The following is a 72,089-nucleotide window of genomic DNA, read 5'->3' on the forward strand; positions in this document are numbered from 1 at the left end:
TATTCCTTGGCGATACAAACTTTTGTTTTTTAAATGAGAATCCCCTATTTTTATTTAAAATTATTTAGTAGATAGTGTTTTAGAACATTTTTAGGTACTCCCTTGAACCTAATTAAAAATTCAAACGAGTAGTTTCTTTGATGTTAAAATGTTTATACCCAGGATAAAAGTCCTTAAAAAAAATCGAGGACCGAGGGGGGAACTGCTGTTGGCATTACTTCTCCTTTGGGGTACACAGACGACAGACCTAACACTGATCATTTTATTCATACATTAAAATCTACCACATAAGATGTAATATCGACTTTTCTTCAGTTGTTCGATAAACTTCCGCGCTTATGCATTGAACTAGCTTCCGTGATTCCACACCTATTTTTAATTTGAACGAGAAAGTATCTATTACAGCTTGGAAGTCGGTATATGGAGTAAGACTTCATAATATATATTTATTATATAATATCCAATCTATGAGAGGTATTATTAATTGAAAATTATAAATGAATATCAAACGGGTGACCTAAAAAGGCAATTGCTTCCCCCCTCTTATAATATTTGTAATTATTCTATTCAGGTACAGGTACTCATATAAGTAGAGGAACTTTTTGTCTCAAACTATAAATATAATTAATTATGTTCATTACATATACCTATATTGAGACAATGAGTTCGCTCCTTGGGCTTAAACTTGGGTTAAGTCTGCATATGAAAGATCGTTGAAAATTTACAATAAATTAAGTCAATGGTCATGTGCGCGTGAACTCTAAAAGTTCTAAAACTGGTCAAAAATCAAATATTTTAAAATAATTAAACCACAATCGATAAGATCTCGCCAATCGCACAAATATAATCTGATTAAAATTGTTCTTTTGACACTATCAAAATAGACAATTTGTAAATCTGGTTTTTAGAAAACTCTTTTGTAAAATCATTTATTGAATTCAATTGGTTTATTTTTATAATTTTTCATAATGTCAAACTTTTCTAAATAGGACTTGGTTATTTAAAAAGTAATAACTTAAAAAAAATATATTTAGATTTTAACAAGTGTCTATTTAAAAATTATCAAAAAAATCATTTAAAAAAGTTTGTACTTTTTGAATGTAAAATATTTTTTTACGACTGGATTGACTTCATTCCACGAAAAATAAGATTTCAAACAATTGGAAAAAGATAAGCGACAAGACTTGAATAAATGTTCTAACAATTCAAATTTTTCTAAAAACTAGACTTACAAATTTTCTATTTTAAATTTTTCAAAAAAAAAAAAATTATATTTGATTTAAAACTTTTTGTATTTTCAGTTTAAAAAATTTAAAAAAGTTCTAATGTAAGTGCGTGTACAGCATGCATCTGTAATCAAATAAAGATTAGAACAAAAGTTATTTCATTGGCTGGTATTCTTGTTATACCCTGTATATAGCCACGAAGGTTTATAAATTATACCGAACATGGAAAGTAGACGCAAAGATGCATACAAATATAATTAACTAATAATCTTATTAGAGTCTGCAGGGACCAGCGTCAAAGTCTCAGACGGACTTTCATAGTTATATAAATAAAATGTATCAATATTCTATATATATATAATATATTCATGTTTTACCTCTTATTATTTGACGTTAATGAATTCCTTTCCTACTTGCGAATATTTTGTACATAACATCATCAATATTTTAGAGATTCTTTTCGTTTACTCAGCCAAGATTCCAACAAAATACCACTTACCTGCTTATAAGTTAGAATGTATAACTAAGGATAGGATTTTCTCTATTTACGGACTGTTATTACTGCAGTATACTTTACGTCAATAAATGAAAGAGGAGCATCCATAATTTTAAAATAGATTAAATAAAGTTATTTTGTATGTAAGCAAAATCATTGTTGTTAGTATATATTTCAAATAAACCCATACCACTTTTACACTTGTCTTCGTAAAAAACAAAATTACTTGTATTTTGTTATTGAAATTAAGAACGTAATATGACGCGGCATCTAGCGTTTTACAATACTTTCGTTGAAATGTACCATACAACATGCATTGTTCCTTTGTCAAGTTAAAATATGCAATAATTATATGCATTCTACTCAATAAATACGTCAAATAAAAAATAGATTACTTGTATTAATATTCGTGAGGATTTTACTAACCACATTTTTTAAAGGGCGCTGTAAAAAACCTTACAATGCACATAAATTCTACCGCTAACCGTAGCTGGTAGGTATAAAAATATTCCGACGAGTTGCGGAAGTTACTTTGATCGTATAGTAATCCGTCTAGACTTTATAGTATCAATAATGACCGTTGGGCTTATTATATAGTTATCAGTTTATAACTTAAATAATATTATTATTTTTACGTATTTTTAGGACGCAACATTCGGATTTGTCGTCTCCGTTTTTCAAGTATACCGAATTATTTTAATGTTGAAGCCATAGTTAATAGTTATATATGCTTAAGATAATTTTGAATTTTGAATAGTTTACACAATATAATATATTAAAATACATTTTCAAAATAAAATATCGAAAATACATCTTTAACGCGGACCATATTGATACCATGATACGTTTAAGTTTCATAGTTAGTCGAAATTGACTATTACAACAGAAACTTTTTTTTCATATCAACTTATTTATTAAAATAATAACCAAGCTATAAACGTGGACTGCTGGATACGGTAAGTTCATGATGTTAGTACCTATGTGGACATGTGGTTATGTTACGCACTTGTATCTATGGATGACCATAGGCATTTAATGTATAGGAGTCATGTTCGGTATTGGAGGATTATTCTGAATACCACCTATAGGCCGTAGGTACCATGACGTTATATGCAGGGGCCCAGGCCAAATCTTAACCTGATCTAACTGGATAATATACATACCAAATGTCCAAATCAGTGTTAACAATTTAACTTGATGTAGAAGTATAATATTTGAATATAACAATAAATTGAGCTCGTTGAGTTGTAATTCTATAATATAGAGACAGGGAGTGCTGAGTCGTGCTATATGGAGGCGGAAGGACACGATATTGGTCAATTGATATAATTTTTTTATTATTACGACGTATTACAAAATACCTGATGATATGTTTACTGGCTAATTGTTGAGCATTATTGTAACGATTACATAATTTCAAACCATGATCTTATATAGGTATAAATAGGTATAGTAAAGACATTTTTCTTTTTAATTAATAGCAAATAGCAATGCTATTTAGTATTAATATATAGCGATGATATTAAATGCAATGTTAATATAACTGAGCACCGTTATCGAACGTGTGACAACCAATCGCGACATAAAACAGCACATTATAAGTCAATTGATCGTAAATAATTGGCCACATAACAATAAATCGCAATCAATTTACCGAACCACAAATTATAGTAGATACGAATTTGTCGTAAAATTATAGATCATAAATCGACAATATTGTATATTTGTATCTTATTTGAACTAAGTATTGCCGTTATTTCACAATGTCCAGCTAAATATGATGCAACTGAAAGAAAGACGCTTGACAGTTGTCACTATCTTTCGTCACTGTTGTAAGTTGCGATAAATATTGTATCGGTAAATTTATATTGTGATGAATTATTTTTGCAAACCAATTGTCGCGTGTTAAATTGCTTAAGATGCAATTACGGTTAGTTTATTTCCTTTAATAAATCGTTTAACCATCCTTTCAACATTCAACTTTTATGCATAATACCTAATTGTCATCAAAATGATTAGCTAGAATTCATTTAGTTTTTTTAAGATTCAAACGATTATTAAAGTTTTAGTGAAATTTTAAAAACTCATAATTAAAATAATAAAAAGTAAATGTTTATGAAATATGCATCCTCGATGATAATTGTATTATATTATATATTATTTAATTATTTATAAATTTTCGTAACTTGGATTTGATTAAAACTAACTCGTTATTTATTAGTTTATATCAATAAAAATCAATTCAGTTAAAAATTAAGTTGTTGAAAATAGGCTTGCCAAAGGTGATCATCGGGGCTCGGAAGTTCTAGCAAATGCATATTTTTATTGATTCGTCCTAGAACATCCAAAGTAAGATACAAATATGTTTCATACTTCTCTGATGTCATACACGAAATTTAATTTTGCTATTTTTTGCATATTTACGGCTTTTATTACTATTTTGCTAATTTTAGGTTTTTAGTGCTATTTATGATCACTGATCATTGTACACATCATTGTAAATTCTATACATTCATCGTTCTTCTCAGAAATAAGACAGTGCAAATCCACGAAATAAACTAAAAAATAATAAGAATATCAACTACCCATAATAATGTATAAAACATCAATTATAAGCAAGAACTAATATGTTTTCAACGTGGATGTTGAAAATTGTTTACAATTTAGTTACACCGTCTGCACTCGCCACTCGTACCATATTGTTTTTAGCTGAAACGGAAGTCAAACACATTTTTAAATTTTGGCGGAGAGGAATGGGAATCGCAGGCCGCCATTCAAAATTAGTGGTCGACTGGTCGCCCGAGGGGCGTAATCATGGACGAAACGATTACTGCCGTCGGGTTATAGTCCACAAGATAGGGTTGCGCGCGCATAGCATATCCGGTGGTGTCAGTTTGTGCGGTCTGTCCGGTGCGATATTATTGTGCCATCTGTTCCTCCACCCAGCCCGACAGTTGTTTGTTAATACACCTTTTCGCTTTTATTTCTCTCTCTCACTCACTCGCTCGGCACTCTCAACGTTTACGTCGATTTTTTTTTGTCTCCCCGCGCGCGCATGTAATCATCGTCGCGACGACCCGCCGCCGACTCACCTACACAATTAAAATGGCGGAACGTTATCAACACAACAGAAGATGTCATTGACGCTTTCCGTTGTTTACGATGCTTAATCCGATTCTATAGGTAGGTAGTTTTTCCGTCCGTTTGTGATCGTTGCTGCACCCAACTTTAGCGCGTTCGACGAAGTCTAGGGACGACGATGCGCGCGCGCGCGTCCCAAGTATTTTGGACTTCTTGCCATCGGACGGTCACAACCACTGCTCGGCCAGCGGCTGCTTCGATTGTCATCTGTGCGTGACCGTGCGTAATTTAGCCATTTCCCGAAGTCGCTCAGGTCTTCGTGTTGCAAGTTAATGTTAAAAAGGTAAGTGGACCAGCGCGCGCGGAATGTCGTCCGTGGGTGTCCATCACACATAGTATACTTATAGCGCCGTTGTTGTTGATCCCAGGTACAATGACAGTCTCCAGCCAATAAGATTGGTGACGGACCATCTGACCGAACGGCTGAACCTTGACAGTGCATGCGCATTGCCGTTAGCCAATTCAGGTTCTGCGTACTTCGAACCGAAACCGATCAAACCGACAAAGAAGGGCCGGCCTGCGACTGGACAACATATTCGGCTTGCGGCCAAAAAAAATAACCAGAATGACGTGACAACGATGAGCAACAATCTCATGTTTCGAAGTATGTTTTTTATGAACGAAGAAGCTAGACATTTCTTGGCGCCGCCTATACAATTGTCTACGACTGACGGAGAGTATTTCACACGCAAAACTGGAAATCCAAATTTGAATACTCACCATCAACAGCAACAGCAGCAAGCCGTTGCAGCACTCGTCAATCACGATTCTAGTTCTAGTGTTGAAATCAAACCATTACAAGTAAGATCCTATTTAAATGCAGTGCTTATCAATCGACTAATCCTATTGTAATTATTTAGCCACCGAAAGCACGTCCTCACGGGTGTGAAGAGTGTGGCAAAACGTTTCTAATGAAACATCATTTGTCAACTCACATGCGAGGTCATACTGGTGAGCGTCCTCATATTTGTCCTGAATGTGGGAAGACTTTTGCTCTCAAACATTGTCTAAGTACTCATTTGCTATTGCATAGCTCGGAACGACCATACAAATGTTTAGAATGTAATAAAAGTTTTACCTTAAAACATCATTTGGTTAGTATTTATAATATGCAGTTATAATATTATTATTTCACTTGATTCTTGTTTATAATGTATGACAATTATTATCCTTTAGGTAAGCCATGAAAGAGTTCATACTCGAGATAGACCATTCGAGTGTCCTGAATGTCGTCGTAGATTTCCTCAGAAACGTCATCTGACCACTCATATAAAATTCCACTCTGGTGAACGACCATACTCTTGTTCTGTAAGTGTTCTTTTGCTTGTTATGGATCTTTCTGAATGATATCTTAAATTACTGATCAATGCTTATAGGTTTGTGGTGAGACTTTCTCGCGTGAAGAACATCTAGTCATGCATTCAAGATTCCACGGTGGAACACAACCATTTGTATGTCCAGACTGTGGAGCTGCATTCTTGCGTAAATTTGAATTGGTCAACCATGAACGGCAGCATGGCCGCATACCTGAATCTTGCCCAGCTTGTGGTAAAGAGTTCTTACAGAGACGCACATTATTGGTTCACGTAAGAAACTGTGGCCTTAACTCATCAACACCAGTACATAGATCTCCTTATACCGCAACTGCGAGCAAAGCATGCCGGTATATATTGATTGATTTTATGATTTAATAAATAAAATATTGCTGATATTAATGTTCATAAATATATTTACAGTGAATGCGGTGAAACATTTGCTAGTGACGAAGGACTAGCACTTCACATGCGATTACACATCGGTGACCATAGTTTCCTATCTGATATTTGTAGTCTAGCTGCTACATTGAAACAAAGTGTACAAGGTGTATCAAATGGTATTGCTAATGTACAAAATCATCACCAAAATCAACATCAATCTGGTGTTGTCGCCAATAAGAAATCTCACTATTGTGGAGATTGTGGCCGTGGTTTTACCCAAAAACATGGCTTACAACAGCATCACGTAAAATACCCAAATGCCACTTGTAAAGACAAGCCTTTTGCTTGTCAAAAATGTGGTAAAAGTTTCATGCAAAAAAATCACCTTGTACTACATGAACGACAACATATGGATCCACCACCGTCCAGAAATCGTAATGCTACCACTTCAGCTGTCCAATCCATACAACATTTACAGACTGAACAGGTTGGCTTGCAACCGACTCCTCTTCATACGACTATCCTGGGACTACAGCCTATTAGGCATATTCAATCTGGTAGTCAACCTCAACTTTTAAGACATCCCAGTGAGGCCCATTCAGGGTCATAATAACTGCCTCGTTTTATACTAAGATTTTTTTTTCAACGAAAGCTATATTTTCTTATCAAAATTGCAGTTATTCATTGATTTTTCTTGAACTCTAATCCCATGATAAAATAGCAGTGGTAGGGGTTTTATTCATCAGAGTATACGTTAAATATATTTTGAATACCTAAATGTATTATTTTATGCATGAATGCAAATCAATTTTAACATTTATTTTTGAACTGAAAGAAAAGAGCGTCATCAGGATTTATGCGTTTGTTTTTTTTTTTAATTAGTTTTTTTTTTTTGCTTGCTCTTCAAGTAATTTATTTACTTAAATATCAAATCTATTTAATTGTATAATTAATTATATTAAAAAAAAAAAAAAAATTAGTTTCATTATTACAATTAGAACTATTTTATTAAATTGTATTAATATTAACATGAATATAATATTATAATATGTATTATCATTGTATGCTGCACTAAAAAGTTCACTGACGGCTAAATTGATTTTCAATCCATACAAATCAGCGTAGCAAAAATTGGAAATTAATTTTTTTGCAGCTATTCACTTGGAAAGAATTTCTTACTTATATATTTGTTTGACTATTTAAGTAAAATACGTCCTCATGTCGAAAGTACAATTAAGTACCAACCATACTGTGAGTTTGTAAATGTAGTGATTTTTTTTCTTAATTTTTTTTTCCATACCTAATCAAATTTATATAGGTAGACTTATTAGACAAGAGATTACATTAAATTAAGTTATCTGAATCTTATATTAGTGTGTAAAATATGAACATATATGTGTGTATTATTTTTCAATAAATAGTAATACGCATGCATTGAATTGTAATAAGTAAAAAAATCCCAAGTTTTAATGGGTGCTACTAATATGATGTAAAAATACTTAAATGATAATTTTATTTTATTTTATTTATTTATTTTTTTTTTACCGTCTTGTACCAATTAATTGTAAATACTTAACATTAAGTAATATAAATATTATATATATTTGGAGCGTATTAAAATATAGAAAAAGTTAGCACATTTTAATATTTTTAATTTTTTATGTTTGTAAGAAAGATCAGTTTTATTTATCTATATAAACATTCCATTTGTTGGTCTTAATAAATTGTATAATTTTAGTCGTATATTGTGTGGGGGAACAAATTGTAATGATAGATCATCGCCTTATTAGAGTTAGGAACACTAAACAGTAAACAATATATAAGATTATTATATTATCTGTATAGATATATGTTTTCTTCGTGACAATGATCCGTTTTATATTACACTGCAGTTAGAATGCTGGCAACTAACTATATTTTACTCAACTTTTAAGCAATTGAATGTATATTATTAAATTTAAAAAAAATATATTGATATGAAACTTAAATTTTTTTACTGTCGATCAATCGAATTAATGAAGGACAAAAATCTTAATATAATATACCTATTGCATAAAAAGTATTTATAGATGCATAATGCATTTTAAATCTATTTAAAAATTATAAATTGAGACATTAACTGTGTTTCAGCTAGGAGACTTTCAGTGTTCAATTCAGACACTATACAGGTACGGTTTAAATAATAAAAATGAACTATAAGCATACCCAAGTAGTAAATATTTTATTTGTAATAATCCTTGTAAAAATACTAAATGCATTATAAATATTAAATAATTTAAATCTAACAATAAAAAAAAAAATGTATTAGAGTATAAGCTTTTGTCACAACTCAGTTTATGTCTTCAGTCTTAAAATAAAAAGAAATCATTTGAGCATACTTGCTTCAACGTTTTAGTTTGTCACCAGTTCTGTAAAATTAAGTAACAATAATTAAAATGTTGTAATGAAATGAACCTCGATCACTTACTTGAAACCAAACTTAGACAACAGAGACTGACTATTTTTCCCAGCACTTTTAGATAATCCGGTCCTTGGACATGACCGCTTTCCCTGTTTAGGAGTCACATGAAGAGAACTGTTAGATTCTTTTGTACTCTGACTACCAAATCCTTCATCAATATCGTTATCATGGTCGACCTGTTAAATTTAATGATTTTGTAGATGGTAGTGTAACATGTTTTATAAAATATAAAAAAATTGTTGACATTATTGTTGATTTATAAGAAACGTGTACTTATTATATATTATTTTAAAATGAAAATATTTTCCTAAATAATCTAAATATTTTATTTCAATAGATTTTATGTATTTTAATTTATATGCATTTTTCTATAAATGAATAATCATGTATAATTTGTAAAACACGAAATAATGTAAAGCCAGTATAAGAAAACTGTATTGAGAATTCTAATATTTATGATTTTAAACCAATAGTTTTAAGTATATTTTAATTTTACATTTATAAGTTTATAACTATAATAGTATAATATCTAATAAAACATCAAATAAATATTAACCGTTTCTAAAATAAATTGAAACTTAATAATATTTAATATGTGACTAGTGGTCGGGACACTACTGGTTTTATGCACCACACTAATGCTACAGTCACTCCAAAAAATGTAGCACTGTAGCTACTTTAAATGCAATTTTTTAAATAAAGCTTGGTCCTTTTTTATTTAATATTCCGATTGGAAGTTGAAAGTTATTAATTAGACTGATTGATTTGACTATGTCAGTTAATCGTGGATTAAACACAAAATATTAACTAATACACTCATCGATAATCTATAATATAAATAAATAAAATAATTATCATCAGAGCTTGATAGCATTTGCTTATTTTTATGGTTTGACATAAAATCTAGCAGAGTGCTAGTAAGTGTATCATATTGTATGCCATGTCAAAACACGTTCAATTATGAAAATTAAATGTGCTTTATTCAAAGAATTTTAAAACATGCTTATTTACAGTTTTCCTGATTATTTTTGCTTTTTGGCACATCTCTGCTAAATTATGATTTATGATGACACTTGCCACCGACAAACCCCTAGAAATTTCAGATTATCATAAAACTATGGTTATTATAGTATTTTAATTATCACCAAATAGGTTGTATATTGTGACAAAATAATGATAATTTTGGATACCCTAACTTAAATTTCTAAGAGAGCTATAGTATTTTGCTATATAAGGTCATAAAATAATTAGGTGTATTGTTAATAGGTTAATCTTTAGACATAAAGTGGCGTCACTAAAATTAGTGAGCTACTCCTGACCACTGCATGTAAGGTAACATTCTTACTCTTTTAGTATCATCGATTACTGAAAATGTATCATTTGTAATATTCTGGTATTTTTGTTCTTTACTGTGAACTTCTTTATTTGTAACCATTCTATTATTTGAGTAACTCTTCCAACTAAAGGCTGTTTGAATTTGATTAGACAGTTTTTTATTTAATATTTTTGTGTCGACTTCCTCGTTTTCAAGACATTGTGGTATATTTCCTTCATTAAAATTGCTAGAATTTAAAGAGGTATTTAAATCCTCATTAGTATTCTTATTTTTATGTATGGTTATCTTGCGAGATTTAAATGGATTTATTGATTCTTCTTCAAGGACTTCGTTTATTTTGGGTGTTTGAGGAGAAAAGTAACTATAAATAAATAATTTTTTTTAAAATTTAGATGAATAATTTAAAAGAATTTTAATAACTAACCCACTAACTATTTGAACATCTGGGTCTATAACTGTATACTTTCTTTTAGTTAGTTGTTTTAAAAACGAAGGTGACTCATTTTCCTCTGTGTCTGATTCTCGTTTAAAAAGTTTATCTTTAATTTTACAATCTTTGATGGATGGCGATTTTGTAGACTGATGTTTTTCTTCAGTAATAATGTCAGATTTTTCCAAAATGTTTTCGTTTTCATAAATTTCATCAAGAGTACTTAGTATATCATCTTCAGTCACTATAAAAAATATACTTATTATGTATAAATTAATCTACGAGTCTGTGCCTATATTTGAATAATAAATACCGGGTAGACGTTTTTTTATAACAGGTGGTTGATGAACTAGTGATGACCGAGTGACAATTTTGGACACCTTAGGACTTAAAGTGGGAGTACTCTTGACAATTTCTTGTGTAAAAGTACATACTTTAGGGTCATATTTAGTTGGTTGATAGTCTTTTGACCAAATACTTTTATGACGAGCTTGAATAATTTTCTTTTTTACAATTTTATCAGGAGTCTGAAACCACCAAATCAATAAGCCATTATATAAATATATTATGTTATCAAAGTAATGAGCACATTCTTACTAATTTAATATCTGGATCCCAATTATCTACTACTTCTAAAGACATAGGATCTATATTTCCCAGCGCAAGTTGATAAGCCTGATCAGAGGTTAGCTTTGAAACAAATACAGGTACATTAGAGTCTGGTATATCATTTAATGGTATTATTCTACGAGATAATGGATCGAATACAGGTTGGTATTGAAACATACGATCAGCATCCATAAACTGATCACGGTATTCAGGTGGAATTTTAATATTCACAAAAGATCCTAATCTCGAAAGTGCCTAAAATATTAAAATAACATTTACTAACTATTAGGTTAAAATAAATATAAGCAAAAATGTACTTTGTAGATATCCGGTTCACTTGTTCTAGTGATAAATTGTCGAGCTTTAGCCAATCCTACTCCAGGAACAGAAGGTAAATAATCACAGCCCGATAATATACACATATAACGAAATTTATCTAAACTAAACTGTTCAGGTTGGATATTCATTGAGAGATGTATTTTTTCTTGTTCAATTAATATACCAGCACCATTTTGATCTAATTTAAATAAAACCTGTAAGCATACTAAACGTTAGGATATTTTGGTATATTCAAAGCTAATTAATCAATTTTTTTACTCTTTTGCAACCAAACAGCAACAAATCTGAGTCTTCTGAAATAACTATATGAGCAATTCCGCTTAAATTTAAATATGCCAATTGAGAATCAGCTTCATATGGTGCTACAATACAATCAACATTAATCTCTCTGCAACGCTTAATAAGATTCAATGCCATTTTATGGGTAACATCGATACTCCGTCTTAAAAGGGATGAAGCTTGTTTTCCTTTATCTAAACGCATCAACTCAGCAGCTTTTTTTCGATTTTCTTCTCTTTGTCTAAATAACAATTATTATGATAGTGTAAAAACCAATCATTTGACAAACTAGATAATATATAATTGGTATAGCCAGGATTTTTCTTCAAGGAGTGCTGTTTATATGTTTACACAGAATTGGTTTAACAATATAGGGCCTTCCATAAGTTAAGCATACTGATGCCTAGGTTTTATTTCAGGTACTTTCATAGATCATAGAAATAATTTTTTTAATTTTCTTTAAGTGAAGGTGGAGAGGGGGGTTACAGTTCTACCAGCACACACCTTGCTACGCCACTGTGATATATATAATTATTTTATTACTTTTGGCGTTTTGATTCAGTATCAGCTTTAGCGGGTAAACGTTGTCCATCAAACACTAAAATCGGTTTGATGTTTTGATCTAATAACATAGACACAAATCGCATACAATAGTAAACATACCTAAAAAAAAATAAAATGATAACTAAATTAAATAGAATTTTAAAAAATATTAAATTATAAAAAGATCTTTTAACATGTCTCAAATTTTAAGTAAATTTATTTTTTAAAAAATATGATTACAATTAAAATGTTTAATTATCCTAATTTCTGTTAGTAATATTAATATGATATTTATGTAGTTTTAGTAGTGCAAGTAAAATTATTATGAAAGTTTACTTATATAGTAGGTATTATAGTAAATAGTAATGTTATAAATGTAACTTTATATACCAAGGGTAGCCAGCAATAAGAGTCGCAAGTTGCACAATAAAATCAAAAATAGTGTGAAGAGCAGGAAAAAAAATTATACCTATTATTATATTAGTCAAAATATTAAGAGGCGAGCAGCGGTTTGACCACCCCTGTCACATATTATTCAATTGGGATCGACAGAGAATTAAACAAAAATAAATATTAAGAACTGAAAGACACTGATAAATCCTTTTACTATCTTAACCCTTTGAAGGGCAACCTCAAAATGCATAAATTTAATCAGGGAGTAGATCAGGAATGAAAAATTGGAAAATAAATTATGAGTGAAGACGTATATGTAAGTTCTTTTTTTTACATACAATTTTTAGCAAAGACATTTAAATACATATTTTTTAATTTTACATATTTTATTTGAGGTATTTAACGGTAATTTAATCAGATGAAACACAAACAAACTAAAAAGAATTCGAGGGGAAAACATATATTTACGACAATGCTCTTTTTGACAGTGTATTTTAAAAACATATTTATATGTCTATGCTCCTGAAAGGGTCAATTCAATTTGGAGGACTGGAGCCTCAATAAATGTAATTCCAGTGTTATCCCAATGAATGAAGTTGCTTTAAATAAGTGATAACCTTTAAATCCTAGTTAGACTGATGCAAGTTTCATGAATACTAAAGTATAGTTTTTAATGCTGAATCTACGCCGTCTGGTTTTTGTTTTGTTTCTGTTTTTAAAAACAATTTAAATTGTCCTGTCTGTGTTGGGAAATGTTGAGTTTATGTTTTGTATGGATTTTTTTGTCCTGCGTGGACATTCTATGAAAAGTAAAAACCAGTAAAATATCTCTTAGCAATACCTATACTTTGTTAAAAGTAAAAACAGTAGTCAGCAGTGCAATGGTCAGACAAAGCTCGTTTGTCTTCCCCTAAGAGTCATCAATCTATACACGTCACGTGTAGAGTTGCCCACACCCGTGAGCACAACCTAGCCGCCGACTAATATTCTTATTTTTAACAGAGTATACTCAGTAGTATAAAATATATTTCTCAATTCTTCCTCTTAATTAATTATTTAATTATAATTACTATAAATTCCTTACAAAAAATATACCACTCAAAATGAGCTTAAAAGCTATTAATACAATAACTGTCACTTTAAACCCTACTGTTAATTTTCCAACCAATACCACATTGATATTTCTAAAACTCAAAACCTCCACACAGTTCAGACTAAGTTACACTAGTAAATTTAAAAAATGTTCAAACAGATTTTTGATTCTGCCGTTTTCAGCAACCAAATTAATTTGGGTATGTAAAATTAATTTAGTTGTTAAAAATAGCACAATACGTGAATACATTTTTTAATATTCTAAATAATGTTGTTTCACTGAGACAAGCTACAAAATCAGCATAAACCTTTAATGCCGGGTTGCAAGAAAAAAATTATTAATTTAACGGCCCAATAAAATTAAAATGGACCAATCATGGGCCGCTAAACCATATTTAAGGGATCATTAGCTCACTATTGATTCGTTAAATGTTAAGTGATTGTTTATGCAACCAGGCATAAGAATATTATTAGTTGTACTTACGCTTGACTATCCTCTCCTCTTGCCAATTTCTCAGCACAAGTATATACACCTCTATGTAACCAACAATAAGCGTCAATGGCCACAGTACATCCGGAAAATTCCGATACATTAACGGATCTCCATGATTTTTCTAAAAGAGGTATTAGCCCTTGAATACCCATGTTCCTTCTAACACGGATTGAATAATCTAGCTGTGCTTCAAATTTCAATTATTGGTCTGCCAGCGTTTAATCCGCGGACAACAGAAACGTACGATTATTATAAATGTATAAAAAAAAAATAATATATACGTATAATACAATATACTTGGCGAGATCAATAGAATTTTTCTACTACAAGTGTTTTCGCAGAAATTTGTTCAAAGTTATGTTGAAATTACTTTTGTACATCGTATCATTTTTGTTGTATTTAACCGCCAAAATATTGATAGCATCATACATTTTTATTTTATACCACGGACTACGGTCCGTGTCTTATACCCTGGTTAACATTTTATTCGACCGTTGACTCAATTTGATTGGTCCCATAAATGATCTCTTTTTCGTGGTCCTGTGTTTGATAAAAATAATAATTTCAGCTGTTTTGCTCTGCAAGCTGTAGTTGGTATCAATAAACATTATGCATTTTAGGTTAGCTCCGTCCTACTCTTTCTGGAAGACTGAAGATTTTCAATCAAACTTAAAACTTCTTAATTTCTTATCGACCGTTTATTTTCAATACTAAATACTTAGTAAATACGACTACTTCAAGATTAAATTATTTCTGTTATAATAAAAACACTAGTTAAAATGTTGTTAACCACTCCACTCCGTATGTTTGGGCGACATTTGCGGCCTTTGTCGAAGAAGTATGTACGAACAAATTAATAATCTTTATGATCATTCAGAATCTAAACAGACATATTTTTATTTCACTTATAGAACATTAAGAATGTACTCTGCGGCTACGCAGCCATTGACTGTACCAGAGCCAGATGGAAGCCAACTAACAAGCTCTCCCAAGTTGGAAAAACTGTATACAGAAATCTCTTCCTTGACGATGATTGAAGTGTCAGAGTTCACTGAATTATTAAAAGTTCGTCTTAACCTAAAAGACATTCCCATGGGAGCAATGGTCAGCGCCCCAGCAGCAGCAGGACAAGTAAATTCTATTTTTAAAAAACTTACTAAACCAGTTTCAAAATGATAGTTTTAATTTTTTTTTTCTAAAGGATGAAGAAGAAGAAGTAGCTACAACAGTCAAGACGAGTTTTACTGTTAAACTTATGAAATTTGATGATAAACAAAAGGTTGCCTTGATAAAAGAAGTAAAAAACTTATTGGAAGGCATGAATTTAGTACAGGTTAGTACTGCCTAGAATAATTATGTTCATATTTTCATAATCTAGATATTTCATATAATACTGCAATTTCAGGCTAAAAAGTTTGTTGAAAGTGCCCCTACGGTTATCAAATCAGATATTGGTAAAGATGAAGCAGAGAAATTAAAAGAAGCATTTACTAAAGTAGGAGCTGAATGTGTAATTGACTGAGTTATACTCATTTGTTATATTTTAATAATGTATAATTTTTTTTTTTAATTTCACAAAGTTTTAACAGTTAATGTAAGTAGTCAATATTCATAATGTATCAATAAAGTTTTATATATGATATCATTATATTTAAAGCATTTAATACCTGTCCTGTTTTTTGGGGGGTTAATGCTGACAACAATATGTGCACATTATACAATAAAACCTTGACAAATTGTAATTTTTTGCTCAAAAATTAATTATCAGTTGTCTCTGAACTTTTTCTAAGGTTTGAAATATAATATACCTGATATTTAATTGATATTAAATTAATAGGCAAGATAAACATCTTAAGTATCTTAACATTTACTTGAAAATTAAAAAAAAATATGCTATTATTTTATGATAATAATCATAACTTTTGTTCTCAAATTTTAAATTTAAAAAAATATTTAGTTCAGTAATATTATTTAAAACCTCCATATAGTTAGTAATTTAAACTTGTACAAAATGTAACCTTCATATAGTCTGTACTAGAATTCAGAAATAGAATATCAACTATTTTTTTTGTTAGTATAAACAAATTAACAGTGGTAAAACACTGTAATCAATTAATGCAATTTATTGTGGAACTAGTGATTATATTAAGACTGAGCCTTTACTTTTTCTGTGGCTAATAATAGAACTGGGTGTAGTGACCACTCTATAGGATACAGGGAATGTTTGCTTATTCAATTATTTAATGTTCTAACATGAACTTGGTAAAAGTTTATACAGTGATTAAGAAGATAAGAATTTATTTATAAATTATAAGGGACTTGCATACTTTTTACTTTGTGAAATAACTATAACATTTTATTGTAATTAAGTTAAGCACAAGATTCTATGTGAACCTATATATTGTTTTTATTTAAATATGACACGTAATTGAGTTACTGTAGGTTAAAACTATACTAAAAAAATGTCTTAGATTTTTTTATACATTCTAGTTTACTAACCGAGGAGGATGCACAAAAACAGTTATCGGTAAAAACTAAAAATGTATACAGTGTCTATAAAAGTTTGAGAATCCCTGGTGATGTTATGAAAATGGTCAGTCCATATGGCTTGGTGTATCACTATGTATATTTCATCTTATTAATTTTGATATTGCCATTAAAGAATTTATTTTACTAATAGTAGTATGATAGGTTTTAACCCAAAACATTGCTTTTTTTATATTATTAATATTTTTTTTTAATAGTATATATTTTAATCATATTATATTATTGTTATTAAGTTTTGAGTACCGCATTACCATAGAGCAACAGTATGAATAGTTTCACGGTGTAATAGGCAATAGCTTAAAATGAATCAAAAAGTTTTAAAAATTCCATCGTGTGCATAAAATATAAAAGTATATCTAAAAGGTTCAAACTGCAAAGAAAAATATTTTTTAAATACAACAAAATAACTAGAAATTAGTTTTTTTTAAAGATTAAACATCAAATGTCATTAAAAAAAAATTAAGTTAATATATTTTTCAGATTGTTTGGTTTTAGTCTTCAGTTTATGGACTACTTATGAGGAACCTCATATTAAATGTTCAAGTCTTAGCTATAAAAAATAAATGCTACATTTTTAACTACAAAATAATTTACAACTTAATCGATTTTAATCAATTTTGTCAAAATGTTAACTTTAAACCTAATCAAACCTTAAAAAAAATATTTTGATTATGTATATTTGATATTTTTTAGTTGGTTATTGGTATATGAACAACTTATAAAAAACCTTGTATAAACTTTTCAATTTTTTGATGTAAAATATTTATAAAAAAACTAAAAATAGAAAATGTCAAGTATGAAAATTGAGGAATCATAGATATATTTTTGGGAATAATGCACTGGAAAAACATGTAGTATCTAACATGCTACATTTTGTTAGGAATTGAATTACATTTTTTTTATATTGTTGATTTTCGTTTCTATGGCAATTAACAAAGCGTTACGAAAATCGGCCTCACGAAAATATGTTACAAAACATAAAAATAAACGTTGTACCCAGCCCAAAAATATATCTATGTTAAAAAAAATAATGCAAAACATGCGTGACATTAATATAAATATAATTACGCATTATTATAATTGTAGGTTTATAATTTTAATAAAATTAAATACAAAAAATTAAAATTAAAAATATTTCAATTGACTTTAGGTGTATATGATGTATAAACTTAAATAACAAATATAGGTAGGTATTAAAAAAAAATCATGGTTAACCTATATAAGATATTTGCATCCAGTAAAATAAGCACTTAAGCACATAATTATATCATTAAGATAACAAAAGTATCAAATAAATATATATTTACAAATAATTTAATCATCGTCTAATGTTTAATCAAACGTATAATCTGTTCACTGTTTTTTAAAATGTATTTGTTCCAATTCTATACAAAACTAATAGGGAAAACCAAATGTAAATTATTAAATTACAATAAAATGTATTCACAATTCACATCATAAACTTAATTAAACAACAGTAGATATCAATATTCATTACATAGGTATTTTATATCAAAAATTATTGTGCATTACTATTTCAAAAAAAAACATAATAATTTATATCTACGATGTTCGGACGTTCTAAATTCTGAACTACATAACTAAGACATTAAATCCTATACGCTTTTTTTCAATTTCCAACCTTTTAAAATGTACACAATTTTCGATACTTTTTATCATTCAAACGGGCTTGGCGTATATAATGGTTAAATGTATCATTACTTATGTTTAGTAATCGTTGATAATAATATATGTAATTTACATAATAATTAGGTATTGATTTAGAGTGAAATGTAAATGTTCATAGTGCGTCTGAAACACTTGCAGTTCGGCACCTACCTGCACTTTCCGGTTTACAGTTAGGAAATATTTAAAATACACATAAATACATAATATAATATTATTACCTATAGTATAATATAATATACAGCTATAAATAGTTTAGTACTTAAATATCTGTTGTGAAAGTATTTAAACCAGCTTAATATAATAATATGTTTGTATAATATATATAATTGTAAAGTAGCCTCGAAGTAAGCCCGAAGACCTCACGAAAAATAGTCGAGGAGGTGCAAATAGGTCGTTCGAAAAAACGTCGAGTTAATGTTTAATATTATATTTTCACGCTTACGGTAATAAGCGGCTTTCCATAAACGCATTAATGGGTAAAAACATGGGTGTGCTTTTTTATGATACGATTAGTTTTTCATATTCCGAGGAACCTATTATATTATATTCAATACTTCTTGAAAATAATCTTAAATATCTTTTTGGCTTTTAGCATTTAACAGTTAGTTTTAATACGTACCAATATGTATATTGTATAAGTATAATATGATATTTATAATTACGATTTGGTCTAAAATTATATATTTTACCATAATTATACCTACCTACGAATATAATTGTATAAAACATTTGGGTTCTATATTATAATATATTATTATAATGTGTTAATAATAAGTAATATTACATATGATATCGTGTGTGTGGAGACAAATTTTTTATTATAGGTAGCAGGCTTGTTTTTCTGTCCTCGCGAATATTATTGCTGTTGAACAGTCGATGCAGTTCTTGACTTTTTCCAATCGCTAAATATCAGGTACACTCCAGTCCCGTACACAGCCGCGTTGATAATTCCGAACACCTAATCGTTGCAGGAAAACGAACAAAAAAAAAACAGTAATATTAGTAAGTATACCTATACAGATAACCGAGTCACTACGAACATTGAATCCGTAATACACGCTTATTGTATTCGGAGTGTTACTTTGAACGACGAACACTCGCATTATATTATTTTTTTAAATTCAAAAGGTTTACCAGATACGAGCTAAGCTCAGTAGGTGTACGTATTTATATACCATATAATAAGAGCTGATAATATGGTATATAAATGTATTATAATGTTATTGAATTATACTGTACTAAATGAATAAATAAGTATCTTAATTCTAAAAGTCTAAAGTCTTAACGTGGTACAGCTTCAAATAGGTACGCTGCTATTCATAAAATTACAGTCAGCTACTAACTACCTACTCCGGTTATCTAAACTTCGAATAGCTAGGTGCCAGGTACATATGGAAAATAAACACAACTGCTCCTTCGAAATTTTATTTATATCTATAAAAATCATCTTCTTTATGAAAAACAAAAATATATTTTTAAAAACTTTAATAGGTACTTTTCAACGTACTGAGAGTTCGCCTACTGTTAAATTAATTATCCTGCAGTATTATCATAGCACACTTACCCCTGCAGCTATGTTTGGGTTCCTGTAATAAGACTGATACGGCCTGGACCAGGCCGCAATTTGTACGATGAACGCGACCGTGTATAGGACGGTCAATAGAAGCGTGTTGAAGAATTCCTGAAAAAAATTTATGTTTCGTATTATTATAATTTATAATATTTTATTGGCAACAAAATCGTGATGGTGAATTTTTATCAGATAGTTAGTGTATGTTTTGTGTATTCTGGGTTCCAATTTTTTAAACTTTATAGTACCTACTGGACACTGCCGTGTCTCATGGCAAGGTGGTTTAAGTCTTAAATAGTATGGGTCATGATGTATAGAGAAGATCTTGTCTACTTTGTGTTTTGAGTATACTGTGTGCAATACTTAGTATGTAAAAACTGTTGTATTTTATGAATCACAGTTATTTTCTGTCATAATAAGACTATAAGAATATAACATTTTTTGTTAAAGTATTGTCATAATTACTCTGTAGGTACCTACTCTATATTATTAGGTATCGTCAGTATCGGAAAAAAATACTTGGATTAAACTTACAATCTACATTTTTATCCCCCAGCTACCATGATAGTACCGAAACGAGCTAATTTGTCCAATCCAAAATTGAATGGCTATTTATAGAACTTTTATGAAACTTACAGATACATTGGTCGAAAGCTATATATTTGTGTGTTTTTCTTGTGTTTGACCATGAGGTAATATATACTATGGTACGTGTAATGATATAATAATAATAATAATAATAATAATACCGTAAGCACCCAATTGATTGGGAAATTAATAGCCTCCCGAATGGAGAGTAGGTAGACAAACGACCAGATGGCCGTTGCTATGAAACTGATGATGACCACGAACAGGAACCAATTGGTACCCGGTAACCTGGCCGGCGAGGCAAGTGCCAAACATATTATGCCGAGTATCTGAAATTATAAAAAAACATTTACGTTAAAAAAAAGTCATTGTCAATCGGCAATCGACGATTACGCTATATGCAAATATATAAAATAAATTTATACATTTATAAATCATAAAATAATAGGTATGAATATTCATCACGATTATTGAATACTGATAAATGAAAATTATCATTGTAATCGTGTTGAGAATATAAATAATATAATATTATTATAAGGTGCAGTTGTTCTCATTCTCATAATATATCACTGATGTACGTATTTTCACGTCTATTCGCAATGTTTGAAACTGTATGTATTTCTATGTACCTATAGTATAACTATAATTGAAATAGGTTAGGATATTATAGTACCGATTATTCGGTGATTTGATTTTTAAAGGAAAACATTTATTTAAAAAACTACGTAAGCAATTTTTGCACAAATTGAGGTAATGGTTAATGCGAGGTCATTAAAAAACAATATTTTTGAAAAATAAAATTGTATTTTCTGTCATTTTTAATCTTTAATCTTTAATCTTTAATACAAGTTGTTCTACTTTTTTTTATGTACATTTTTAATTTCACATTACTAAGCAGAATATTTTCCGGTTTGATAACCCATTTAGAAGTATTTTAAGTTTTTATGAGCGGAGTGGAGTGAATCAGTATTCAGGGTGGGTAACCCCGTAAATGTCGATCCACAACTGTTCACTTATGTAATCTAAGTTATGACTAATAATTAACTATACTATATAGTTAGAAATTCGACTTTTATTCATTAAAAATACTTTGAAAAATATTTTGCTTTTGGAATTAAAAATGTGCGTGTTGTTATTCATAAAAGCAAAAAACTTACCTATCAAAAATGATAACTGTAAAATGTACATTTTTTTCACACAAAATTTCATTTTCTAACGACTGTAATGAATTAGGCAAAAAAGTATTTTCAAAACCGTTTATAGTTTTCGAAATAACGAGCGAGGCTTCCGGCATGTATATCAAACAATATTCTATCGGTACCAAAACATAAAGGAACCTTTAACAAACCCGATCGCCCACTACATCACACGCAGCAACAGTTGTACCCACTAATCGTTAGTGACTAACGATATCAAAATATATTTCGACGAATATTACTATACCCATATATACGTTACACCCAGTACAATAATATAATGACGATTTAATCTATTTCAATACACTCGTGTTGTAATAAGACGTGTGCGACTGTATTATTGTATATATGTGTATATTACAGGTACGTAAATAGGTATAGACGCGGGAAAAAAAACTAAAAACAGAAACGAAGGTCACCCATATACCTACATAATGTCGTATTACACGTATAGGCAGATGGATGATATTATTAGATGTTTAATAATCGTTTGCAATGACTGAATACGATACGTATTTAATATAATAATATGTACATAATAATATCTACACGTCGATAATATTATAATATTAAATCATAGTTCTCCAAATGCGGTATATAAAAATATAATATTATTATAGAGGACAATTAATGCCGCACGCGCGAGCTTCTCTCAACACGACGATGCGGCCCACGCCACCAAGTCTCTTGGCCATGAAAACCGACGAATTCACAAGCCGCCGACGTTTTGTCGGTATTGTGTTTGTACATTGTACCCCATAACCTACATATCTATATATATTAATAATTAATGTATATATATACATCAAGTACAACCGCGGCCGCTTATTTTTATGACCGCACGGTCCGCACGCGATTCAGGGTGTGATTGCGGTGTCTAACGATTTTCCCGCCGAAAACCCCGTAATAAAATATATATTAATATTGTACAATATAATATTATACGGCACGCTGAGCGAAAATAATATTATAACGACCAAGGTAACCTATTTATTATAATATATAAGGTGCAATACATATTACAATAAGCGCGTGACATATTATATTAAAAACAAAAAACTGCGCGTTAAAGTTGTTCATCTGGCGCAGCGCTGCTTATATTTATATACATTTTTTTATGCGCTTTGTCGATTACAGCGCTCTCACCCACAGTTTTCAAGTTTTCAAGTTTTTTAAACGAATATAATATTATTACTTCGGGTGGTTTGAGAACGGAATAAACAGATGTTTATGTTTAATGTACATAATAATATAATAAAATGCACAATAACAATGTGCGCACGACGCCACGACGACACATGCACAACAAACAACCGGCACTGCATTCGTTGCGTCGTTGCGATATTCAAAAATGCCGCTAATCGTCCCTAGTAACCCCCTCCCCTGTACCTTTGGGACCAATACATTTAACTCCTAAAGTGTGTCTCTTTACACTTTTAATCTGAAAAAACTGCTGCAAGCCGTATAACTGAGGGTAAAAAAACTTGCGGCTATTTAATGTTTATTAGATGCTTTGCGTTTATATAAAACTCACCATATTTTTAATTAATTTTAAATGTTCTGGCCCGCTAAGAACTTTAAATTGTATGCATGGTCCTCGAGTAAAAAAGTTAGGAGTTCCTTTGGCAAAATACTGTGATTTTTTTAGAGGTTTATATACATTTTTAAATTTTTTCCATCTTGTATGGGGAGAGGTGATGACCGAAAAAAATGATATGTAATATACACAGAAATGAGATTGGCTAGGAATTAAAATATATTAATCACACTAAAGTCGTCGGACAATGTCGCACTATCTTTCAGTATTTATAATTAACCTTGACTTGTAGCTGGTTTCGACCAGTTAGTACTTTAGAGGCGATGTCATAATAATATAATGACAACGGTTAGCGTGTTTGCGTCAAGACACGTTAAACTGATTTTACAAAACTTAAAAAATTTGAATATTTTTTTATGTTGCCCGTTTCCCAATGAGTATTTGAAAATAGCTTCCACGCATCTATATAATATGGTCTCGACGGTGTATTTGACTGAACTGAATGTGGTTAAGTTCGAATCTAGTCGGAGATCTCTGAGTGGGTTGACTTTGGAATTATGGCTGTGGTGGAAATAATAGAATAAATCATATCTGGCTTCTTTGAGGAACATAATCATTATACTGCTCTGTCACAGTGGCTTACACAGTTACACGGATATTTTGAATGGGAGAAGTTATACTAAATAACAATATAATATACAATTTTATATTACCTATTATTATTATTATTATTGAATTATTATCATGTTTAAATTTGAATTGTTTTGTGTTAAATTACTGTAAAGGGCTTTGCCCGTTAATATATATAAATAAATAAATAATAGAATCAAAATATATTTTTAATTTTATTCATTTTGATACATCTATACTTGTAGTAAAAATGGGAGACTCGGACTGGTCTGTAAACTTATTCGATTCTTTGATTTTTATTGATTTCGAATGGGTTTTAAGAAAAAAAAAAATTTTCCCCGTCCTATAATAAACCATTGATTAAATATGAAACACCCATAGTCACAGTGGTCAGACGACAGACACTCGTCCATCCCCTTAGTTTCGCCACTGATATATACCAAATATACAGTGTTATGGCACAATAATAAATGAATATAGAATATAAATGTTAAATACCTAGGTAACTATACCACACAATGAACGATGTTACCACATGAGTACAGGAGTGGACACTATTGAAGCCACGACGTTTATACAGGTATGTCGGTATATTATAATAATTTATTGCCGAAAGACGATACGTGGTGTGTGCATAATATTTTACTTATCGACCGATCGATTTCATATTATTATTCCCATCACCGCCACAGTCGCTGTTTAGTATTTTCTTTTCGCCGTCTCGCGTATATAGCGGTTAAAGTACCGTTCGCGCGAGGCACACTCTGTAATGCACTAATGCTACATCATAAACGCATACATATTATATTATAGAAGGACGACATGTCCACATAGGTAAGTGCACCTATTTATATATATTGTATATAATATTATGTAAAATGTATACACTGCCCCGCGAGTCGACTGAAAGAGTGGTTTTCAACAAGAAAAATCCCCGAACAATGGCTATTGCTACCACACGAATCGCACATCACCGATATGCCTGTTTATTGTTATTATTATTATTATTATTTCTATATTATATAACCGTGATATAATAATGTTTGCACTGCACTGCACGACGACGGCGACGAGCCTCGAGTACGTGCAGATATTTTTCCATTGAAAAAAACCGATTTTTGTACATTATTTTATATTATTATGTATAGGTAGGTACTAGAAAATTATACCGTACGATTTTCGACCGAAACCCGGCAAAGAGCTAGCCAGTACGACGTCGTCATTATTATTATTTTTACTACTATTATTATTATTATTATTATTATTATTATTATTGTATATGAAATTGTTTTGGTAGTTTTGGATAAAAAAAATATAACTCACGTTATAGGTATATCATAATAATATTACTCGGCATAAAATTAATTATTCTGCACGCAGCACTGTAAAGCATCTTAAGAATTTTACCGTATTTTATAAAATAATACAATATATTATGTATACATCCGCAGTGGCAGTATGCACGTATATAATAGGTAACCTGCAATAGATATACCGTATACCGTATTTCTGCAGCATACTCAATATATAATATAATATTAATTTTATTATATATAAGGACGACTGTGAACGATGACCTCTTTCGCCTTTGAGCACGCAATCAATTATAATATGTCAAATATATAATATTATTATAGACATAAGCATAATGTATCATTCATATATAATATTATTATAATTACAATAATTATATTTAAACATTATCATACCAGTATAATATTCCTGCAAGAAACACCAACAAACACTAACTATACCGGAAACGGTCCTTGCAATTCTTGACCCGACAACTACCGCAGGAAGCAATACTATGATTATCCTCTCCACCAATATGAAGCCGGACTCGGACCGTTAATGTAGCAAAACATCGAGTGAAAACACATTGCAAATAATTATAATTTTAAGAGTTGATTGGTAAGTAATTGGTAATAATTCACAGGCGATGCCTTACAATAATAGTTATTTGTAATACTTTTAGTGCACAAAAAAAATCTTTTAAGGAATCCGTCTAGGAAACGGTTAGTACCTACTTAGAGTCTTGGGGAACAATTATGAAACGATTTAGACGAGATACGTGTCATTTATTATCGTATGATTAGTCCAAACTTCTGACTGGTAAACTCAACCCAAGCGGCCACGCATCATATTATCGTGTATACATAACGTATCATCATCATTCATCACGAGACATATCCAGGGTGACTTATAGCACGTTCACCCTTATTTTTTCCTTTAATAATGAATTTATTCAAATCCTGATTTATAGAATATTAAATATACTCAGACAATTTTTTAAACAATTTTCAAATTCTTGAATTTTTTGTACTGAAGTCTTGTGTAGCGATAAAAACTTCTGTTTTCGAATCACTTTTTACTGTAAATTATTTAGTGGACAATTTTTTTGAAATATTTGATGTAGGTACCCAATTCAAAATTCAAATTAGTAATTGCTTATAGTTATTAAAAAGTTTGTACTAAGGTCTAAGAATATAATAATCTTCAAAAATGGGTTTACAAAAATATAAAATAGACGTCATATTGGATTTAGTATTTATTATACTTGGGCTATTTTTACAAATTATTAATATTAATAACTTAAATTTTCCATTACCAAAAACTTTTTATCCTTAGAAAACAAAGTTATATAACTAAAACATTACTATACAGTACACACACACTTTGATTCTGGATCAGATTTTAAATAACTGCATTATTGAAGAAAAAAAGGGGTGAGCATGTTTGGTGAATCGCCCTGTATAAGAAAATAAATGTAATATTTTTGTTATTTTGCGGCTGTGTACTACTTTCTAGGGAGTGAGTGTCGACAATATGGCTTTAAACAAATTACAATTGAGCTCTAACGATATTTGTATCTTTCGAGTGCAGCAGTGACGTAAATAATTAAGAGAGAACAGCTGTAGGGAGGGTTCCTTTTCAAAAACTAACTATTGTAAAAAACTAAACAATTACATATTGAAAAAATAATACAGAATATTATCATTGTAGTACGATTGCATTTTCTTGAGCAATTATTATAGGCCCAAGATGCTCCCCTTCAACGACCATCCTAATTCATGACTCTTGACTCTTATACAACATTATTATAATTATTTAAAAAAGAAAACGTTTCGAGTTTCCGAACCACGCAATCCGTGACATGTATTTTTTTTCCCGGAAAAACGCGATTTATAAAGTCAACTTTTTATTTATTTTGTTGACATGTTTTTTTTCTTCTGTTATTGTTGAATTTCTCTTTGTGAGAACGAACAGGAGAAAACGTCGTAATTGCGTCGGTTTAATTGTCGTAGAGAAAAAAAAAACTCCATAATATACCCGCTGTACTATATATGTATAAAGGGAACCCGATTACAATTACACTACCGATTAATACGCGCCAGACCGTAGTTTTTCCATTATTTTCGTTTTTTCTAGCCTCGCGGTCATATTCATTGAGCACCACACGTCGAATTTTGTCACTAACTCGTAATACCGTCAAATTTAATTACAATATATTATTATATGTTATTCAACGAAAGTCAATTTACCTATAATCTATTCATGTATGTACTTCATAAGCGTACAATAATATATTGTTTTGAACAATAGCTACGTATACCTAGGTCCTGTACTATATAGATACATCGATGAAGTGTTCGATAAAAGTACATAATTATTACAATGTAATTTTTTCACTCTAAAAACTCGTTAATGTCAAAAAATGTATATTATTTACCTTCTGGCGACGACAACAGTGCAAATACTGTATCGTATAATGTATATAATAATATAAAATGTAGGCTCGAAAACCCAAAAACGATTATTTTATTGCCCTTATTACAACGATAATATAATCCCAGTTTTTTTCTAACGTAACCTCTACTGTCAATCATATGTATCGACGATTAAATCAATAATTATTATATGCGGTATATTTCTCGAGGTGACATAATATGGAAATCTAAGTTTCGAACTTTGTATATGTTGTTCACAACAGATCATTATGCACATTGCACACTATTTATACTGATATTTTTATTATTATGCTATTATAATTTATCATATACCATATTACCATATTGTATCTTGTTTAATGTTTATCGCTGTCACATTTTTTTCGATGATTTTCTAATTCAGTGCTTGACACTGCAGTGTACCACTGGTTATGCGCCTATTACAATAGTAAATAGTATATACGATACGACTGATGCGTGTCTATTTTTAGGACGTCCAAAAACGCTGCAGAAGCGAGACTTAACGTCTTAACTTTTATTGCAATAATTATTACTGTATGGTGCAGTATGTTGTGCCATGTTTCCATTGAACCATTTCCGAAACGCATTTCAATCGTACAGCACTTTGTTTTCAATTGGTTCGACAAACGAATAGAATATATCATGATGATATATTATGTACCTATTTCTAAAAACAAAATAATAAAAACACTCTTAACATCATAATATTGAATATGATTGATTGAACAAGGAACTAAGGAACATATAAATTATAGTATATAGAATTCAGCAAGTATAAACGCTGCAGCTACTTTGTATAGAAGTCAGGAACGTCCATTACAGACGGGCTGCAGTATAGTTGCATGTATGTATGTACATCGAACGAAATTGAATGGACGTTTTCGAGTATCCATTTATATACTACGTCCTATGGTGGATATATTTTGTTATGTCTCTCGAAATATATCGTCGAATTTTATGTACACAGTATATGACTATTGACCGGAGTTGAAATAGTTTATTCGAAACTTCAGGTTTTCAAAATTAAAGGTACACGCATATGTTTTTGTATGAGCCTCTGTAATGCTTCTTGCATTTAAAATAAATAACACGTGCATACTCTGTACTTATAGTAATTATTCTATCATTTTCCGATCACTCCCCAACCGTATGTAGTCTTTTTTTTCTTAGCAATAAAATATGAATTAAAAAAATTATTATTTATGCGTTTTTGCGAGCACATTGCAACTGTTTACGCGCGCGCGAGTTCGATGAAAAGTTTCACGAGAATTTAAAATTCGTTCCATTATAACACATGTCATAAACGTCACATGTATTTTATTTTACACCGACTCATCGCCGTCGTGACGCGATGACGCAAACGCGTTACGAGCGATATTCGTATTTCGGTATATTATTGTACAGTTTAATACCTATAGTAATATAATATATTATTATACGTTTATAATAATATTATATTCGCTCCGTATAGTTCCATCACACAAACTAATATGGAGACGTTCTGTAGCGACGGTTTTATGAGAATAATATGTTCGTGTACCTACACGTACTAGTGACACTATTATATATACCATATGGCATATACCTATACGAGTCATCTATGCCATGCCCATATTATGCATACTCTGTGCAGTTGTTATAAAAATGACTGAAGTCTCGTTGATTTTTTTTTATAAAAACGTACCTACGTATTGTGAATTATAGTCTGGAGAGACGTTGATACAACCTTTTAATAGGTATATTATAGTCGGACGTCAACTCGGGTATAGCTAGGGAACCCATATTATTATAATATAAGCTTTCATTTCTGTGGGAATTTCGTTTTTAATGTGTAGGCATAATAGTTGAATATAATATGCGAACACTACTCATATGTTATGTTCATTATATTATACCAGACCGTAAATCGCGGTACCGATGAGGTTTAATAATATCGTGTCATGACGTGTATATTATAATTTATAAATTATAATATAATTGTTACGTCGTCGGTGCGGCTGTACTTATATGCTTGCAGCGAACAACAATAATTAAACAACAAATATATATTATATTACATGTTTACATAATATTTGTGATGATGACTGAATCTGCCGTCGAATAATAAAGTGTTATGAAAATAATAGTAATATTTAAAATCGAAATAAACGTTTTTTAATCAACCTTTTATTAAAAAAAAAACCTTCGACAAAACTGCAATGATAAAAATATATTTCAGTAATTAGGTATACATACATCGGTATTCGGTATATGTACCAAGTTATCGATTATTTTTATTGTTCACATTATTGATATCTTAATACTTAATATATTTCAACCGTGTAATCACTGCTGCAACCGTGTAAGTATCCGGATAGGCGGTTTTTTCTATAATATGGCTAATACACCCAGTCACGTATAACGGAGGAGGGTAAAGGGGTTGCGGTTCAATAATATGATAATCGACCCGCGAACGTGTTCTGAAAAAGTAAATAAGTAAATGAGTTTACTCGTACACCGTATACTTACACATATATAAACGTACTTTGTACCTGCACACACATATATATATATATTATAATACCTATATACTATGATACATATATATCGTCGCAAACGCGACCGTCCGTATAATATATACTATTATAATATAGGCTCACATATACGATACGCGATTACACGCGTGAAAAATACGAGTATATAATACTAATATATAGTCCATTTAACGGTATCGAAACGAACGGCGTTCAAGAATACTGATTAAGTGTTGGTTTTTTTTTGTACATCAACGTATACAGCTGCAGCTGCAGTGGCGTACCTATATTATGTGTGTGTTGTACAGGTTATAAGTTGTTGAACTATAGCGACTATATATTGGTATGTATACTATATTACATACCTACGAGGAATTATATCGTATCAACGCTATGCACTGTCAAGCGTGCGATGAAATAATGTGTATAGGTACCTAACATGATATTGTAAGCTGTAACAAGTCACTTTTGACGTACCAACTATTATAATTGTTATACGCAGTGGCGAATCCAAAGGGAGGGTAATAGGGTAAATAACCCCCTCCCCATCCCCTTGAGCTTATTATATTCAAATTTATTACATTGTGAATTGTGAGAAATACTAGTAATATTCAGCGTTCAGTATCGTTAAATAACATATATATGTACATCGATAATGACGTATCCAGTACCCACTACCCAAAAGAATGGTGATATTAAAAGGTATGAAAGTATCTGTTGCCCCGTTGGATAAATTTTAATTACCCTCTCCCCCCTTATAAATTTCTGGATCCGCCCCTGGTTATACGGGCGGATAGTACCTATAATGAAATTTACAAGATCTGGGAGTAAACTGCGGCAAGGGGGGGGGGGGGTATGAGTCACTGTGCGAGTGTACTTAAGACGGTTTTTATGCGGAGAGTCGAAACATTTTATAATTTCTAAATCATTTCTATACAGATTCATTCACAAAAATACAATGCATATATTCCACACATTATGTATCAATGAATAAAATGTTAAGTACTAAGTATGATACTTAAGTATTCAAAGGTTGAAGTAGATATAGGTAACATGCGTGACAAACATTTGTATTGAAAATGTATAGTAAATTATTTGTGATATTCTTATATTAAATTGTGTTATTACATATGCATTTTGAGTTATTAAACAAAATCTAATTTTTGCTTGTTCATTTTTGCGAATATATTAATGATTTGAGCATTCAATGGTAGGTAGGTATAGCTGAATTTCCTTATTGGAATCAAGTATGCCAAAGTGATAATTCTCATAAATATATTAATATAAGACGTGTGTGTTTAAAAAAAATATTTCAAATCATTTGTATTTAAAACATAGATAAAGAAATGAGCAATATCACAATATGTTATTAAAATTAAAACATCCAAAAACCCAGATACAATTTTTAGCTACTTTCATATAATTCATAGTTTGGTTTTTAGAACATATATTAATTATCATGATAAAAACTAATTTTCCTCATTATACAATAAAGTATAATCTTTAATAAGGTAATGTTAATTATAGGCTACGGAGAATTCCTCCATACTCGTGTGGAGGGAGGGGGCGCACACATACCACTGGTATAAGAAAAATGAAAGAGAATTGCATCAAGGATATACATATACATACCTACATGTATACATAAAGTGATATACTTTAATATCTAGTGTAATTTTAGTGGGTTTGTTATGATTTTGGTGGAGTGTCCTAGTGAGGGACTTGGGCAGTCTATCAAAATATTAAGCTTATTTGCAACATTATCTTGCGGCAATAAAGCTTTTTTAAAGGACCATTATTTGGGGAGTGGACGATTTTTTATCGAATTATTGCTTCCTCTGCCTATAGTCATCAATACTCATCAACGACAAGAGTTATTGTTCACAGAACTCCTGTGGGTCATATTAAATTATGTATATTACCTATTCGATAGTCAATACAGACGGATTGCCGGATTGATGTCCGGGAAATGTTCGAGCTCAGCAGCTGTTAATTTTAGGGATATAGTCGAGAGATCGGAAAGCCATGATGATGATACATCCGCGAAGCGTCACGTCCTATTAACGAGGTGCTCTATGTATATGTCATAGGATATATATAACTGCTTGGTCTTATGACGATGCAAGAGTAGTATAATAATATTATTATTGTATTTTTTACGGCGCGCGGGCGGACGGAATGCTAGGCAGGACGTGTCAAAACGGTGCAGACTGCGATTTCTAATCTCGTCGGTATATGCTATATACATTTAAAGAATAAGACGACGGAAAACCGAAAAAAAATAATTTTCACCGACGAAAAACGAACTATTTGTCGAAATGTTATTAGTTTTTACGGGTCGAAGGCGTTAAAAGGTTCCGCGCGAGCGCATTTTACACAACGTGCATAAAAATATCTTATAATTTTTCCGCGTCCAATCTAAAAACGATGAGTAAGTGGCATTCGCATGTTCGCATATTATATTATGTTGCAGCATGTAAACACATAATATAATATTATATACATGCATAGTACTTTAACGTCATGTTCGTATCTATCACATATGACGTATTATGTCGGTATAAATATCATTATAAGGCCAAGATTTGAATAAAGTAGTACATTTTATAGTAGGGACAAATACTAGAATAATACATTCAAGTACATAATTTATTCAATTCGTGTCACAGAAATTTATTTAACAGATATATAAGTATTGGCACTTCAAAAGTGAAACTTTTCATTTAATTTTGTTTTTTGACATTTTTATGTCGTATCATAAATGTCTAGAGCGTCCCTATATTTATACGACAAATTTGGAGTTTAAAGTTAGGTACTTCAAAATATTATCTCAAGAAATTCTGTTAGTGATGTAAATGCTCACAAATTTAATACAAGTATAAAATGGTCACATGTATAATTTAACATTATCTCATATCTTCTTAGTTTCATATTGTCATATGTTTAGAAATAATGAATTAATGAATAATATATAGCCAGAAAATTATGTTGTTTAACAATAAAAACTGTTTCTATCTTCATTGTTTACTCTTAAGAATATTGAACTTCTTTAAATAAGTTTATTGTACTATAATATTTTGTAATAAAAAAAGAAAAACACTTCCAAGTAATTTGTGTATACATGACCTTTTTAGCTATTTTTAATAGTTTTGGAAATTTAAATCCGAGACTTCTGACCCACATATTATTTTTAATAAGTCCGAAATGTCAACAGTTTTTACGTGTTTATCATCGGTATTTGCTTGACTTTTGGATGTTATGTACCATATTTATTACGTATAAACAAGCAAATGTACCATTGGCTTATGAAAATAATTACAGTTTTAACTATCATATTTTTTGTAATTATTTTTAAATAAGTTTTTAATTTGACCATCAACATTTTATGTTTAACTATACCTAAATAAAGTTAATGCGAAAAATTGTAATGTTAGTTGGTAAATTAATCTAAATAACGCCAAAAACTACCCGTAAGTATAATATGATTATAAAATTTATTGTGTACTGTATAATGTAACTGTGTAAGCCATATTTGTGTAACTTCTGTCTCCGATATATTACATAGATATTTTCGTTCGTGTACGTTGCCATGTACGAACGTATTATTATTGTGTTTATATTTTTAGCCGAGATGCATCTGTAAAAATCTTAGTGCAAAACGATCAGTAGCCGAGTGTGTAATGCTGCCTATCATATTTCATGTCTCATATAATATACCTATATATTATGTATAAATATATAATGATGTAGGTTTAAGAAAAATACAAAGTATAATCAAACCGAACATTATATTATCCATCTAGGTGTTATAACTGAAGTAGGCACAAGTTCATCCCATAGTAAATACTTGCTGAAAAATCCAAACAGCCAACACAGCTGCCCAGCAGTTTGTTGTATTTATAAACAGAAAAATTAAATATCTTTAAGGTTTGCTTTAGAATAAAAAAAAGAAAAATAATTGTAACCAAAATAAAAATAAATCTGTCAATTCATTTTTAAAGAAGATGGGTATAACGTGTATTTAGAGAAATTGTTAGCCCCTCAACTCACAATACGTTCATCAATTTGAGCTTTTGGCTGAAATATAGACCATATAAACTAAAATTAACAACAATAGTCAATTTAAGCCATTTAAGGTGTTTCATAAACCTAAAGTGCTAAATAGCGCTACAATAATGGATACTGGATAGTAATATAATATAGGTATCTTCTTCCTATTAAACATCATGTACCATTCTTGTCTTATTGTAACCATCATTGCATAAGTCATACCGTTAAATTCTCTCAAACGATAAAAAAATACAGATTATATCATTTATTTCATAATTGTTTAATGCTTAATAATGTGTACAAAAATACGGTCAATTGAATATCGCCTTTACTGGTATCGCGATGATGGTTACTTTACGGAACTTTCAGCCGACTCTAATATTGTATACTTACGAAGTTATATAACCGCGGTTGATGCAGCCGCAAACATTCTTCGAAGCTGCTATTTAATCGCTTTCTGCGTATCTTCGTTATTTATTTATGTGCGGGTAGGTCTCTCAGGTATATAAGTACACAATTGACGGCATATAATATTATTGTCACATACTCACATACGGTATATACACGACTGTATATAACTATCACGTTATTATCATTTCATATACGCATAGGTATATCTGTATTCTGTATATATATTTTATTCGTTTATATATTTCTTGAAAGCCGACGGATTGCTGTTTTCTTTATTTACAATTATTCCAATACCATAAACCTTTCGATACATAAATGTATAATACCATGATATGTATATAAACTTAGTAGACACGTTACACGTCCGCTCGTGGCACATCCATCACGCAGTAAAACTGGTAAAAAGTAACAATTAATATAATTGCATGAAACGCGATCGCGAATATGTCTCCACCGTCCAACGGTATCGTTAAAAAATGCCATTTTTTTATAATTGTATATAATAAGTAATAACTATTTACAATACGAAAATCAAATATATTTTGTCCAACGTCATATACATGTAATTTATGTCTTATGATTATTTTTTATACAATCACGTATATTTTATTCCTCTGCGTCATTAAAGTAATTTTTCACTAAATAGTTTTATACTCTAATAATTTAAGTTTAATCCGCAATTAATCGCGGTCCATTTATTCCTTCCACGCGCGGTCGCGTCAACAAAGTTAAATTCAACTCGGTATAGTCGCGTTTGATTGACCTGTGGATTGGGGGGTGAAGGGGACATCGATTGGACGTACGTCAAAGCATTGCAACGAGGAACCCTTATAATATTATGTATACATCGAAAACATTTTAACCGTGAAATTAAAAGAAAATTTTTTTCTTCAATTTTTCTAATTTATTAATATTTTATAGTTACAGTGACGTAAAACAATTTACTGTCACTCGTAGAAGGTAGAACTCACATTTGACAGTTTTAAATTATTTAATTGAAAGTCACCAAACTTTTTATGGATTGACGAGTGTTATGTAATTATATTAATTAAAAGACGAGAATTATTAAAAACGAATTATAACAATTAATAAACCAAAAAAAAAATATATTTCATCAAGCACGTGAATTCTCGTCTTTCTCGCAGTTGTAATTATTATATTATAAATTCATCGTTTAAACATTCTATACGCTTGTTGCTTGTTATAATATTTATTTTTTCAATTACCATTATATTTGCGATATGCGTAATGTTTGAATAAGACACAGTTAAATGTACATGATTCCAGAAAATTATGACAGTGTCATTATTATTCAGTCGGAAACCGCTCCCGAAAAGACATAAAATGAGTCGACTATTATATAGAGACATCGCAATACACCAAGATAAATAGCTGCCACCAAAATATAAGCCACTTAAGAAGACGTCACACCCGCATGTGTTGTCTCCGCCTTACGAATGTACAACATAGCAAAAACTGTTTTGGGAGGGACAACTTTAATCATTCTGTGTTTGTAGTAGTGGCTCCAAAATGTCTGAACATATAGAGTAGAAAATTATCTATGCAACAGCGTGCCTATATTTTAGATAACATAAATACAATAAAAGTTATTTGCTTCTAAACATTTTGTTTTTTTGTTTTTTCCATTTGCTTATAAAAAATAATTGGATAGTGTAATTAAAATAAAAAACACACTGTTGCACAGATAAAGTTCTTCTTTATGTGTTGTGAAAATTTGGTAGTTCTACAACAAATATGGTGCGAGAAAAGTTGTCCCACGCAAAACAGTTTTTGCTATGTTGTACATTTGTTTGATTATTATTATTATTCTAGGTAATATACATGCCTCTATCTAAGAAAACAATTTATACGTAGGTCTAGGTGGTTTTCAACATCAAAACATTTAATTTTTGTATTTCTTCTTGCCTTGAAATATCAGTAAAAAATGTTAAAACATCTACAGGCATTTTTTGTTTCCTTAAAAGTTATAATGCTTATTTGACTTGTTCACTTTTACATCCATAATCCATGTACAATATGCATGTATAGATACATATATACGTACATCTCACCTACATATTAATCTTAGGTCTAAATCTCAAAGGTCGTAAGTCTAAAATGGAAAATATAAAGGAAGGAAAAAACATTTTTGGTGTTACGACCAATGTGATTTAGGCCACCAACGCAATATTATACAATAATAATTTTTTACATGTCAAGAACAACAGTAAATACATTAGTATTACAAGAAAAATTAAACATATTGACACTTCCATAATAAGCATGTATAGCTTGTGATAGGAGATGATGAGTTCATAATCTATATAAATATATAATATACATTAACTAAAAACTACAACAAAAATTAATATTAGCGTGTATAAAACATTAGTATCTAGTTAGGTAAACTAATAAAGTTAAACAGATAAAAAAGAAACGAAAACATATAATATTTAACATTTACATTTTTAATGTGCACCATTAGCCACCACTTACTGTTGAACGTTGCATAATGTATATTACTATAACATATTTCGATTCACTATTCATTATCCTCAACACTGTAATTTATGAATTCAGAAGAGTGGAAGGCAATATGACTAGGTATCTACCTACAATAAGTATTATTATTTAATTTAACCCTCAAAATAAGACCAATGGGCTTTACTAATTATTATTGAAGTCTCGTATTATTTTGGCGTCGAACGGTGGCAGGTTTAACATTCGAAACGACATCAATATTACGTTTTACCAGTGCAAATCCATATCATCACGACCCCTATGGCTGTATATTATTGTTATTTGTTATCATTTATTACCGTATTATACGTATAGTATAGTATATAGCCATATAGGTATACCTAATGCCTATATGATGCTTTAAGCTTACAATATGTGCAATGTGCATATCTATGTGGCTATATAGTTGTACTATCGTTGTACCGACCCAAAATGTTCTTAAATTAATACACCAAAGTTAAAAGGACATCGTCGTCGCCCGCATTATGGTTATTTAGTTACACGCAATAATGTCCATATTATAATAATATGAATATGTTATCATTGATGGTTATACAGGACGTGTAAAAGGATTTATGTTCGATTTCTTTCTCACGCGCATAAATGAAATATAATATATATGCAAGGATGCAAGGTTATTGCAATGATAGGTAGGTGCCCCAATTATGTAGTTTTATCACGTCAGGGAATTCAAATTGGGGTGATTTTTTAATAGGTGATATAATACCTTAGTTACACAACTTATAAGTTATAAGTTAAATTAAATTTTGATGTCTCAACTTTGAGATTTCCACCTCAAGTGTGTATTTTATTTCAAATCAATGTATAAATCTAATTTTGATAATACATATATATAAATATTAATATACTAACCAATTTACTTATTATATAATTACAGATTGCGTACATTTTCAAATTAATAGCAATATATAAAAATGAAATTATAATTATAATATAATTGATAAAATACTGGACCCTTACCCTACCATTTTTTTTTGTTCGATTACAATATAGGTTAGATGTGCAATAACCTAGTATATTTCAGCCTTCAGGCATGCTCGAGCGGTTGTTTTGGGGCAACCGTCGTAAACCGTTCTATATACGAAAACCTAACGAAACTCAAAAACTATTTGTTCGCTGGAATATATTGAAAAAAAAAATATATATTATATAGGTATACTGAGCGCCTATTCATAATGCTTGTTTGTAATATTTTTACAAAGTTGCTCACGGTCACTGTGAAATTGTTTGTTTTCATTAGGACTGCAATGGTGCAACACGACAATACCTAAATAGTACTATGAATTATACTGATGGAACATCTCATTTAGCCCTCTATTATATAATATGGCGAAAGAAATATTAATGTGTATTGTGGAGTTTTATTTACTACACAGTGTGAAGTTTAATACATACCACATTGCCACCCTACTATTGTTATAGGTATTATGCAGTTTAAAATTTGCAATTATTATAATTTAAGTAAATGTAGAGACCATATTAATTTCATATATTCGGATTTTTACTTACGAAATTGGAACACATTTAAGTATTTACCACACCGACATATTTATTTATACACTTATTTATTTAGGTAATACATTTTATACTTAAATATTCATAGACCATATTACTATTTCAGTAGGTACTTATGTAAATCAGAGACTGCTTGTTCAAATCTCGATCCCTAATAAATCAATATATTTTTCAAAATATCATCTTAAAAAAAAATCACCCTGTATATATTATAAATAACGTATAAATACCTATTATACTACACGCGTACATTATTATTATTTAGTAGGTTTATAAACTATTATGAAACTATTTTTACTGCCTCTCATTTTATCTCGTTCTAATGAAAATAAAATAGAAACATATTATTATACGTATATATAAGGTAGTCATCGCGCGGTGTGGTCCGCCTCCGCTTTAATTATTTTTTTATTTTAATGCGAATAGAGAACGGACGACCGTCTTGTAATTACGATTGTATCATACTGTTCGTTAACCGGTAGAAATTGGTTTAATTAACGTTCAATTAAGACGTTTAGCCATTTGTCCGTCGCGTGTGAGAAGCGTAGGTATATACATCACCACACACATCACAGACCATAGATCTTAATAATCTTATCGCACGCCGCTGTTGCAGGTCAGTGTGTCGACGCCAATGATCATGACATTATATAGTGTACCCCGTAGATCGTAAAGTGCTTGCAGTTTGCTACAGGCGGAAGTACAGAGATGACTTACGAATTTACGCTTTACAGCAGGAAACGGGAAAATATGAATACGACCACGTCACCACGATCGCGACAACGTATTTATTAATGAAAACCTTCTCAAGCGTAGGAGTGCTTGCAGCAGCGCATGTACTCCGTCGAAAAACACCGTTGCAACGAAGTGCGTCCCTCCCGTCGTCGTCGTCGTCGTCGACATCGTCGTCATTCGTCCTACTTAAAACTGTGTGCACGCGGAACAACACCTGCACACACAAACGACTGACCTAATGATCGTTGATCAATAATATTATTTTTATATATTTACTGAAAGTGGATGATTTTGATGAAAAAATTAGGAAAAATAGTAGAGACAAATGTATTGTAGACTTCCGGAATGCCAGATAAATATAGTATAATACATATTATAATGGCTTTCTCTACATCTTCCCTTTGATAACGAATAATATTGTCTATTTTTATCAGTACCTCTAAAATTCAGAGTCACGAAGGATGGGGCTTCGGGCTGCTTAATATTGTTGTATAAGCTGATATAGTATAAGCGTGTAGGGAGAAGTCAAGGTATAAATTCGGAAGATTTGAAGATGTATTCGGAATGTATACAAGTAGACATATTATATAATATATTGCACATCGCTAGTGTATTTGTTTGGGAAGATTGTTGAGATTTCGTGAGGATTGAGTGATTTGTGAGGCCTCAATTGTTTTATTTGTATTTTGTATCACTGCCATAATTATTCACAAACTAGGCGATCAAATAACGATCTATCCGATCTATATGGTTTATAGATTAAAATATCAGGTATAGACTATAGAGGATAATTTATATCATATATTATGCATTTTATGATAATTTATTCCACTAATTTATAATGTTTAGGTTTAAATATGTGTTATTATTATGACAGTGCAATGTTAAATATATACCCACGAAATATATTTTGCACCTGTGTAAATTAAAAATGAAACTTGTAGACAAAAAATTCCCAACGAGTATTCTGAAATGTTGTGTACCTATCTAAATATCTATATAACGCTGTTTAAAAATAATCAAGTTTACATGCGGTTTGAAATTTGAATAAACAATGATAATATAATATAGGATATGTGTCAACTGTTTATGTTTTTTCGAGGAACATTTGTTTAAATTTTCATAGAATAATAATAATAACAACAGCTTTAATCTACAGGTAGCTGGTAAATACGATCACTCTGTATACAAACATAATATGTATATATTTCAGAAATATAATATATTAACGAGGAATAGAGCCGTAGAGCAGGTAGGTATAATATATAGGTGAACTTTTCTTTTCAGTCTTCCTTCGCGTGGGTTACCTCGTGTAGTGTGTCACAACAATATTATTCGTATTTATAAATATAATATTATTATACAAGTTATTCCCCCCCCCTCCCAGTGCATGCCCTGATAGCCCACAATTTTGTTTTTTATTTTACCGCATTCCGTTCGGATATTGTTACTAAGGCTATTATCTTGCAGCAGCACCGATCAGGTTTTTAATGGCCCGGAGCTTTGTTGTTGTAATTATTTTATAGACCAAGTCGTCCAAGTTTCAGGAATCCGTATATTATATATGAACATGAACGGTAAACGGTTTAAAGTCGTTTAACAAACACATCGAAAATCCATAAACAATAATTGAGGGGTGGGAGAGAGGATAGTTACAATCTGTCACCAGACCAAAAGCGTTTGAATGACCATTAATTATCGATCTCTCCTGTTTATTCGGTATATAGAATATAATATTAGTGCCTAAAGGTTTTACAATATTAAAATGTATTCACGCCCGAGTAAGAGAGTTATTAATTATTATTGCGACGCTTTCCTGCGATAATAATATGCTTTTTAAATTACAATTTTTTTCTACAAAACCGGCGTCTAAAAATAAAACGGTACGTACGTGTCACTTTTTCTCTTGCGTATGTGTTAACAGGCAAGTCGTTTGATATTATAATATGTGGTGGTGCGTTTTCCACGTCCGCTATACATTTAATGCAATGAACTGTTTCAAAATTACGACTAGTCGATTAAATTCGTTAAAATTTGTATATTATAATAAATATTGCAACGTAAACAAAACGTCTTGCTGTGTTTTAGTTCAATCAATAGTATAATATAATATAATATTATATTCTATTAAGATGTTCAACTGAAATTTATTATTTATAATATTTATAACTAGGGCGTATATTTTAGGACGCTGCTGCACATATTATTGTATGCTGTGTATAACTGTGGATACGCCGCAGTGACTCTATTTTTTTCTTCAAACCGTAAAAGAATGAGAATAGATATTTTTAAAACTCGATCTGTAAGGATTAAACAATTAACATAGGTACAGCTGTATAATAAAGCCGTCCAAGTGGTAACCATTTGGTGAGTGCAATACGGATCCAGATTTTATCTTAGGGTATTTCATATTAAGTATATAATATATAATACCATAATAGAGTTGTCCCTATCCGATTTTCAGTCCAGACACGTAAATAATTGCAGTATTTGTAAGATAATAAGACGTGTAATTAAATTTCCGTTTATATTATAATATTTTCATCCGCAATGCATGGTAATATAATAATAATTGTGTATGTTACTTTTTAGAATATGACAAAAAGCTATTGTAGTAGCCTTGTGGAAGTTAGGCGCGCCAAGAATGCTTAAACCTATTTTGATGGGTTTACACGCGGTGGTGGCTGCGTGGGGCTTGGCTGGTGGGTATTTCTTTTTAAGTATACACGCGCACTCAACATTTTTTATTAAAATAACAAAAACATGAATTCAGAATTGTATACGCATAGATTATAATATCGTGTTTATACTCGTAAAAAATAAGTGCTAAATGTAAAACACCAAAATGTGTTTCCCTGCGTAAACAATTGCAACAATTACAATAGCAATATAATTATATATATATATATATATTAGTTTGTCCCTAATTCCAATAAAACCTCAACACATAAAATAAACACACCACCGTTTGTTGATTATTTTAAACAAATGCGCGTTTACGGTGTTTACACAATAATAGTTTAATGATTCATAAGCTTAAAATTTAAAGCCAATATTAAAATCCCAAGCACTTACGATGAAATTATGATTTCATTGATAATTTTTACTATCCATAAAAAATTACGTCTTTTAGATTTACATTTTAAATAATTTTTTTAAATCTTTTAAACGTTTCGTTTACGTTAATTTGTTCCTCGACCACAAACACGAGATACAATTATTTTGTATGGAAATTGTTTGAATTATTTAAACTCGATACAAATATACAAATTGCATTTTATTGTTTTTTCCAGAGATATTCCATTAGGTACTCTGTTGTAGTGTTTTACCGTCGCGGTGTACGAGTTGACAGTTTATCTCTGACTGGAATATCATGATTCATGATTATGAATGAAGTATGGGCATATTATAATTAGGCAGGATTGTTATTTGTACATATTATTATTACCTACTATTATTCAAACGACTTCAACGGAAAAAAACACATTTTAATTTTAAAAGCGCTGGGGATAGGTCTAACGTTCAGAATATGTTATCCGACAACAAAACCTCGATGGAATGTTTCGGAGTTCGGCGACCATACAAAATAATAGTTCATTTTTACCAAAATTTTAATTTTTTGTAAAAAATCAATCACTACAATAATATAGTTCACCTAATAATATTATGTATAATACCTTTTATTATAATGTTTAAAACGTAAATATTTGTCATATAACTTACCAACTGAGCCAATTTCAATATCCCCGGTAAGGTTTTGAAATAATTGTAGTTGATTTCCACCCAAGAGAAAATGTTGTTCATGTTTCCATTTTCCACTCCTGGTTTTCCAGGTTTAGACTCGGGATTTTGAACGGTAACCACAGTGTCTGGCATTATTTTAATATATTTTTTTCACGGATTTATTTATAATGAAAAATTAATATTGTATATTTGTACAATATTATTGCGTTGACGTGAGGTATATCAATAATATCATGGGCCTGCGTTGACGTTTAAAGACTAATAAGCCCGTCGGTCGTTGCTCGTGTGTTGACTGGAATTGAACTACCTATTCGAAAATGTTCACGCCGAACTGCGGTCAGCCACACAGCCCGTATTCGTAAAGCGTGGAGTTTAGAGAGGGGCAGTCGCGTATGAACGAGAATAGTAATCTTCGTTTTAATTTCCATTCAAATAATATTATGCTTATGATGTTTACTTTGTTAATCTTACAATTATATTATATTGATATCAACATTTTTTCCATATAATATGTATAAATCTATAATCATTATCTTTATCTATAATATATTCCTAAAAACTATGTACATAAATGATGTCCGTGTAAGATGTTTTTTCCATACTAATGTTATGTGCATAAGTGCAATTGTATCAATTCCAGTGTAAGTACCCAACCCATTGACGAAAAAAGAAAACGCTTTACGCTTACAGAGCTGCAAAATTACGGAATAATAAGTGTCAATAAACAATGATTTATGAACGTTATCAATTTTAATCCACCTTTTAAGTTGTGATGTTTTCATTAAATAAATACATAATAAATTAATAACTGTTAAAATAATGTAAAATTATGAAAAACTATATTATATATTAACTAACAAGAAACATTTCAAAAAACATTTGGTCACAAATTATTATTACATATCTAAAATATTTAGCGTAAGGTTGTTCTGAACAGTAAACTATGAATACTAAATTTTCTATGTGATAAATATTATAAAAATTATTTATTCGTTATGCAGGTTTTTATTTTATTCAATTATTCATAGTGTTAGGTATATATATATATTCACTTTGATTGAGCTATTTTTTCAAATAGCATATGCAATAAACATATTAGCTGTTTATGCATTTTTAATATTTATAACGCAATGCAAAACAAATATTTACCGTAGGTGCTTAAAATTCCTTATACCAAATAAAAAAAAACACACGAATGTGTTTAATTAAGAGCCCTAATTTGTATAGTTTCGTTTACAATGAAATTATAAATACAAGCTATTTTCAACGAAATGCGACGATTTAATGTTTTTTTTTATTAGTTCAAGTTATAATTCAATAAATATATAAAATATACCTTTATAAATTCTATACAATAATACAAAATACAATTCACATACAGATATCTTAAATTTTAATATTTATATCATTGGTTAATGGTTAATGCAATAGCGCAAGTACGAGTACTTACTTAGTACATAGGTATTCAATTGACGATTCATTTATTGACGATTCATTTTCCACATACATACCTGGATGGCTGGGTATGTAGGTGTATTATATTATGTATGTATAATTAAAATTGTATTGATGATAAAACATTTTTTATAGCTTGACGATGGAAATTTGATCTTATGGATTATCATTGTAGATGTATGAAAATAATAAGAAATTTATTTACTATTTAACATATTCATTTGTTACACTTATCATCAACCGACGTCCACCTACTTTGAATCCGATCTACGTTCTAAACTAAGATTCTAGATCAGCCATACTCAACCTTTTTTTTTATTTAGGACTCATAATATATTCAAAATATTATGACAGCCGTAAGTCAAAATAAAAAAGGAAGGGCATTTGAAAAAAAAATTCAAAATGCATGTGTATATTATTACTAGGGTTCGGGACTTCTATTGCATTTGCATGTTTTTTTGTAGTGGTAGTAGTCTATTCTAAGTGAATTGTAAATGTGTTTTATGAAATTACAAAATTTAATACTAAGTTTGAATTTGCATATTTTTGCATATTTCGTCATATTTTAAGAAAAGCGCATATTTGAGAAATTTTTAAACATATTTGGGCATATTTCACATTTTTATATTTTTATAAACATAAAATTGTAGGGAAAAATCATAATTGGATGGTCGTAGTCTTTCGTACTAACACGTACGTCTGTTTACGATGAAAATCTCTTTATCGCTTAATAATCAACATTTTTATCGACAATATCGACAATTGTTTAGTTGTGGTAAAACCTAATGAATCCTAGGTTGATACAGATGGAGATGAGTAACCTGTGTAAAAATTATTTTTATTATATTAAGTACCTACCTAATTTTTAAATTTTTATTTTTATAATAATAATTTATAATATACCTTATGCGTTTTTTAAAAATAAAATAAAAATTAGCTGCATATTTTAAAGCATATTTTGACGATTTTGACTGCATATTTGCATACATATTTCGATAATTTTAAGTGCAATAAGTCCCGAACCCTAATTATTACGTATAACGTAATATACTAATATGTATTATGAAAAAATCGAATATTTATTTATTAAGTAAGTCCGTGCGATTTTTGACATTATTGTGACATATTTTTCACTATTTTTGGTATATCAGGTTGGTAGTTGTTGCATGCTACTCTTAACAAGTCGTCATGATAAGAATCAGTAAGTTGATTTTTGTACACATTCTTTACTTATTTCAACTTTGAGTATGAAGATGTACGTAAATATGTTGATGGGAACATGGTTAAGTTTGCAACAAGTGGGCACATTTTTGTATTGTTTTGTATTTTCCAACACTAAATTCCAAAATTTGGTGTATTCTTTTTGTTCTCTCTTTTCTTTGAAAATAACTTCCAAATTGTTATCATTTTTTAATTCAATGAATTCATCAAATAGTTTGAAATGATTACATAAAATTAATGCAGCTAATCTGATTTTACTTGTTATTTCTAAGTGCCAAGGATTTTCTATAAGAAAAAGGCGATTCTTTATACAGCTTAAATCATAAAATTTTCTTTTATATTCATTGGATAAGCTAAAAAGCACCACCATTAATTGTTTTTAAGTTCATAAAATGTATTATTTTATTTTAAAACTGCAATAATTTTGAATCGTTAAGTAAAAACCTTTTAAGTACTTTTCCTCAGCTTATTTAACGCATCGAGATCGAAATATGTAAAACATCTTCAATGTAATTACAGTTCATTTCTTCTAAAATACTTTTAAATTGTCTGCGATTGATTTAATTTGCTTGAATATAATTAACTGTTTTTACAATATTTTCATCTCTAAATTTACTTTTGGAATTGAAAAGCGTGCTGCCAAATTTTTATTTGTTGAATAATACAATGACTTTACTATAGATACTTGTTAAATTATATATGTGTTTTTCAACAGAGGAATAAATCCCTTTTCACACATCTGGACATCGATGTACACACACACACACACACACACACACACACACCAATATTTTTATATCAACATATAATTGTTGCCTAGAAAATTACTATGAAAAAAATAGCCACATCAAGATAATCGATGCCTCTGGTTCGATTTTTTCATTGGAATCAATATAATTTTGTTCAGTACATACTGTAAAGAAATAGAACATTGTGATGTGGCTGAAATATCTGTGCTAGATTTAAAAGCAAAGCTAAGTCTTCAATGATACGGTCATAAATATGATTTACAATATTTTCCACAAGCTTAATGCAGGTAGAATCAGTGAGCTGAATTTTTTTAATTTTCGATATTATTTGATTTCTATTGCTAAATATATGCTTGGCTATTGATTAAGGAGCAAATAATTGGCAACTTAATTCACACATCGTTTCGGGGTCGGACGATCTTGTGAGTATGTATGAGTCTAAAATCTAAATGATTTTTATAAATGACGGGGCTATATGAACAATGCGTTCGCACTCGCAGGTACATGTTATTAATCAACAAATAACAAAATATTTAGTTGTCCGTTCCGGACGTTTCAGCAGACAAAAATGACTTCACAGGAATAGATAACTCGTTGACAACTAAATATTTCCAGATAATTAATTTTTTTGTTGATAAACAATAACATTATACAGCCCGTAAAGAACTCAGATTTTTTATTTTATGTTAAATATTTTGTAAAAAAAGCTAAAAATTGTCATTTTTGTAAAGACTTATTATTTAGTTTGAGATTAGAATATTGAAAAATGAAGTCGATAAGGGCCGTACAATATTTTCCTCTATCAATTAAAAAAATAAATAAATACAATTTGGTTGATTCTACAGGGCAGGATCATTATTCCCGTAAAGTGTCTCCAATGAAAATATCACATTAGCACCGGGCGCCCAAACAACTTACTGTTGTTCTCGGGCTGGATTATGGAACAGACGGCACAATAACATCGCACTTATAGGGCACAGCTCTATAAAGATAAATTAGTATTTAGTTTATAGGTGACAGATACAATTATACAAATAATAGGGCTTGCAGCTGATGCACATTGCGCACTGCACAACTGCACAAGTTCATTCGGTCACCGGCCTTCATTAGTCTTATCAGTGGCGTTGATAATAAATTAATAACGGATGACTATGAACTTTGTGCATTAAATATTTTGTACACTTGTGTCTTGTGTAGTTGTGTGTGTGTGTGGCTTTATTATTATTGTCGTTTGTTTTTCGTTTAGGTACAATTTTTTTTTTATTTGTTAAACCGTTTTCTATGACTTGCATTATTTTCGATTTCGACACACTCTACTACTGCGGTTGTCCGTACTCTTCGTCACCGAATTTATAAATCGTTTTTTATTGCCACGACCGTTGTGTACTTGTGTGGTGCATGATGAGTGCATTCAAATGTTTTTGCCTGCTGTTGCCTACTTTATTTGCGATTACAGTCACATTAGTACAATGCGATGATGGTTTGTTCAGGTAAGTAGTGTTACTTTGGTTGGTTCGAAAATCAAATATTTACTCACATCGTTCTTCAGGGTGAAACTCCACAAAATTGAGAGTTTACGTAATCAGCTCAGAGGGAAAAATTCCAATATTTTAGGCCAGATTCAACGTCGCTATGATCCGCTCAATGCCGAACCATTGTCCAACTATTTAGACGTAAGCGTGTATCTTCCCTGTATCTATATGTGTTGTTTATCATTTCAATTTTTCTTTTTTACAGGCTCAATACTATGGACCGATTTCTATTGGAACTCCCCCTCAACCCTTTAATGTGGTATTTGACACGGGTTCGTCGAATCTGTGGGTACCATCAAAACAATGTAGTGTTTTGAACATAGCATGCAGTAATATACTATAAATATTTTAATCACTAGTACCAATACTATTGTTTTTTTGCTAACTATATTTTTTTTTCAGTGTTACATAACAAGTATGATATGTCAAAATCAACTACATATCAAAAGAATGGAACAGAGTTTTCGATTCATTACGGTTCAGGAAGTTTATCGGGCTACTTGTCTACCGATGTCATTTCTGTTAGTACATGTTTTTAAAATAAGACGATTTTATATAATGTTATAAAGATATATCAGTTACAAGTATGGCAACTGGCAAGGATTCTAATTTATAATAATTGTTTTTTTATTTATTTTTATTTTAAAGCCACTTGGATAAAACTATTATAACTTAACAATTACATAAATAATTGTTTTAATATTACTTAACATTTAATTGCATAATTATTGGAATTAATTGTTCATATACTCAATCAGATACTTAAACTATATAAACTGATAAACTTAAAATAAACTTAAAAAATAAGGTCATGTAAGCATAACATAAATAAGTTATGATCATAAATAGTCATATATTTACCAAATTTAAAATACAAATTTAAAATTCAAAAATAAATTATTGTAAGTATTGATGAATCAATTGAATAATTTAATTGAAGTGAATTAAGTTATTTAAATAATTGAAACTGTTTGGTTTATTTAAAAGTTCCAAACACTATTTGATGGGTATTTTCAACTAATAATTAATAAAAACAATAATAATAATAATATATTAAACAATCTCAACAGTCCTCATCATTAATTAGTATATAATAGTTGAAGTATAGATTTTTTAGAAGAATTAGTACCTATAGCTTTTGTTTTAATTGTTATCAATGTTGTTCTTAGTATAAGTGTTGTTAATTTTTTTATTGAACTTTGGTAATTTTCATATTGTTATTTTCTTTTTGTATTGATTGTTTTTTATTTTCATTGCTGAATTTAATAATAATAACCATTTAGATGGATGGAACTTCAATTATTAATCAAACTTTTGCTGAAGCAATCAAAGAACCAGGACTTGCTTTTGTTGCTGCAAAGTTTGATGGAATACTTGGTTTAGGATACAACACAATTGCTGTTGATGGAGTCGTTCCCCCGTTCTACAATATGGTTAATCAAGGCATTATAAAAAGTGCTATATTCTCATTTTATTTGAACAGGTAATGATGTAATGCGTTTTTAAAAAATATATTTATTTTATTAATTTAAACTGGAGATTCATACAGAGATTACTACATTGCACAGTTAAAATTTAATAAATAAAAAATTATTCTAACTATTTAAATTTTAATTGTCTATTTACATTAATTTAGAGATCCGTCTAGCACTCCTGGTGGTGAAATAATATTTGGTGGATCTGATCCTGAAAAGTATACTGGACCGTTTACTTATGTTCCTGTTACCAGGCATGGTTATTGGCAGTTTGGTCTAGATGAGTATGTTTTCATTTTTACATAACTGTTAATTATTAGTAACAAAAAACTGTTTTTTATCAAAGTTCATTATTTCTTACTGCCCCTAATTCAAGTTTTTATAAACTGAAATATGGCATTTTTCCTTTGATGTATTATAGTTATTATTTATTTAATTATTTATTTGAATAGAGTAATTGTTGGCAATACATCAATTGTGAGTGGAGCCCTTCAAGCAATTGCTGATACTGGCACCAGTTTGATTGCTGGACCCGTTGACAATATTAAACAAATCAATGAGCTTCTTGGTGGTACTGCCATACCGGGAGGAGAATATATTGTAAGGTTAACACTTAACTGTACAGTTGCTTATTAGACCTATAATTAATGACGAACGATTGTTTTAGATTGCATGTGATCAAATCGATAATTTACCTGTGATATCATTTGTAATTGGTAGCACAACATTTAAGCTTGAAGGAAAAGACTACATATTGAAGGTATGCTTATTTTTACTTTTTTATTTTATACGTTTTAATATGAATGACCATAAAATTTGTTATTTTCTTATCATTCATTTTCTGAAATGCTTGTTTTTTCTATTCAAGGTGTCTCAATTTGGAAAGACCATGTGTATATCTGGTTTTATGGGTATTGACATTCCTCCTCCAAATGGTCCATTGTGGATATTGGGAGACGTCTTCATCGGTCGTTACTACACCGAATTTGATCTAGAAAACAACAGAGTTGGTTTTGCCAATTCTAAATAAGAGTTTTGTAATCAATGTGTACCATAACCAAACTTGGTTTTGTACGCAGAAATCAATGAACTGAATAAACAAAGCTATATTTTATTTTAATGTTTTTTTAATGATTAAAAATAATTATCGAATATTAGAACTTTCATACTTCTTTGTCAGGGATGATTTAAAAAAAAATTTATGATGGGAAGCATTGTAGTAGTCTTTAAAATGACCAACTAGATTTAGAAATGTAAATTTTTAAATGTCTGAACTAATTTACATATGTTGATTAAAAATTTAATATTGCAGCTGAATATGGAGGTGTCATGACTCCCCTCCCCTCTAGTTTGTCCCTTTAGTGACACTTTTTATGTTATTTTAAGACTAAAAATATAGTATTTTCTGTATTTAGATGATAAGTAAAATAAATTATATATTTGTAATGAGATTTGAGGTTATTTATTTTTTCTGTTGGTGAAACCAAAAAAAAAAATGAACACATTTGATTGTAATAGTGCAAATATATTGTACCCAATATGTCTTTATTGGTTTTTACATTCAACTATTCAAGTATTTTATACTATTTGAAATAAAATAGCTCTATTTATTATTTTTCAGTATGATTTGCGCCTATCAAAACAAATTCTTGATTTGAAACATTTTATTACAAATAAATAAAATGGACTTGAGTTTTGAAGTATGTGTATCATAAACGCGTTGGCTTTAGATTCAAAAAATGATCAAAGTCTAAAGTTTTTTTTAAACGCATTAACAGTTACATAAATAATAAAGGCAGTTATTGTTATTTGTTAGATACAAAGACATATCAATAAATATTGACACACTGTTTCAGCTACAATGTAAATGTGTTGGCCAAGGCATTTGCTTACTTCATATTAAACAGTTTGCTCATATACAGTTGCGATTTTTTGTAAACATTTATCCACTTTAATTTTTTTTTGCATTCAATACAAAATGATTCTTAAACTCAAGAAGTGAACTTATCAGAGAGCGGCTTTTTATAATATCACCTATACGAAAAAAGTTCCTATTGTTTGAAAACCCATTATTTGTGTGTTTTTCAAACTTCAACAATTTTTTTTGTAGTTAAAATTAAAACGATATTTCACAGCCAAAGTTCTCCTTTTTATTTGGTGAAAATTTCGTTTCTTTGTAAAGCTAATTTTCTTGGTTTCTAACCGCTCAAAACAGTATTTGCTAACTTATAACATTTGTAAGACAACACATACGGGCGTAACGGCCATCGGATGGTTTTACGTGGGGTGTGACTGTGTGAGTACTGTTTAATATTATTGTTTAAACAAATATCTTGATGACAAATAATATCTCAAATATCTGTACTGATAAATTACATAATTCATTCATAATTTCCATTCTGGTACCTATCATTTGGATAAATCTTTAATAAACGAGTGTCGTTGTAATATTTGTTTTTTATAAACTATTTACCACATAAGACATAACAATATTTGAACAGATTTTACTTTCTGGGATCGTTCAAAACAATTATTATTTTAACATTCTCAAACCTACGATTTACTGTAAGTCATATTTCGTAACCCATTTGACTCGAGAACAAAGAAACAAGGTAGTTAGGTAGGTACAAAACTATATTCTTACTCTATGATACTATAAGTACAAAATACTACAAACTAGCAGAAAAACTTTTTAGTCAAGTCACCAAAAAAGGTTACAGCAACGGACTAACATTTTAATCTGTGAATCATAAATCTATAAATAAATAGATCTTTAAAGGTCTATGATGTCTACCAAATATATATAGTTTATATATATGTTGACATTTACATAGGTATAATATATTATATATATTTCAACCTCGGTAGACTGTAATCTATTGTGATTTCAACCAATGACAACCATGAATAAATACAATGAACTGTAAATTAATTGTATATATCTGTGGTGTCTACAGCTGCTGATGTTTGAACTTTGGATGTTGATAATACTTATAAGTGATAATACGACAATACTCATTACGCTGTAAAGTGTAAATAAATATTAAGTAAGTAGATAGGTAGTAAATTAAAAAATTCAAATTTTAATGCCACGACGCTGTGTTATGCTGTTATTCTTATTTTGTTATGCACATTTTAAACTTGTTGCACTCATGGTAAGGTTACTTTCCGGTTGACTTAAGTGACGTGAAGACTTCACTCTTCGTAGAAATCGTACCACTGACATAGGAAATTGCAATGCACCTGTGGTATTAATGCGCATCTATGCCAAGTTGATTATAGCTATAACGATATTCACTATACTAGTGATTCTGTACTCCAACCCAAAGACTGCTGTCAATTTAAAATCAAAAATATTGTCTTCGAGCCATGTGGCGACTACACTACCGGATAACAAGACCGAGTCGAAGGTTAGCATATGGATATCGGTGACAAAAATCGATCGTGGTCACTTGTTGACAAAGTTCCGTAAGTTCTTCAAGTCCCTAATCAGTCATCGTGGCAAGTGTCGTGCCATTTTTGAATTAAATGTAATAACCGATAACGCCAGCCGTCCGACAGTGGATAGTGTAATATACGAATTTACCAAACGATATAAAGAGACTCTACTGACTGTAAGTATACATTTTAAATATAGTTTTGATTGAAAATTCTGTTAATTTGTGTGTGTATGATGAATTGCAGCTAGTTCATTATGATTTTCAAGACGTTCTGAAAATAGTTGAGAGCAAAATCGAACCATTGAAACGATTTTTTCAATCATCAAAAGGATCTTACTACAGTGATGATGTTTTTTATCTATCACCAGCACTTCATCTAGTCGCCCCTAATTCTTTAGACAAAGCTATTGTGGTTGACGTTGATACAGCATTTCAATCTACCATTTGTGACCTTTACAATGTGTTTGACAAGTAAACAGAGCTAGAAATGCTTTTAAAAATACTGAAAATAATGAATATCATTGTTATTTTAGTTTCACCAACACACAACTGTTTGGTTTAGCCCCAGAACTTTCCCCTGTCTACCATCATATTCTGTGGAAATGGAGAAACTATAAAGGTGAGAAGTACAAAACTCAGCAACACACAAACTTCAATGGCCTGAACAGTGGTGTTTTATTGTCATATTTGGAGCGAATAAGAAAAAGTGCTGAATACGATAGACTTATCAGTCCTGAATGGATTTCTAGTGTTGTTCAAAAGTATCTATTCAAAGTAAGCATACACATCTGTCACCTTTGGTCTTTGGTAAATAATTGATTTTTGATTGTTTTTATAATTTTTAGGGACATTTGGGTGATCAAGACTGGTATACTCTGGTAAGTTATGAACACCCAGAGTTAATATACCGTTTGTCGTGTGGATGGAATCGCCAACTATGCACATGGTGGAAGCTACATGGCTATGCAGATACATTTGACTCATTTGCAAGGTGTACAGAGAAAGTGCATTTATACCATGGAAATTGTGATACACCTATTCCACCAAAATAAAATTTCTCCCGATCAAAAAAAGTCTAATGTCGGGTTGCATGAAAAAATTATTAATTTTATGGTTAAAAAATATTGAATGGACCAGTGTCATGGGCCCCTTAATCATCTTCAAGAGACTATTAGCTCACTATTGGTTCATTAAATTTTATAGTGATCATACAACTCGCCAGTACTTAATGTTTATAATAAAGCCTTTGAATTACTTGTTTTTGTACAAACTTGAATCGTTAGATCTGTATAAAATGTTGAATTTATATTTTACTTGAATTGTTTTAGTATGTTATTGGTTTAAGTTTTAAATAAAAAGATATTTATTAATTAGGTTATTTAATTTCTACTGTAGTTTAATTAAATTAACTAAATCTAAAACAGCAAAAGCATAACAGAAGAATAGAAACAATCTTCCATACCAATGGTAGCATTTAGTGAACGATGTGCATGCCTTGAATAGATTTAAATTTGACATTTTATTTGTTCATCACCAACGTGTTTTTGTGCATTATTTATTCAACTGCACTTAAATCTATTAGCACTGGCTTATTTCAGATGCCACTTACATTTTCTAGAAGTTAAAATATTTTGGAAAACTTCAGATACAATTTACAAACCTTAATTTCATATGATTTAACATTGTACTTTGTACATTTCTTAAAAAAAAAATAGATTTATAATTTTAACTTAGTACAATAATTGAATAATATGATATATTATATGATTTTTGAACACAATGTATTATTTAACTTTGATTAGTATTAGAAGAAACAAAACTGCAGAAGTATAATTTTTCATACTTACTAGTTACTATTCTCATTGCATCACTGCCTGGGCTGCTCAGCTACTCAGCATCTCCTGGAGAATAGTATGCCCATTCACCATGGCTGTCCAATGTCCAAGATGATATTATCATACTGATTAAGTCTTACGACAAAAGTTTTATTGGCCGATTTTAATTACTATTGTAATAATAGGCATGCCCACTAGGGACGCCCAGCCATCCCCAGACTGTTTACCCGATTCCCTAATTTAAAAAAAAAACCCCCCCCAATAAATTGGTTGGCTTAAATTAACAATTCAAACATAAATTAATTTGTAATGTGTTTAAATATATTTATTTATTTTTATTTATATTTAAAAAATTAGCCTGCCACTAATGGCTTTCAAAATCGTTGTGGGCCCTAATTTTTAATGTGCCCCCAAAACCAAGAGTGTGCGCACATGCCTATGATTATATTATAAATGACTATTTGACATACTGTATCGGATATTTGCATGAGTATATGATGTAATAATTAATGAAGGGTGGTACTGCAAAACGTGTTAATGCCATTTTTAACAAAATCGATGTTATAGTCTTTTCTTATTGTAAAAATGGCGGGAAATCGAATGGTGCCATCGTTTCGTTCCTAACATCAATATTTTATTTGATACGCTCATTTAAAAAAAGGGTTTTTAGATCAAAACGTGTTATTTCCATAGTGGTTTTATCTCAAAATGTGGTACTTCCAATTTTAATGCAAAATGTGCTAAATTCAATGCAATTCATATGAGACCCACTTTTGTTATTTTTCAAAATGTACTATTGCCATAATTATTACAGAACGTGCTAATTCCACTTTTTATTCATTATGTGTTATTACCCATAGCGTTTACTATACAAGCTATCATTTTATTTTTTTCTCTTAACGTACTATTTCCAAGTATCTACAGAAATACTTTTTTTTAAACTATATTGTAGTTTCTTTGATATCAATAATTTTAGTTTTCTTTCCATACGTTTTGATTACATTATTTGATAAGTAAACAAGTTGTCTAAGACGATAACAGTAACCATAATTCTATAAATAAGTTTTGTTTGTTATGATATCCATTTGAAAATGTCACTGTGACTGATAAACTGATTGTGTATATTTTACTATCCCAAGTTAATATTACTTATTTGTCATTACCTACTCATTAATTGTATACAATAATCATTATATTTTGTTATATCCTACATAATACTGTGATTCAACATGAAAAGGGCACACAAAATGTGTGATGCTGTTAGACAAGTAAGACATACCTATTTTATTAAATAACATTAAAATGTTCATATTTAGATATTCATATTTCATAATAAAATTTATTAAATCTTAAAATGACTGAGCAAAAAAGGTTATTATATGAAAAAAATAAAAAAACTGTCGGTGTATCAACAAATTATACAGGAGAATATGAAAACTATATTAAGGTATTAAAAAGAAATTCCAAAATAGAATCTATTAGTACATTGTCTATTCTGGATAAATGTAATCATGTAAAACAACCCAAACAAGATGATGTACGTAAATTAATGAAATTTTTTAATGTTCCTATTGATGCCATTGGTTTTTATAATGATATATTCGTTAATGTTGATGAAAGAGAAGTTGCAGATGAAGAAATTAACGAAGATGGTGCTGCAAACTATTTAGAGGATTCATTGTACTAAACATTTACTAAATCATTTTTATTTCTATTATTATTATACAGATTTAAGTTTTTTATGTCTATAATTATATTATACAGATTTAAGTTTTTTATTGAAAAATGAAATTGTATGCTTAAGGGTAAACAAAATTTTATTATACAAAAATGTTTGTTTTTATATCATACTAGAATATTAGAATTATTTATGTAAGGATAGCTCTTATCTCTCTCCCCTTAGTTACATTATAATATATAGGTATATTCTAATAATATCAAACTCTAGGTACTATTTTAAGAACATTTTTGAATAATAAAAATTTATTATGAACGTCTTTTAAATTTTGATGTAGAAGATAGTACGTTTTGATAAAAATGTTTTCTTTTTTTACAAAATGTGCTAAATCCATTTTTCACATCAAAACGTGTTATTTACGGAAATAGCACGTTTTGATATACTACTCAATTTTGCTATTAGATTTATTATATTAATTAAAAGTAAAATGTTACTTTTGATAATTAGAACTTATAATATGCATTATACATTATATAGCAGTTCAATTTTTAAAACAATAGATTGAATATTTAATATCTAGTAAAAGAAAACCTTAAATCTACTTTCCTGAAAAATACAGTTTTTGGCATTAACACGTTTTGCAGTACCACCCTTCATTTACTCAATAAAGATGGCACTATAGTATGAAAACGTGAACGCTGGACTACTTGGACATTAACTATACTTTTGAATAAAGCAGATATAAAAAAAAACAAAGATTTGAATGTTAGATTTAAAAATGAAAGTGTGCAATGTCCAAATTACACATTGATTATTGATACATTTGTTTATAGTTAATCATGTTTTTCATTGATGCCCATGCAACTATAACTAGGTGGTATAATCCTTAAACACTATGATGACAACAGTTTGAGGTTTTTGAAAAAGAGAAATTTCTTTACGATTCTTTTTCTCGGCGTTTTCCCTGGGAAAATACTGCAAATTCAGACATGAATCACTCTTCTGAGTCGAATACAAAAAAAGTGGAGAAAATAATGATAATTATAATAAAATAAATCTTATTTATAAATATGCATCACAATATAATTTTTTTCTCGTCGCTTGATTATTTTTTTAGTACAAAAATGAAATAAATAGGAGCAGATTGTTCTGTAGGAATACAGCAATACATTTATATTATTTGAATATTATATATATTTATATTCATTTATAAATAATATGACATGTAAAAAATACAAATAGACACCGAGCCTTTGACTGGGGTGCCGTTATAAAAAAAAAATTACAAAAAATACGTAACACGTATAGGTGCCTACAGAATATGCTTACATCTAATTATTGCTTTTCGATACACTTTTCATGATAATCATAAACAGTTGTAAATCCACAACGACGTTACAAATATTTTATAATATATTGGGCCTATCTTTTATAAACACTAATATATATATATATTAATACATTGTAATAAAATTTGTTTCTACAATCTAACATTATTCAAATATGTGGTAATATAGTACCTATTTAATATAGGTATCTAGGTACGACGACGGCGTACTGATAATAATATAATATCCACTCCTAATAATAATAATATACCTACTTAAGTAATATGATATGATTGTCTCGGTTATATTATAAAGTAGTACCTATGTAGGTTTATATGATGTGTCTACCATAAAATACTAACTTAACTAGGTACCTACTAAAATATGTATTGTAATACTAATACAGGTAATGTTATAAATTTTAATTAATATTTAATATACCTATCTAATTACATTTCAATAATGTGCGTTATTTGTGTTGTGGAATCTAAACTTTTACGTATATATTATATTCAAAATCTCACAAAGTCTAAACAACAATTAAACGTTCTATAACATGAGTATGCCTTAGGCATTATATTCTATACTGTACAACACGAAATATAGGTATTATTTTATAAAATATGTAAAAAAAAAATTTATATAATAAACAAAAAACATTTTATACAATAATATAAAAAAAAGGTTTTAAGAATATGATATTTATGTACAATGTCAAACGAACGGCGTTTGACGACAACCTACAACTTTACGCCGACAGCGTGTCTATACGCATGTATAGACATGGACGAGAGCGGCGTAAAATTATCTAAAAACTGTTAAAGTTTATTGGACGGGGTTCACTGATCAAAGGTTTATTTCATCCTCTTCATAGCTCGCTAAATCTAACTTATACACTAATCGCGTATACCACGCTCTTAACTCGTACATAATATGTACATATACATAAAACACTACCGATTACCCTTACTCATAACTATCTACAACAAAGTCATATAATAGAATGTATATAATGGTTACAAAATAAAATACTTATATCTACCTCCTACATTATTAAAGAAAGGAAAAAACAATAACAATAACGAGAACGAGATTTAAGTACTTGGACCGCGATACGCGCGTCGTCGATAATACTGTGCGCAGTTCGTTTAAAAAACATAATAATATAACAGTTGAACGAATATTAAACACAAAAAAATGAAAAACTACAATTAACGCGTTATATATATAATGTGTGAGATGATTTTCCCAACACTTTATATCGAGATAAAAATATTGTATATACAACGAGATTTTCAAAATTGACATTATCCAACTAGACTACCTCTATAACGTTCTCGGAACGGTTTTCGGAATCTTTCAAACTACTAAACATATCACTCACAAAGGTCTAAACGCTACATTTCTCTCTCTCTCTATCTCTAAAAAAAATGCATTTATGTGAGCAAAATCAAAATAAATCTCTAAATATTATCAAGTACAATATATAAGTCACGTTTCTCAGATCAGTTTCCGTGGAACCGTACACCGAAATATCGTACGTGTAATGCGGATTGATGCCGTATCCTGCACGCGTAAACACAACGAATGAGAACCAAACGGCTTGTATTTCATCGCATTTCGAACCGAATGGTCAGAATAGAAATCGTTCGCACTCGTCGTATTCGTCGTGTTTACGGGAGACACGGTGTAAAACAACACGCAACAACTAGTTAGCCGGAAGTCAAAGATGGTAGATAATAATATCTAATATAGACTTTATAGTATTATTTATAATATCATCTATATTAATATAATCTATAATACCTATAATAACATTATAATAGATAATATTGTCTACACACCTTGGCTGGTATAATATTGATATGGGTAGTATACTCAGCGGCGTTTTGTTCCTTCGGGTGGCCGCCTCACTCCATCATTCGGGCGGTCTTTCCGTTCGTGTGCATCCGCCACCCGTCAAACACATAATATCCCAATCCGACACGTCGTATCGGCCACGGCGACTTACGGTTGGCCGAAACTCTGGCTCGGCTAGGGGGAGTACCGGTGGAGCAGGTCCACGTCGGTCGCGCCGTACATCTTCATCGTGGCCGTCGGTTTGCTCAGCACGGGCGACACTTTGCACAGCCCCAGGTTGTCGTAGCCGGTGAACTCCTGCGTCACGAGCGTGGCGTCCTCGCAGGGCAGCTTGTCGGTCGATGACGTGGACGACGACGAGACGGTCGTGCGGCTGGTCCGGTGGCCGGACGACGAGCTTGCCGACGACGTCTTCGGGGCGTCCGTCGTGTGCGCGGCCATCATAGTGGTCGCCGCCGCCGTCACCGTCCACGGCTTGTTGTCCACCGTCTCACTCACCGTGTTAACCGTGTTGTTCCTGAACTGCGCATGCGACAAAGACACAAACGGCCGTTATTAGAATACATTCGAGTACAGGATAATGATTATTGAGGTACGAGGAAAATATAAATGGTATTTAAATATAGGTTTACCGATTGGCCATTTCTTAATTTTGAATAAATATATATTTTAAAACTCACGACTTGACGAGAAATTATACATATTATTCATATCTAAGACAGTGAAGATTTTTAGAACTAGGTTTTTCACTCCACATAACAAACCTAAATTTTTGGATTTCAAAGTCATCAGAATACAGATAATACCATCCGGAACAGTTGATGCTGTTATGCTCTTAGTGATTGGGTGAAGTTAAGAGAGTATAACCAAAACAATTCCACAAATACCGAAAGATTTTAATTTATTGTTTATACAGAAATGTGCATAGTATATTATTTGTATGCCTTTGTTGGTTTTTACGGTTGTTAGTTGACTTGACTTTGTCCGAAGCCTTATAAAAATCGGTGTATACTGCTTCAAATATGGAACCTCATGGCTCATATTAATCGAAAGCATTTCAAGATAATTTCGATACATTTGTATTAGGGCACGTGTGGATCAGTTGGAATCGAATGTTTGGGTGAAATCTATATGCTGAGAAAGGCAAATATTATTTGATAATAATTATTGTATACAGAACTGTTTATCGAGTAAGAGCTTTCAATGTATTACAATATAATATTATATATAATGCAATTTAATTGTACACGGGAGGCGACGAGCAGTATATAGTTTTTTCATCCGAACGGATCTATATAGAAATGATTTCTACGGCTAAATATTTCGCAGACTGAAAAAACACCGCCTACGACTCTGGGCATTCTACAGTTTGTACACACATTACATATAATAATATATATACGTATGACATACATATTAATGAATTACATTTTATATTCCCATTCCCATACCTATACAACTGCAAGCGTTTCGAAATATTATTATTATTATCATTATACATATACTATACGCAATGTGTAAATATTATACGTTACATTGGCTTTTTTTGTTCATCGAAACGACGTATTATATTGCAAACACAACTCAATAATAACCGTAAACATCCCGATACGAGAGCATCAATACAATAATATATCATTATTTAAGTGAAACATATTATGTGTACGTTGACACATAATATGTTATAAAATATGTTTGATGATGTTTATTAAATAGTTTTGGCCGAGATAGGTTCAACGATATTTTCATCGTTATTGTTGCACTAAGTACTAACGTATATAATATATTACTAATATAGGTATAATAATATGTTTTTAAAAACTGTTCGTATATTGAAGTGTAACGACGAGATTCGATTGACGGCTAAAATAAATAATATGTATAAATTGTTGAGAGAACGAGACGTGATTTTTGATAACTATACTGTGTACAACATTAAAATTCTATTACATTTCCGATCGCGTCCTTCTAATCTCTAAGACTAAGACGTCATATTGTATGTAACCGAACACGACATTTTATAATTTCTTATAGGTAATATTATAATATGACTAATATTGTATTCCTGCATTGAAATGCATAAAACCTTGTAATCGTTATTAATATTACAGTTACCTATTATTATTTTACTCGTACCCGTAAATCGTAATACGCGCACGATTTTGATGGCATTATATTATATTGTTCGTTATTTTTTGCTATTGTCGTCGACGACGATATTGCGCTGTGGTGCTACATTCGCCTCAAGGCAAAACTGGAATTCTACTTAATTGTAATATTATTTTTCGAGAAGTTTCATTTTTCTTCGATCGATTCGTCGTTTGAAGCATTAAAAAATACGCCGCCGTGAAACTACAATAATTGCGATTTAACGACCACCCATTATCGGGAGAAGTCCTATATAGGTCCCATTCCGAGAGAGGAACGGAAGCTATATACCTACAGAGGCATATTATCCAGATATGCGTTACAAAAGACCATAAAAACACGATTACTGCAACACATAACACCTGCTGTATATGCATGCACTTCGTGATACTTCATAATATATAATACGTATATAGGTTCGAAATGTTCGAATGTATATATAATTACAACGATATATGCCTCCTCTCTGTGCAGGTATAATGATGTGAACGTCACGTCTCCCAGCCAAACACATATGTATTTTGAAACACGTAGTATTACCTGCACCGGACAGAATGAAAAACATTCCTATTATATGCGGTGCAGAGAAATATAGAATAATAACAACACGACACACCCTCCTCGAGCGTGTTGGTATATATTATATTTCAGAGGGAAAATAATGGGAGACAATAAAGATGGTTTTTTTACTTCATCACGTATAGGTATTCTCACTTCTCCATATACCTATCTACCTAGTGTCCTAGTACCTACCTACACGTTAATTTTTTTCACGGTACCTATATAAAATATAGTACGTAATAAATTCTATTGTATTTCGCTTTACCTTTAAGAAAGCCAATTTTTTTTTGAAATATGAATCTTTCGCTCCGCTCTTGAGCTTCGGTATCTTCCTCTCGCGTTTCCATATGAACACCAACATGACGGACATTAGGACGATTGCTACGACCACCAGCAACGTCAACCAAATTATCAACGATTTCAGGGTCTCCAACTCTTGTAGCACATCTGCACGCGTATCGGAAACCAATTTGCATTTTGTTATTAATTATATTCGAAAACGATTTGTATAAACGCTAAATTATAACTGCGTTTATCATAAATTTATAACTGTATAGGCAGTCGCTTACCTTGGATGTTACTATCCTTGACGTAATGCTTCACGTAGTCATGTATGTAATCTGCACAAAAAAAATTCAAAAACGATAAATTAATATACGGTTGCCTGTCGAATAAATCACATTTATACGGACGACTGCGAATCGTCGTCTGAGCAGTCGTCCTATATTCAAAACAAAGTATTTCATTTTACGCGCCTATTTCCCCCCTCCCCGGGACAGACGAGAGTGTCGTAATGATAGAGACATCATTATATAAGAAAAATTCAATTATCTTGCAGAATTTACAATTATTATTATTATTGGACATGTCCTCTGCGCCGCGGGTACTCGCGTATTCCGGGTACGAGTGTCAGATTTCGCCACGACCAGCATTATACCATCCGCCCGCCCAAAATCCGACTTAATAATATTATGATAATATTTTAAGCATCGTGTGTTATGAGAAATACTACAATAGGTAATAGTATGTAATATAAGTCATCACTCATCTATTCTGATACCTACAAACTTTTGGTATACATACACGGCAATTAGTAACGTTATATAGTCTAAATATATAATATATTACATAGAGACATAATATAGTATGATGTTATAGGAAGAATGATGGTGCTCAATACAGAAGTGGCGTGCACAAAAGTTACTAAACGTGCGGTATACCTACATCATAATATATAATATGTGTGACGTATACGGTCGAGTTAATAACGTGCTCAGACGCGGAGTGAAAAAAAACACGTACTTAAAACATAATAATATATATATATATATATACCTACAGACGATAAAATGAATTTGATAAAGCACGTTCTGCTACGGCAGTAGGTGTAAGGGTAAGTAGGAACATATAGAACACATATTCTTAAAAAACACGAAATTATGATAAATCCTAAGACCGCACAGACGTTTCAAACTTCTGAATGAAATATTCTATACTGCTTTGTGTCTATATGTGCTTGCGTTTGTTTGGCCGATTTAGAGCTTATAGTTGCCCCAGCAACACCCTTTCTCCAGTATATTATAATATGCGGTATGTGTATAATACATGGCATCACGACTTACTAACAGTCGACCCGATTGATTTCCCTACACATAAGTATATATACACGAAGACATCATCACTTCGGATATCCATGTACGATAAACACAGTACGTCAACTATTTCATACAGGTATGGGTCAACTACCTGAAATTGTACAGACATGATTATACTCGTACGACAACGGTCACGAGTCACAGCCTGAATAACTGGACATGTACCGCAAGTGTATTATATAGGAAGACGGCATTGTGATGGAATCAGGCGGGGGAATAAATTAAAGCATATAGTAGACCTAACGGGGTGGGTTTTTTCTTTCTTGTATCGTCCAAAATAAAAAAACACACCGACGCTGTATACATATAGTTATGATATATAATGTCTAGATACCTATGATATCAGATATAATATGCCGTCTATACGGACAGCCTGATGCCTGACACGACCTGCGAAATTTGACAAAACGTGAGTAAATTCGTAATACAAATAATTCCGGTTATTTCCTTTAAATATTATCAATATTGTTATAATCATTTTAATATATTTTTATAAGTTATTACTTAAATTTGGGTATCATTTTCCTATTATAATCCCCACCAGGTTTTATCCAGTTTCAAATTTACATATTTAGCTTGTACACGGCCTATAAAAGGGTTATATAAAAATATATAAAAATATATATAAAAATGTTGTATTATATGTGAAAGTACCTATAGGGCTAGATCACATGAGCTATGCACAACAAAGCTGTGTAAAAATTTTTTTTATAATTTCGGACACAATGAATCAACTCGTAACAACTTTATACAATATGGTAATAACATGCAGCTGTACACGTGTTGTGACTAAATAATTTAGACGTCGGAACCATAAAAGAAGAATAGCGGTGTATACATGTAGATTGTGTTAAAGTTGACAAAATGTTTGATTGACGCAGTCGCGAAATAATGAATTAAGATAATATAATAAAATATATCTGATAATTTGGTCGAAAAAATGTCAAAATATACGATTTGGTCAGTCCAAAATCATAAGAATGCAGTCGATCCGAGTAGTGAAATGTCATGAAAATTACGTGTTTTCTTCCGTCGATAGAGCATTATCATTATTCATAGGTAGTAAAGGAAAACACGTTTCGTCATCACAGATAAACGATATATATTACATTTTTTAATCGGCAACGGATTTCGAGAAACGTTCAAATTCTTTTCTTACTGGGTAGCTGATATCAGTATGCGAGTAATACTAGAAAAATCTAGTTTCCGGTATGTGTACCTATACCTACATGACTTTAATTTATTTGATAAGCATAGGCTTTATTTTTTACCTCATATCTGTAAATATTATTTTTTACTCGAGTCGTGTTACATGTCATAATTTACAAGTATAAGTATAACAAATACGATATTCTCAACGTGGGGCTAATGGGGTTATGTTGTATATTACATATTAGTCATATAGATAAATCATGGTGATAATTTTAGATAATATTATTAATTGTGTACAAAATTAAAACTTATTAGTTATTTCAAATTTCAGTTATTTGTTGGTAGGTTTATTGAAAACAATAAATTAACTAACTATAAAACAAGATTTATATTTTTCATTATACTGCAAAAAAATAACCTTTTATTTGGTTTAAGAGTATATAATAATGCATATTTTATAATAGTTTATGAAACTTGTTGTTTTGATTTATGGTAATGAATATAATGAATTAATTATTGATGTCGTCTAAAGTTGTATATCTAGAGTTCTTTGTGAAAATTATCACGAACATCCGAAAACAATTATGTAGTAGTGAATTCACGGTTCGCAGAATCGGAGTGAAAAATATTGCATGACTCAAAACGGACGTAGGACGTAGGTACACGGTACACCATATTTAAAAAATATACATAGAATAGTGTAAAATACATATTCTAATACTGAAAACCTTTAATAATTATTACAATTTTATAATTGAAATTAATATAATATTACATTTTTTTAGTGCATATCACCGCTAATCTTAACATTTTTCTTTATTCTTTTAGTTTCTCTCGTTGACAAGAAAACTTTATTTATATTTAGTTTCAAAAAATGTTTTCCTTTTATAAAGCTATAGCATTCTGTCGTGTCCTGAATTATTGTATAAGATTAAATTTTATACTGCACCTGCGAACACACGTACCAATAATACTTTCTACGCAGTCAAATGTTTGAACAAAATGTTGTCCTAAATAGCCCAATAAACAATATTTTAAATTATTGTAATAGTCAATAATTGAATAATTTTTATTTCTTCTTTAATAATATTAATTTTTTTAATTGCTTTTTACTTTGTTTGTAAATAGATTTATATAAAATATTTAAAATTTAATCTGCATGTGTTTGCCTACAGGGTGTATGAATTAAATAATATAGTATGCAGTTTATCTTTTAGTTTTAATTCACCGCAGACGGCAGTGACTTTTTTAGTACGAACCCTCACTTAAAAACAATTCTACGAAAATGACTGAAATATAAAAACTTCGTTATATTTTGCGACGAAGGAGTTCACGATGAAACATATTTATTACCGTTTATAAAATGCGTTACTATACTATATATGTATCACATATATTATAGACGAAATACACTTAAAAACAATTTTGTTGCAAAAAAAAAAATACACACACCTTCGATGATTATTGTGTATGGGTATTGGGTTGTGGGGAAAGTGTGTAGTGGTTAGTGCCTTGGCTAATGGTCAGAATATTCCATAAAATATAAGTCATACTACGCACACAGACACACGACATAAAGTATATAGAACCATAATGCACGAAAGGATAAAAGACCACCACCATGTTTTTAAAATCATATACGTTATAAACTTATAACCCAAATAAATAAATGGCGCATAAAATAGGAGTGCAGTTACAATAATCGTATTGACGAAAATTAATTCTAGTTGAGCAGACACATTATACTATTATTTATTGATGATATTACAAAGGCACCTAGGTATAATATAATATAATGTCGTTCAAAATAAAAATAAAACAAAATAAAACAAAAAACAGAACGGACAACAAATTAAAAACATAATATTATGCCGCTTTGACCACGATCGGGGTAATGAAAACGAAAATTAATAATCTCTGCACAGAAAATTTCGAGTCTTTATGACGACATACTCGTATTATCGATTCAACAGGCGCGGCGGAGTCATCATACCCGAAAAACGGGTTGAATTTTTTCACGGTGTCTACAATGGTATTGAGTTAATTCCAAGCGTGCGACGATGGGTTACCTCGGTATCCTACCAAAGAGTTTTTGATATATGAGAGCGCTCCTCTCCATATACTGACTATATAATATATGTATACAGTTGCGGGGGCATTTTAAGATTGAGTTGGACCTAGAACACTGTATACAGCCGCAGGTGCCATAAATCATTATTTATTACCCAACAGACAACAAATAACAATACTGCAGAGGTAGGTACCGAATTCTTCTCGGGATTGTTCCCCTCGAATCGTATTCCAAGGACATCGAAGAAAAAACAACAAAACTCTATAACAAAGCGGGACCACCGACCAATTTCGCTTCGCTACTAAATAAATATATATATATATATTATTATCATAGTATAATAGGTACACCTGTATAATATATGACTGCATGGTGCGAGGTCTGCGTCATACATACTCATACTATACATATACTAGTACTGATTTACGCACAGAATCCGGACTCGGGATTGTTATTTCTATTTTTTGTTTATTTGCTCGTATTATTATACGGTTTTAATTTAATAACAATTTAAAATATGAGTTTACAGCGCGTGTGTCATTACAATCGTTCGCGTATACGAATACTTGCAGGTAATACTATGGTCATCAAACGAATATGGCCGCTTATTGTCTTCTACCTGTGTTCAAATATTATATATACTATTATTATATAATAGAAAGGAGACCGTTTCAACACGAGCAGGACTCGTTGGTAACAAAAAACCTTAACCCGTCTTAAACGGACCATCGTTTAAAGAATGTGTTGTTTTCAATTTTTATTTACACCGCGATCACGTACATCGTCATTATCATCGGGCCCTATACACGCGTTGTTGACTAGATCGGCTCGTACCTATACGTCGTATACGCATATCACTAAAACAACTTTTAGAAAATAAAAATTATGTGTACAGAATATATGGTACAAGACGGAACGATTTGACAATGTATATTGAAGAGAGACATTTGAAAGCGCGCCCAACAAATCTTGTGAGGAACAGTATAAACCGTATGTACAATAAACATAATATCTCATGGTGCATAAACGGAATATAATATTATGATTATAATATACAGTAATCCAGGTACCTAAAAGTACATAGAAAGCGTCGTGCTGTATATTGACGGGGTCGACCGCAGGACTAATGAATATTCGCAGAAACGAGGTAGTTGTTGAAAGTAATGTTACACATGCGTGTGGTTAAATACGGCGAATATTATAGACGATGTTCCTGAGTAGAAAGTCGGTGCGAAAGAAATAAGGTCCTCCCCTCGCGCGCGCCATCGTCTATTCGTCGCAAGTGGGTTTTTAATTTGTTCCTTCTCCGAGAAAGAACGCGACGTTTGGCGGTTGACCTCGCTCGCAGAAACGACTGCTGCGGTCGGCCAGCGAATAATTATAATAATACATAACAGTAAGTTTAACAACACTATAACGCAGCAATTTATAATTCATATTGTATTATGTATAATATAATATTATAAAGCATATATAATAGTAATTATCTAAGTTGTTATTGGTCTTGGATTTATAAAGATGAAGGTATTGCAATATAATGATATTTTCCTAATAAATATTTACTAAAAAAACTTGAAGTTTGGTACATATTATATACATTAGAAGTCCTCGATTATATGAATTTCCTATTCATTGAGTAAATTCTTTTAATACGCTCAATTTTCCATTATAGCTGAGGATAAAATGGTTTAACAATAGCATTAACGGGTATTGGGAACGTAAAATTTAGGTATACTCATATTAGTCGTAGGTAGATTAGGTATACGGTCAGAAACTCTCGTACCTATCATTATGTAATACGTAACAGTTCAACAGTTGCATTCGAAAATTGAAGATTCGAAGAAAATAGTACACTTTTTTAAAATAAATACCACGTATGTGAGTAGCTCCCACGTAAAAAAACGACGAGTAAGTCTAATGAACGAGATCAAATTATAGGGCTCTATATACCTAGATGATACATACCTTGACACTGTTGTTGGCATATTTTGATGTCAAAGTTGTGCGAAGTCTCGTTGCAGTACGAATGGCACGGGTAGCACTGGAGATCGTGGGCCTGGCACATGTGGTACTCGGGGCACTCCTTCTCGCCACACGGCTTCCTAAGCGACAAGCCCGCCATGACGACTGACTACCTACTGAAATCGGAAAATCACTGTAAGTCCGATAATGTGATGAAACAACGGTGATCGTATCACGAGTATTAAAGATGGGTTGGTACAAAAATCGTATCGTTGTCGTCGCGATCGTCGCTGGAGGTCGGAAGTCGTGCGCGGCCGAGTGCCGACTGCCGAACCGACGACGGCTGCTGGCGGGAACCAACGCTTTTGGCGCGCTCCGACCGTACCTCAGCCGCCGCCACAGCCGACCAACCGGTTTAGCCGCGTCGCGAAATCGTTACAACAAAAAAATTTACAATAATATTATCGTGGATTTGCTCACCTAACGTCCTACTGCTGCTCTGGTCAATGACGGCGGCTGCGGAACCGCGGTGCCGTGGAGGTAATCTGTAGTCGGATGGAACCCGCCAAAGGCCCGCCGAACCATAATATTATTATTAATATTATATCGTCGTGCGATACGAGCGGCAGCGACAGCGGCGTAGCAGTTGTAGAGGAATGTTTTCGCGTGTGTATACACACCACGGCCGCTACACTCGGTACTCCCCCACCGGCAGCGGGTGTTCCGCCGCCGCTCACCGGGCAACCTGCGCAGGTATACACACACGCGACGCGGCCGAGTGACTCACCTTTTTCCCGAGTCGACGTTGTCGTTACTGTTGCGCACCGCCTCACCACCACAACCACCGCCAACAATTACTCCACCACCACCGCCGCCGCCACCGCCGCATCCGTTCGCTTTCTGCGCCCCCACTGTCGTTGGTACCTGTCCATCGTGACGCGCACCACACCTGTAACGACCGAAGACCGGTTTTCGGTGCGGCGGCGGCAGTGACGGTCCGCGATGTTGCCAAGCGGCTCGCTCCGCTCCGGTCTTTTACTCTTTTGTTTCGTTATTTTTTTATCCGTTAACCACGAAACAATCGTTACAAAATACATTTTTCGGCGTCACTCGAAATCGCCAATCGGGCGACGAGAACCATCAACGTTTTCACGTTAAAAGTCTGCTACAAGATATGTTTTTCAGACTAATTTCGGACACACAATACACTAAGTATTAGGCGTTAGATATATTTTCCATAGTGATTGTCGGGGTCGGGGTGGACTGGCCCAGGGTTATATCGTCCAAGTTGCGCCCCGGGCTCTTTTAACCACTGTCGAGCCATTATTCTTAAATTTAACTCTAATTGTAATGTATGGAACTCTTTCCCTATTTTAGGAAGTTAAAACAAAAATACTGGCCCCTAATCAATTTCGCACCTTGGACCAAAAATAGCCAGTCCGTCCCCATTTAACGTGCTATAAAAAAAAATTAACAATATTGAAACGATTTTGAAAATATCGGATTTGTCATTGAACATTTAACTTAATAATATAATGGCTTAAATAATATAAATACAAAAAATTAAGATGTTCGCTTATCCTGCAGATTTTATCTTCAATCCGAAAAATTACACGACGAGCCACATTATCGCGCTGTAATACATTATTAATTGATAACAAAATGTGTTATGCGAAGGCAGGATGAACACGTAACTACACTACATAACGTTATGGTGTGTTTTGACGCGTTACGTCGTCAAGGCTACCTCGTCGGTTCCAGAAAGTCTAACGCCGATTTTATTATTATTATAATATACCGATCGGCGACCCGGACTGCTTCCGCGGAGTGGTTCGTGTGTAAGAAATGCGGTACATATGCGCGTGTGCCGCTACCGTCTTATCAGCATTATAAGTCACATAAGGAACAAATAAAAAATCGGTAATTTGTCACACGCACATAGTATTAAAAAATGCGTAAGTACTTAAAATAACTAAGTATAAGCCTTAAATGCTTGAGTTATAAGCTCAAAGATGTTTTATAAATTTCTAAACGAGTAAAAAAAAATAAAATAAGTACCGGGGAATTCGCTCTGCTGTATAGTAGATATTGAGTGTTCCCTGTCATCCAGTATTTATTGAAATGGGAAGTGTTACATTTGAATTCAATGATAAATCATATTTATTTTTTTTTCGTATGGTACTATGTCCAGGAGTAGGACGCCCATTTGGCAGAATTTTGATTGGGCATCCGTAGGTTTCTGCCATGTCTAGTTGGGGGATGGCGGCCTCTCTCTCCAGACAGGTGCCTGCCCGGAGAAAAGTGCCCACCGTGACCGAGGTTCGAACCGGCGACGGCGCAAGTTGCAACCGACGCCTTAGTCTACTTGGCGACTCCGTCCCCCATTAATAGTAATAATTTTTTTGATAAGTACT

General features: G+C 31.1%; 7 protein-coding genes across 9 annotated transcripts; 4 read left to right on the forward strand and 3 right to left on the reverse strand.

The window, feature by feature from the left end:
• The first annotated feature begins 4,725 nt into the window (after nucleotides 1–4,725).
• Nucleotides 4,726–7,178, forward strand: LOC111032854 (gastrula zinc finger protein XlCGF57.1-like). Its single transcript, XM_022313319.1, has 6 exons — nucleotides 4,726–5,146; nucleotides 5,232–5,664; nucleotides 5,724–5,957; nucleotides 6,040–6,171; nucleotides 6,240–6,526; nucleotides 6,600–7,178. Exons 1-6 carry the CDS (start codon nucleotides 5,136–5,138, stop codon nucleotides 7,168–7,170), a joined length of 1,668 nt encoding a protein of 555 aa, XP_022169011.1. The 5' UTR covers nucleotides 4,726–5,135; the 3' UTR covers nucleotides 7,171–7,178.
• A 1,199-nt stretch (nucleotides 7,179–8,377) lies between these two features.
• Nucleotides 8,378–14,932, reverse strand: LOC111032851 (exonuclease 1). The gene is made up of 10 exons (XM_022313316.1): nucleotides 14,527–14,932; nucleotides 12,558–12,677; nucleotides 11,994–12,255; nucleotides 11,714–11,929; nucleotides 11,385–11,651; nucleotides 11,101–11,314; nucleotides 10,782–11,031; nucleotides 10,367–10,718; nucleotides 9,028–9,197; nucleotides 8,378–8,968 (listed from the first exon to the last, which is right to left on the reverse strand). The coding sequence occupies exons 1-10, from the start codon at nucleotides 14,685–14,687 to the stop codon at nucleotides 8,944–8,946; spliced, it is 2,037 nt and encodes a 678-aa protein (XP_022169008.1). The 5' UTR covers nucleotides 14,688–14,932; the 3' UTR covers nucleotides 8,378–8,943.
• Nucleotides 14,933–15,126: 194 nt separating this feature from the next.
• On the forward strand, nucleotides 15,127–16,185 carry LOC111032852 (39S ribosomal protein L12, mitochondrial). Its single transcript, XM_022313317.1, has 4 exons — nucleotides 15,127–15,373; nucleotides 15,447–15,666; nucleotides 15,737–15,868; nucleotides 15,941–16,185. The coding sequence occupies exons 1-4, from the start codon at nucleotides 15,315–15,317 to the stop codon at nucleotides 16,055–16,057; spliced, it is 528 nt and encodes a 175-aa protein (XP_022169009.1). The 5' UTR covers nucleotides 15,127–15,314; the 3' UTR covers nucleotides 16,058–16,185.
• Nucleotides 16,186–19,490: 3,305 nt separating this feature from the next.
• LOC111032842 (CKLF-like MARVEL transmembrane domain-containing protein 8) lies at nucleotides 19,491–43,874 on the reverse strand. Its single transcript, XM_022313297.1, has 4 exons — nucleotides 43,533–43,874; nucleotides 21,091–21,258; nucleotides 20,336–20,452; nucleotides 19,491–19,729 (listed from the first exon to the last, which is right to left on the reverse strand). The coding sequence occupies exons 1-4, from the start codon at nucleotides 43,683–43,685 to the stop codon at nucleotides 19,628–19,630; spliced, it is 540 nt and encodes a 179-aa protein (XP_022168989.1). The 5' UTR covers nucleotides 43,686–43,874; the 3' UTR covers nucleotides 19,491–19,627.
• A 4,269-nt stretch (nucleotides 43,875–48,143) lies between these two features.
• On the forward strand, nucleotides 48,144–51,436 carry LOC111032839 (lysosomal aspartic protease). The gene is made up of 9 exons (XM_022313295.1): nucleotides 48,144–48,468; nucleotides 48,528–48,651; nucleotides 48,716–48,839; nucleotides 48,913–49,031; nucleotides 49,794–49,993; nucleotides 50,147–50,269; nucleotides 50,438–50,585; nucleotides 50,653–50,745; nucleotides 50,854–51,436. The coding sequence occupies exons 1-9, from the start codon at nucleotides 48,377–48,379 to the stop codon at nucleotides 51,013–51,015; spliced, it is 1,185 nt and encodes a 394-aa protein (XP_022168987.1). The 5' UTR covers nucleotides 48,144–48,376; the 3' UTR covers nucleotides 51,016–51,436.
• A 1,525-nt stretch (nucleotides 51,437–52,961) lies between these two features.
• Nucleotides 52,962–54,798, forward strand: LOC111032841 (xyloside xylosyltransferase 1). The gene is made up of 4 exons (XM_022313296.1): nucleotides 52,962–53,599; nucleotides 53,670–53,896; nucleotides 53,959–54,199; nucleotides 54,271–54,798. Exons 1-4 carry the CDS (start codon nucleotides 53,240–53,242, stop codon nucleotides 54,475–54,477), a joined length of 1,035 nt encoding a protein of 344 aa, XP_022168988.1. The 5' UTR covers nucleotides 52,962–53,239; the 3' UTR covers nucleotides 54,478–54,798.
• Nucleotides 54,799–58,112: 3,314 nt separating this feature from the next.
• LOC111032848 (protein grindelwald) lies at nucleotides 58,113–70,479 on the reverse strand. Of its 3 annotated transcripts, none has more exons than XM_022313312.1 (5): nucleotides 70,156–70,479; nucleotides 69,679–69,848; nucleotides 63,405–63,455; nucleotides 63,101–63,282; nucleotides 58,113–60,648 (listed from the first exon to the last, which is right to left on the reverse strand). In XM_022313312.1, exons 2-5 carry the CDS (start codon nucleotides 69,833–69,835, stop codon nucleotides 60,301–60,303), a joined length of 738 nt encoding a protein of 245 aa, XP_022169004.1. In that variant the 5' UTR covers nucleotides 69,836–69,848; nucleotides 70,156–70,479; the 3' UTR covers nucleotides 58,113–60,300. The 3 variants fall into 3 exon arrangements, with proteins under 3 accessions (XP_022169004.1, XP_022169002.1, XP_022169003.1); XM_022313310.1 differs by having other exon boundaries at nucleotides 69,679–69,851; nucleotides 70,156–70,478; XM_022313311.1 differs by lacking the exon at nucleotides 70,156–70,479 and having other exon boundaries at nucleotides 69,679–70,069.
• Between the last annotated feature and the right edge of the window lie 1,610 nt (nucleotides 70,480–72,089).

The sequence above is a fragment of the Myzus persicae genome, unplaced genomic scaffold (genome assembly GCF_001856785.1).
Source record: "Myzus persicae strain clone G006 unplaced genomic scaffold, MPER_G0061.0, whole genome shotgun sequence".
Taxonomy (NCBI): domain Eukaryota; kingdom Metazoa; phylum Arthropoda; class Insecta; order Hemiptera; family Aphididae; genus Myzus; species Myzus persicae.

Bases quoted from the DNA above. Each gene is read 5' to 3' on its own strand.
- LOC111032854 (XM_022313319.1), top strand. The intron at 5,665-5,723 runs GTAAGATCCTAT...GTAATTATTTAG, and splicing joins TTGAAATCAAACCATTACAA to CCACCGAAAGCACGTCCTCA. The intron at 6,172-6,239 runs GTAAGTGTTCTT...CAATGCTTATAG, and splicing joins AACGACCATACTCTTGTTCT to GTTTGTGGTGAGACTTTCTC.
- LOC111032851 (XM_022313316.1), bottom strand. From the start codon at position 14,687: ATGGGTATTCAAGGGCTAATACCTCTTTTAGAAAAATCATGGAGATCC. The intron at 11,315-11,384 runs GTAAGAATGTGC...TGGTGGTTTCAG, and splicing joins GGGATCCAGATATTAAATTA to ACTCCTGATAAAATTGTAAA. The intron at 9,198-10,366 runs GTAAGAATGTTA...TAAATTTAACAG, and splicing joins TAATCGATGATACTAAAAGA to GTCGACCATGATAACGATAT.
- LOC111032852 (XM_022313317.1), top strand. From the start codon at position 15,315: ATGTTGTTAACCACTCCACTCCGTATGTTTGGGCGACATTTGCGGCCT. The intron at 15,667-15,736 runs GTAAATTCTATT...TTTTTTCTAAAG, and splicing joins CCCCAGCAGCAGCAGGACAA to GATGAAGAAGAAGAAGTAGC. The intron at 15,869-15,940 runs GTTAGTACTGCC...CTGCAATTTCAG, and splicing joins AAGGCATGAATTTAGTACAG to GCTAAAAAGTTTGTTGAAAG.
- LOC111032842 (XM_022313297.1), bottom strand. From the start codon at position 43,685: ATGCCAGACACTGTGGTTACCGTTCAAAATCCCGAGTCTAAACCTGGA. The intron at 21,259-43,532 runs GTAAGTTATATG...TTATAATTTCAG, and splicing joins TATTGAAATTGGCTCAGTTG to ATACTCGGCATAATATGTTT. The intron at 19,730-20,335 runs GTAAGTGTGCTA...TGCAACGATTAG, and splicing joins ACCCAAACATAGCTGCAGGG to GTGTTCGGAATTATCAACGC.
- LOC111032839 (XM_022313295.1), top strand. From the start codon at position 48,377: ATGATGAGTGCATTCAAATGTTTTTGCCTGCTGTTGCCTACTTTATTT. The intron at 48,469-48,527 runs GTAAGTAGTGTT...ATCGTTCTTCAG, and splicing joins TGCGATGATGGTTTGTTCAG to GGTGAAACTCCACAAAATTG. The intron at 50,270-50,437 runs GTATGTTTTCAT...TTATTTGAATAG, and splicing joins TGGCAGTTTGGTCTAGATGA to AGTAATTGTTGGCAATACAT.
- LOC111032841 (XM_022313296.1), top strand. From the start codon at position 53,240: ATGCGCATCTATGCCAAGTTGATTATAGCTATAACGATATTCACTATA. The intron at 53,897-53,958 runs GTAAACAGAGCT...TTGTTATTTTAG, and splicing joins CTTTACAATGTGTTTGACAA to TTTCACCAACACACAACTGT. The intron at 54,200-54,270 runs GTAAGCATACAC...TATAATTTTTAG, and splicing joins TTCAAAAGTATCTATTCAAA to GGACATTTGGGTGATCAAGA.
- LOC111032848 (XM_022313312.1), bottom strand. From the start codon at position 69,835: ATGGCGGGCTTGTCGCTTAGGAAGCCGTGTGGCGAGAAGGAGTGCCCC. The intron at 63,456-69,678 runs GTATGTATCATC...TTTTTTGTGCAG, and splicing joins ATGCCAACAACAGTGTCAAG to ATTACATACATGACTACGTG. The intron at 60,649-63,100 runs GTAAAGCGAAAT...TCGCATGCGCAG, and splicing joins AAAAATTGGCTTTCTTAAAG to TTCAGGAACAACACGGTTAA.